At 48.5% G+C, this 67,377-nt stretch overlaps 6 protein-coding genes across 20 annotated transcripts in view; 5 read left to right on the top strand and 1 right to left on the bottom strand.

Annotated features, from left to right (window-relative positions):
• ZNF513 (zinc finger protein 513) overlaps positions 1–2,078 on the top strand; it is a 3,558-nt gene extending 1,480 nt beyond the window's left edge. The window contains exons 3-4 of the mRNA XM_025405711.1: positions 261–848; positions 944–2,078. Of these exons, the coding sequence (XP_025261496.1) occupies positions 261–848; positions 944–1,770 (1,415 nt within the window). The 3' untranslated portion in view covers positions 1,771–2,078. The remainder of the gene's footprint in view (positions 1–260; positions 849–943) is intronic.
• A 102-nt stretch (positions 2,079–2,180) lies between these two features.
• Positions 2,181–8,687, bottom strand: SNX17 (sorting nexin 17). 6 transcript variants are annotated; one of them, XM_025405717.1, is made up of 15 exons: positions 8,255–8,687; positions 7,726–7,800; positions 6,304–6,421; positions 5,733–5,797; positions 5,069–5,179; positions 4,865–4,955; positions 4,613–4,700; positions 4,288–4,357; positions 3,893–3,985; positions 3,595–3,798; positions 3,335–3,460; positions 3,118–3,195; positions 2,920–2,994; positions 2,783–2,828; positions 2,181–2,701 (listed from the first exon to the last, which is right to left on the bottom strand). In XM_025405717.1, exons 1-15 carry the CDS (start codon positions 8,315–8,317, stop codon positions 2,697–2,699), a joined length of 1,308 nt encoding a protein of 435 aa, XP_025261502.1. In that variant the 5' UTR covers positions 8,318–8,687; the 3' UTR covers positions 2,181–2,696. The 6 variants fall into 6 exon arrangements, with proteins under 6 accessions (XP_025261502.1, XP_025261497.1, XP_025261498.1 ...); XM_025405712.1 differs by having other exon boundaries at positions 2,787–2,828; XM_025405713.1 differs by having other exon boundaries at positions 2,787–2,828; positions 5,069–5,176.
• EIF2B4 (eukaryotic translation initiation factor 2B subunit delta) lies at positions 8,575–14,560 on the top strand. Of its 6 annotated transcripts, none has more exons than XM_025405707.1 (13): positions 8,575–8,776; positions 9,140–9,183; positions 9,505–9,640; positions 9,842–10,048; positions 10,319–10,398; positions 10,589–10,680; positions 10,914–11,028; positions 11,233–11,309; positions 11,496–11,598; positions 11,862–11,989; positions 12,139–12,316; positions 14,015–14,195; positions 14,313–14,560. In XM_025405707.1, exons 1-13 carry the CDS (start codon positions 8,746–8,748, stop codon positions 14,510–14,512), a joined length of 1,572 nt encoding a protein of 523 aa, XP_025261492.1. In that variant the 5' UTR covers positions 8,575–8,745; the 3' UTR covers positions 14,513–14,560. The 6 variants fall into 6 exon arrangements, with proteins under 6 accessions (XP_025261492.1, XP_025261493.1, XP_025261495.1 ...); XM_025405708.1 differs by having other exon boundaries at positions 8,604–8,776; positions 9,845–10,048; XM_025405710.1 differs by having other exon boundaries at positions 8,604–8,776; positions 10,940–11,028.
• A 9,041-nt stretch (positions 14,561–23,601) lies between these two features.
• Positions 23,602–53,826, top strand: GTF3C2 (general transcription factor IIIC subunit 2). 4 transcript variants are annotated; one of them, XM_025405702.1, is made up of 20 exons: positions 23,602–24,561; positions 29,427–29,502; positions 36,191–36,461; positions 36,624–36,945; positions 37,543–37,828; positions 41,718–41,812; positions 42,181–42,258; positions 42,397–42,495; positions 43,285–43,512; positions 43,682–43,793; positions 44,005–44,113; positions 45,693–45,718; positions 45,904–46,033; positions 50,153–50,297; positions 50,396–50,557; positions 50,748–50,835; positions 51,088–51,216; positions 51,498–51,650; positions 52,405–52,512; positions 52,784–53,826. In XM_025405702.1, exons 3-20 carry the CDS (start codon positions 36,215–36,217, stop codon positions 53,000–53,002), a joined length of 2,736 nt encoding a protein of 911 aa, XP_025261487.1. In that variant the 5' UTR covers positions 23,602–24,561; positions 29,427–29,502; positions 36,191–36,214; the 3' UTR covers positions 53,003–53,826. The 4 variants fall into 4 exon arrangements, with proteins under 4 accessions (XP_025261487.1, XP_025261485.1, XP_025261486.1 ...); XM_025405700.1 differs by having other exon boundaries at positions 29,188–29,502; XM_025405701.1 differs by lacking the exon at positions 29,427–29,502.
• A 2,673-nt stretch (positions 53,827–56,499) lies between these two features.
• The window catches only part of MPV17 (MPV17, mitochondrial inner membrane protein), a 14,123-nt gene continuing 3,245 nt past the window's right edge, over positions 56,500–67,377 (top strand). The window contains exons 1-3 of one of the 2 annotated variants that reach the window (XM_025405722.1): positions 56,500–56,561; positions 57,084–57,158; positions 67,048–67,163. In XM_025405722.1, the coding sequence (XP_025261507.1) occupies positions 57,089–57,158; positions 67,048–67,163 (186 nt within the window). In that variant the 5' untranslated portion in view covers positions 56,500–56,561; positions 57,084–57,088. The other variant, XM_025405723.1, reaches the window with a different exon arrangement.
• Positions 60,298–67,377, top strand: part of UCN (urocortin) — a 12,378-nt gene continuing 5,298 nt past the window's right edge. Inside the window, exon 1 of the mRNA XM_025405721.1 lies at positions 60,298–60,336. The gene's annotated coding sequence lies outside the window, so the exon portion shown is untranslated. The remainder of the gene's footprint in view (positions 60,337–67,377) is intronic.

Below are 67,377 nucleotides of genomic sequence, written 5' to 3'. Positions count from 1 at the left end.
CTTGATCCTTGCCCATTCAGTGAAACTAGATGCAGATCAATTCTACCATCACTAGATTAGTCCAGTCTAAGAGGTAGACAATTCATGTTGAATTTTCAGGAATTACTGCAGGGGAGAACTTGATTCCTAGGAGGGAACTAAAGGGATCATCAAAGCTAAGGGTGGAACCAAGCAAGTGGGGAGACCATAACTGAAAAGGGGAGAGTTTGGAGCCTGATCCTACCCCATGCTGATGTCTCTTCTCATGTCTGTTTCACCAGGAGACTCTCTGGGGGCCAGGCCTGGGCTTCCCTACGGGCTGAGCGACGATGAGTCTGGGGGCGGCCGGGCACTAAGTGCGGAGAGTGAAGTTGAGGAGCCAGCCAGGGGTCCAGGGGAGGCCAGGGGTGAGAGGCCAGGCCCAGCCTGCCAGCTGTGTGGGGGGCCGACAGGTGAGGGGCCGTGTTGTGGGGCAGGAGGGCCGGGTGGGGGGCCCCTGCTGCCCCCACGGCTACTGTACTCATGCCGCCTCTGCACCTTCGTGTCCCACTACTCGAGCCACCTGAAGCGGCACATGCAGACACACAGCGGAGAGAAGCCGTTCCGCTGTGGCCGCTGCCCCTACGCCTCAGCCCAGCTCGTCAACCTGACACGACATACCCGCACCCACACTGGCGAGAAGCCCTACCGCTGTCCCCACTGCCCCTTTGCCTGCAGCAGCCTGGGCAACCTGAGGCGGCATCAGCGTACCCACGCAGGGCCCCCCACTCCTCCCTGCCCGACCTGTGGCTTCCGCTGCTGTGCTCCACGACCAGCCCGGCCTCCCAGTCCCACAGAGCAGGAAGGGGCGGTGCCCCGGCGACCTGAAGGTAAGCGAGACCAGGGACCAAAGACCTTGGGACATGGGTGGCTGGCACTAGGAATGCTTGGATTGGATTCATAGCCCAGGTCTTTGTCCCCACAGATGCTCTGCTCCTTCCAGATTTGAGCCTCCATGTGCCACCAGGTGGTGCCAGTTTCCTGCCAGACTGTGGGCAGTTGCGGGGTGAAGGGGAGGGCCTCTGTGGAACTGGATCAGAACCACTGCCAGAGCTGCTATTTCCTTGGACCTGCCGGGGCTGTGGACAAGAGCTGGAGGAGGGTGAGGGCAGTCGGCTGGGAGCTGCCATGTGTGGGCGCTGCATGCGAGGAGAGGCTGGAGGGGGTGCCAGTGGGGGGCCCCAGGGCCCCAGTGACAAAGGCTTTGCCTGTAGCCTCTGCCCCTTTGCCACTCACTATCCCAACCACCTGGCCCGGCACATGAAGACACACAGTGGCGAGAAGCCCTTCCGCTGCGCCCGCTGTCCTTATGCCTCTGCTCATCTGGATAACCTGAAACGGCACCAGCGCGTCCATACAGGAGAGAAGCCCTACAAGTGCCCCCTCTGCCCTTATGCCTGTGGCAATCTGGCCAACCTCAAGCGTCATGGTCGCATCCACTCTGGTGACAAACCTTTTCGGTGTAGCCTTTGCAACTACAGCTGCAACCAGAGCATGAACCTCAAACGTCACATGCTGCGGCACACAGGCGAGAAGCCCTTCCGCTGTACCACCTGCGCCTATACCACGGGCCACTGGGACAACTACAAGCGCCACCAAAAGGTGCATGGCCACGGTGGGGCAGGAGGGCCTGGTCTCTCCGCCTCTGAGGGCTGGGCCCCACCTCATAGCCCACCCTCTGTTTTGAGCTCTCGGGGCCCACCAGCCCTGGGGACTGCTGGCAGCCGGGCTGTCCATACAGACTCACCCTGAACTAGGTCCTTCTTCCCCATGTTTTATACAGACGGACCAGAAGCCACCTTTTTCTCCCCCGCTGGCCAGGGGCTCCACACAGACTAACCTAGGCACTATAAGGACCAGCCCAACCCCATGGGCGGGGGGCCATATGGACCAGGGGGCCTTGCCTTGACTGATGCACTTCACCAGCTCAGTGAGAAGGGCCCTGTATTCACTTCCACTGCTCCCAGGGGCTGTGGACAAACTGGCTGGGGGACTGCCCAGCCTCCCACCTGTTTAACTTATTTCAGTGCTTTATAATAAAGGAAACACTAACAAAGCCATGTCTATGCTGAATTGGCAATGGCAGGCAATTTGGCCTTACCCTTAGCATAGTAGTCCATGCTGTGATAGGGGAAGCAGGAGCAGTGAGAGGGAACCAGAGGTAGGCAGCAATCAGGCTGAGTTTAATGATGGGGAACTGGGCCAGACCAAACACAGACCTCTGCCCATCCCCTTGGCCTTTGGCCCATGGCCCCAAGAAGCCAGAAGCGGCCCAGAGGGAGTTGTGGTTCCTCCCCAAGGCAAGTAGCCATGGTCCCTTAGACTTTGTGCAAAATACTAAATGCTAATTTGGCATCGAGGGCCAGCTCTGAAAAGAGAAGGGGCAATCCTCTGTGCAGCCAGCCCAGGGGACGAGGAAAGGTACATTACAAGGCCCCTGGCCAAGAGAAAAGGGGAAGGTAGGAAGGCAGAAGGAAAAGACCCCTCCCTCCCCAGCTTGGGGGACACAGGCACAGGGCAAGTTTCTGTAAATTCCACGGGTAGAGGGCAGACATCCAAGCAGTGGAGATTACAGATCCTCATCTCCAATGCCCTCGAAGGCGAAATTGCCGTGGACATCACTGGCACTGGCATCTGTGCTGGGACTGCCAATTCCCCGCAAGCTCACAGCACTCAGCTTACTCTGTAACAAAGGCAGGGTAGGGTCAGAGATCTTGAGCATGCAAGATCCCCTAACAAACAGCAACCTCACCAACCCTGGAACTCACTGAGAGTTTGACCATAGACTCCCGGGTGGCATCAGGTGACTCCTGGGGAAGAAGAGGCAGAGATGTCAGAAACTCACTAGGAGAGGCGAGGCAGGGCTGACAGCCAGGGTTCTGACGAGGAGGTAATACTTACAAGCAGTGGTGGGGACTTCACTGCTTGCTGGCTGTCTGAGCGTCTCAGCGTGCCCCCCACCCGCCGGCGCAGCATCTGGGGACAGATACAAGGTGCCAGTGAGGGCAGGATCACTCCCGCCTCTCTCGAGAAGCCTCACATCTAGGACAAAAGGCCCCCTGCCACCCGCTCACTGCTCAGTCCACACTTGCTGCCTACCTTCCTGATACTGCCGCCTGATTTCTTCACCATCAGTTCATCCACCATGGACTGCAAGCAGATGCTCATCATGATAGCCTGAGGGCAAGAAGAGTGTCCAGCTTGACAAGAGTGGTCAGTCTGAGCCCAGCAGCACTAATGGCTCCCATATTGAGTACTGGAAACCCTACACTTTTATCTAAGGTGCTTCAGAGGAGGCCTGAGGCTAGGTTCACACCTGGGGGCTAGTGATGGTGACCCACTGTAGCCGGTCCTTGCTCATGAGGTATTCAAAAGCCAGTTCCAGGCGCACCTCGCCCCGGCCCCGGCCCGGGCTGCTCGTGCTTCCACTGGGCAATGGCACCTGGGAGAGGAAGGGGAATTAGGCTGAGTTCACTCTCACCAACCTGTCTGGCTCCCTGACACACTGCAGCCCATACCTAAGCTCAAGGCTTGCCAGGCCTCCAACCCAGGCCTCCCCCTCCTACCCCGACTCACAGAGGAGGTGACCCGCCAGCATCGCATGCGGGTGACCCGGAAGGAGCCTTCTCGGAGTTGCTGGCCAGGCAGGCGGAGCTGCAGGCTGAGCTCACTGTTGCCCGCGCTCACCACCACGGGACAGTCCTTTTCCGGGAAGTCAGCCACACAGGCATCAAAGCGCAGGTAGCCATAGTGCCGCAGTGTCTGGGCCAGTCTCAGGAACTGAAAATGGTCATCACGTGGGGGTAGATTAGGAGGGGGAATGGGACAGCGCAGAAAAAGCAACCCTTTGGAGGGAGACAGAGGCAGGGCTCACCTCCTTCTTGGAGACCTTCTCTTGCAGAGATTTGAGTTGCCGGTGCTGTTCCTTGGTGACCAAGATCCACCCACGCTCAATATCTGATACTGTCTATAGTAGAGACAAGGGGCAGGCAGTAGGAGGTCCCATTCAGCAATCCAAGGAAAGTGTCTACCATTACCTCTGTCCAGCCTGACCCCTAGCCCCACACTTGAGCGACCTCTTTGCAGTAAGTCCTTGATCTTGTCAGCTTAATAAAAATAGGGAGAGTAGATATTGTGCCAGCAGCACTGACAGTATTCTAGGAACTTCCCCACAAACTGGGAACAAAAACACGATAGCAGTTTTCTTGGAAGAGTGAGTCACCAGTTACTTTCTTCAGGGGAAGGGTTCTGAGGCAGCTCCAAGCTCACCTGAGCATAAAGCAGGTTCAGGCCAACCCGGTTCTCCATGACATCGTCATCATAGGCAGAGTCCCAATAACTGTGAGGCCAAGGGGTGGAAAGGGGTAATGGGGCTAAGCTGGGGTAAGGCAAGAGGTAGAATGGAAAATGGGCAAAACAGGAGCAACCTGAACTATCAGAGGCTAATGGTATAATGGGAGGAAGCTTGGGAGGCCTGGCAGAAACACCCAGCACTACACCCCCTTGTCCAGATTATTCTGTCTCAATGTATGGCCCAATAATCCAATTCAGCACAGCACCCTCCCACCCCGCCCCTTCCAGGCCCAGCCCTGACCTCTTCCTCAGCACAATCTTATACTCTTGACTCCGAAGGCTGGTAACAGACACATAAGGCAGCTCAAACTCTTGCAACTTCCGTACAACTATGGGTTTAAAAAAAAAAAATGTAGTGAGATTTAAAGGAAGGGAAATCAAGAAAGAAGTGCCCTGAGGTAATGTTCATTCTGGGGGTGGGGGTGGGGAGTTAGAGGGGTTGCAAACTCACTACTGGAAGTACAAGGAAGCAGTCAAGTCCAGAGAAACTCACAAGAAAAGGCTCCATCCTCTTTTTCTCGAACTAAGAATAGGCTAAAGTATCCAATCAAGTCATCTGGAAGATCCAGCTTTGCAGCTACAGCCTGGGGATAGGGATAGAAGTATAGCTCATCATACTGGCTGGTTCCAATCATTCTCCAAGCCCAGGACCCTGGCATGCAGGGGAAAAAGGGGCAGTGCTGAACAAGCGCCTCACCTCCAGGACATCCTCAGTCTGATCTGAAGTTAGCACGTTGATAAGAACTTTCTGCCCGTTGCTGAGCAGCACTTCCAAGGACACTTCCTCTGTGGGGACCTGCTGTGTCTCCTGTTGTGAGCACACATGGGGATGGGAGGCACTGTCTTGTCCCTTGCCTTGACCTATGCCCAACTCTATTTCTAGGTCCCTTGTGTATCTTTATTCTCAGCTGCTTAAATACAGGCTGGGATTTCTTTGATTTCATAGGAACAGAAGAAGTTTCATTCCATTAAAAAAGATTACTCCTCTGTTATTAAGATGACATGGCCTGGCCCGGTGTGGTGGCTCATGCCTGCAATCCCAGCACTTTGGGAGGCTGAGGCGGGTGGATCACCTGAGGTCAGGAGTTCGAGACCAGCCTGGCCAACATGGCAAAACCCCATCTCCACTAAAAATACAAAAATTAGCTGGACATGGTGGCAGGCGCCTGTAATTCCAGCTACATGGGAGGCTGAGGCAGGAGAATCACTTGAACCTGGGAGGCAGAGGTTGCAGTGAGCTGAGATTACACCACTACTCTCCAGCCTGTGCAACAGACCGAGACTCTGTCTCAAAAAAATAAAAGACATGACCTTCCAGTAAGGTCCTTTCCTTAAATCTTGGTCCCACCCAAAGTCCTTACCTGTTGTGCCCGACGCAGGAAACTGTTGAAGGTCTCGCTGCTCCCAAGCAATGGGTCTTGCCGAACTATAAGGACAAGAGAATGATATTACAGGAACTTAGGACTCACTCTTGGCTTCCCAGTCCTCCTCTCAGTAGGTTCCCCCGACCCCATTTCCTGGGCTGATGGTGGCCTGCCACATCCCCCAGCTGGCCTCACCTCACTCACTGTTTGCATAAATTCTTCACCTGCCCCACCCTTGGCTGCCATCTAGGTGAGTCCAGTCTATAGAACTAGGGAAATAACAATGATGTTAATCTAAAGCACATCAGATGCAAATTAAGTTCTCTCCACTGATCTTAAGACTAGTGTTATACTACTATTTCTCATAGATGTTAGTGCCCAAATTGTTCTGCTAGTATATAGAGTTACATATCCTCATAGACTATTTACTTTGCTAATTGCATAACAGATCAAACAAGAGGCTTCCCAGATCTAGAAATTAAATCAGGCCCTTCTACAGAACCAGCTGTTTTTAAGTCTCTCCCCATAGTCCTCAATATAGTCAACCTAGTTTCCTGCAACCACTCACCAGCTTGCATGTACTTCTCTAACTGCTCTCTCCTCTGTTCTACCTCAGCAGGAGTCAGAGAGAAAAGCTTCTTTGGGGGGAATGCAGGAAGTACATTGGCCCCATACTCCTTCCGAAGCTATTTAGAGAAAGAGATACAACCCTTCACATAAACACAGAAAATGAGATGCGGCAATCTACATATGCTCATAATGTTCTCTTGGGTGTCCCTCCCTTCCCTCAGTCCCTGCTCCCCTGTCTACCCTGGTCATCTGAGAAACAATTCCTTTGACAGAGGTAGCATCTCAAGGGAGCTGTCCGAGATATAAGCTGTTCTCTATCTTATTGTGTACAAGTCGGCCCTTCCACAGTATGGGGAGGATTTGTACTGGGCCGGGACCTATTGGGAGCCCACTGACCACCTAGCAAGACTGTTCACTGAACCCTCACAGGAAGGAAAGGGCTTTATAAAGTGCAGAGTTAATAGTTAAGTCTGTTCACAAAGTATCTTAGGACTTAAAGGGACTCTGCAGATCAAAGAATCCATCTTTCAGGTGTAGAAATCGAGGCCCAAAGAAATCAGGTAACAGCTGGGTACCGTGGCTCATGCCTGTAATCCCAGCATCTTGGGAGGCCAAGGTGGGTGGATCACCTGAGGTCAGGAGTTTGAGACCAACCTGGTCAACATAGTGAAACCCTGTCTCTACTAAAAATACAAAAAATAGCCGGGTGTAGCGGCAGGCGCCTGTAATCCCAGCTTCTTGGGAGGCTAAGGCAGGAGAATTGCTTGAACCCAGGAGGCAGAGCCGAGATTGTGAGCCGAGATCGTGCCACTGCACTCCAGCCTGGGCAACAAGAGGGAAACTCCGTCTCAAAAAAATAAAAAAGAAAAAATCAGGTAACTTCCTCAGGGTTGCATAACTAATTATCAGTAGAACTCTACTGAGTTAAATAGAGTTTATGATCTGGTAAGAAAGGAGAAGAAACATTGCATCATAGATACATAACGATAATTGGCACAGCTAAACACACTGAAATGAGCCGAAGAACACAAAAGGAAATCGGTGAATCGTTTGTATAAGCAGGGAAAATAACTTCAAGTTGCCGCTCAGATGACAGAAGGAATGTGCTTTGACAGCCTAGGTGGAGGTAGTCGGGGGGGAAGGGTTGGTTTGCCCATGCAGGGGTAAAGGCTACTAGGGCAGTAAGACAGGACAGAAAACCAGGATATAAGGACAGGAAGGGGCAGTTGTTGCGCGGACATTAAGCTTCTTAGGGAGTTCCCGGAAATGTTAAACAAGATAAACCAGGACCCTTCCCTGTAGCAGTGATTAAAGGGGAACTACAGTCTACGGGAACAAGAAGAGCAGGTAAAGGGAGACACTGATGCCCACGTGTAGGGAAGGGCTTGAAGCTGTCTCAAGGCAGGGGTGCTAGTCCCACCTGCTCGTGCAGCCCCAGGAGCTGGCTGTAGCGCACCCGACAGTGCAGGACTCCATTCACGTGAATGTTATAGGCCTGAGGACACAAAAGTAGTCAAGCATTTTAGGGTTGCGGTCTGAGCAACCCCCTTGAGAACCCTGGCCGGAAGTTGCCTGGCAACTCCGCCGGAGTAACGCGCTAATCTCCCAAGGGTTAGTTCGCTTGTTTTCCCCAGGGCCAGGTCCCAAAGCTGAAGAGCCAGTCCGGGGGAAATTCGGACGCTTGTGTTGCAGTCTCCCTGCCCAAGAGGCCAGTGACGCCCACAGGGCAGCTGGGGCCTAGCTCCGGGAGGCGACCCGGCCTAAGGGCCTACCCTACAGGAGCTCGGGCGACCAATCACACACACGAGATGAGCTCCCAGGGAGGCCGTCGGGAGTCGGCGGCCCAGGACCAGGCCCGAAGGGTGGCGGTCAGGCCTCGGAGGCCGCTCCGAGAAGGCTCGGGCCCGTTATCCCCGCCCCTGCCCGGCCCGGCTCCGGCCGCTCCTCACCACGTAAGCGGAGCCGCCGCTGTCCCCGCTGCGGGACTCGGTTTCGGGAATGGAAAAGTGCATGTTCCCTATGGCACGGCCCAGCCGGGCTCCTGACTGTGAGGGCCGAAGCGGCTCTGCACGCTCCCCCTCCGCTGCTCAGCGAGTCCCCGCAGCCTCACTCGCCATTTTGGGAGCCCTGCGATCCGATGTGGGAAGGCGGTGGGACGTCGGTTCTGGGGCGCAGTAGCCCGGGCATGCTGGGAACTGTAGTCTAAAGGGCAAGAGCCACCTCTCGGGACAAGGAGCCCAAAGTGGAGTTGACCCTCATTGCAACCCGTAGTGCGGGGCGGGGCCCCGGGGCCCGTCAGAAATTGTAGTCCGATTAGGGCTGCGCGTCCTCCTTCGGCGGCTCAGCCTCCAGCCCAGGTGGCGCTGTGGACCCAGCGGCCACGGAGCGAGGCAGCGGGGCGGCTCCGTGACCAGGCGGGCGGAGCCTAGGACTGAGGGCGATGGCTGCTGTGGCCGTGGCTGTTCGAGAGGGTGAGTGAAGAGCCAGGCCTGCCTACCGGTACGCAGGCCGACGAGCCCCGGACAGCTAGTGCCGGGCCCTGAGCGCCTTTGGGCCCCGCCGCTCCGTTCCAGCGCCACGCTGGGCGCCGGTCTACACAGTCTCTAGCGCAGTCCCGCGCCGTGCACCGGCTGGTTCCTGTGAGGAGGATCGGTGACCCCTCCTTTCCTTTGATCCACCGCGCAGTGCGTCCCCACGCGGATCTTTGGCTCGCCTCGCGCCTGCCGGCGGAGCCATGGTCATGCTAACCCAGCAGCCGGCTGCGCCGAGTGCTAGTGCCCCCAAGCCCTCCCGGAGTCTGTCTGGCTCACTTTGTGCCCTGTTTTCTGATGCAGACTCGGGATCCGGGATGAAGGCGGAGCTTCGCCCTGGGCCTGGGGTAAGTGTGGCTTCCCTCCCAAGCCGCCTGCCAAGCGCTACGCAGGAGGCTGTGCCAGCTTTATTCCGCCCCAGCTCCCATCCCGTGTCAGTTTATTTCTCAGTAAAGCCAGGAGATTTTACAGAGGTCTTGCAACTCTAGCAATATATGATTCTGTCCCTGGAGGAGAAACGTCAGTCTCAGTGGATGTAAGCTTGTAACAAGTAGCTTGTGGAAGTTAGGGAGAACTAGGGATTTAACCATGTATTCGTAAGCATCCAATAGTGTTTGTTCCCCTTTGGAATTGTTGGGGAAGAGCAGTATTCTATGTCTGTGTCTCAGGCAGTGGGGAGGGAAATGACCAAAGAAGAGAAGCTGCAGCTTCGGAAGGAAAAGAAACAGCAGAAGAAGAAACGGAAGGAAGAAAAGGGGGCAGAACCAGAAACTGGCTCTGCTGTATCTGCAGCCCAATGTCAAGGTGCGGGGTCTTTTTTAAAGGGCTGGGGTGTGGAGCTGGTAGAGGGATGTGGTGGGAGAGAGAAGGGAGAGACAGGACAAAGTTGATTTGAGCAAGTGTGTAAAGCAAAGAGGTTTACAAGGAGAGAAGCTAGTTTTAGCTGGGACACGGATATTGCCTGCCTGCAGCTTGGACACCTGTTTTTTTTTTTAATGCTTTTAGTAGGCCCAACCAGAGAACTGCCAGAATCGGGCATTCAGTTGGGCACTCCTGGGGAGAAAGTTCCAGCTGGTCGGAGTAAGGCTGAACTTCGGGCTGAGCGTCGAGCCAAGCAGGAGGCTGAGCGGGCCCTGAAACAGGCAAGAAAAGGGGAACAAGGAGGACCACCTCCTAAGGCCAGCCCCAGCACAGCTGGAGAGACCCCCTCAGGTATCTTCCCTTCATTTTAAGACCTCCCTTACTCCTAATTCTAACACCAGCTCAGGCTGCCCTGTAGTAAAACAGCTCTCGCCTCTCATTCTCACCTTGGAACCCAGAGTTCTGAATTCTTCCCATCATCCTATCCCTATTTCCTTTTCTACTCTATTCTCCCTTGTTTTCCCCCCTCATCCTGTTTTTCTTGATGCCCCTTATACCCTAAGAGCAAATTACATATTTCAAGACCTACAGTGTCCTGAAAACATGATCATTATCTTTCAGGAGTGAAGCGTCTCCCTGAGTACCCTCAGGTTGATGACCTGCTTCTGAGAAGGCTTGTTAAAAAACCAGAGCGTCAACAGGTAGGAAGTGGGTTTGGTGCCTGGGTAGAAAGAGACTAGGGAAATGGACTGGAGGGAGGAAAGGTGCTGGGTGCAAAGTGAGAAGGATGGGTGCTTGGGTCAGAGTAGTCTTACTGTTCACTTCCTTTCCAGCTTTATCTCATCATTTTTAAACTCTGGGCCATTGGTCCTGTTTCCTTGTTTTGTCAAGGTTCCTACACGAAAGGATTACGGATCCAAAGTCAGTCTCTTCTCTCACCTACCCCAGTACAGCAGACAAAACTCTCTGACCCAGTTTATGAGGTAGGATCCTATGAGATTGTCATAACTTTTGAGTCTGAGAAGTTTTAGTAAGTCAGTATTGAAAGTGTCTAGTAAGGTGGGCTCTGCAGGAAGAAGTATGAACCCAAGGCAGAACTGTAGAAGAAGTGGGGAAATCTGCTAGTGAAGGAAGTTCCTTTTCATTAGGGGCAGGTGGGCAGGGCAGTAGATGCTCAAGCTCCCTTTCGAAGTATGTGACACCGCCATCCCATCAGCATCCCATCCTCTGTGATCCACCCAGCCATGGTGCGACTCGGCCTGCAGTACTCCCAGGGCCTGGTCAGTGGCTCCAATGCCCGGTGTATTGCCCTGCTTCGTGCCTTGCAGCAGGTATGTCCTATCCTGTTCTCTCTTACAATCCAACCCCACCTCCCCCAACACTACCCCAGCTTCTCTGTCACCCAAGGTCACCTCTGGGGGACAGAGGGAATACTCCCACCCTCAGAACATTTTCCTCAGTGAGGCTTATCCCCAGCCCCCGTTCAGAGATCTTTATTAAGGAGCGTTTTGCAGATCACCTTGTGTACCCTATAGGTGATTCAGGATTACACAACACCACCCAATGAAGAACTCTCCAGGGATCTAGTGAATAAACTAAAACCCTACATGAGGTAGGAATAACACTATAAGTCCACTCCCACCTCACCCAGTCTTTGTCTTGTACTCTTTTTCGTGCTTTTCTATCTCTGTTTTCATTTTCTGTTCTGTTTTCTTTTTAAAGACTTTTTTTTTAATGTGAAAGCTTTGTTAAGTTGTGAAGAGTTGCACAGATGTAAGGTATTGCTGTTGTATTACAGCTTCCTGACTCAGTGCCGTCCCCTGTCAGCGAGCATGCACAACGCCATCAAGTTCCTTAACAAGGAAATCACCAGTGTGGGCAGTTCCAAGCGGGAAGAGGAGGTGATGAGTATGAGAAATAAGGAAGGCATGCACCTGTGGGTAGAATTAAGAAACATGTTCAAAACCCCCGGGAAGGCCAACATAAGTCTTTTTTTTTTTTTTTGCCCTAGTCAAGGGTTAAGGAAGGGTTTGGGCATTCTGACTTGTGCCATCTCTGGGCCCTCTATGGGCCTGTCATCATACACATATTCAAGCACCTGGCATGATCATCAGTGGGATAAAAGTGTCCATTTCTTGTTCACTAAGGATTTTGCTCCATTTAGGCCAAGTCAGAACTTCAAGCAGCCATTGACCGGTATGTGAAAGAGAAGATTGTGCTTGCAGCTCAGGCAATTTCACGCTTTGCTTACCAGAAGATCAGTAATGGAGATGTGATCCTGGTATATGGATGGTATGGTCCAGACCCTGTGACTGAGCAAATTTGGGAGTTGGAATGATCTGAAGAAGGGACTACCCATTTGCCTTTGGGAATAAGTTGGGAATAAGTTAGTCATCAGTTACTGACATTTATAACTGAATCCTCCTCTTCATTCCCTCTAGCTCATCTCTGGTATCACGAATTCTTCAGGAGGCTTGGACAGAGGGCCGGCAATTTCGGGTGGTAGTGGTGGACAGCCGGCCACGGCTGGAAGGAAGGCACACGCTACATTCTCTAGTCCGTGCTGGTGTCCCAGCCTCCTACCTGCTGATTCCTGCAGCCTCCTATGTGCTCCCAGAGGTGAGTACAGAGGAAAAGGACTCCAAAGTTGGAGGTAAAAAAGTGTAGTAGTATAGACGTAATCTCACCTTCTCAAAGTTAGTTTTGTTTTTGTTTTGAGATAAGGATGGAGTGCAGTGGCGTGATCACAGCTCACTGCAGTCTTGACCTCCTGGGCTCAGGTGATCTTCCCACCTCCGCCTCTGAGTAGCTGGGACTACTGGTGTGCACCACCACGCCCAGCTAGTTTTTATTCTTCTTGTAGGGATGGGATATTGCTATGTTGCCCAGGCTGGAACTCCTGGGCTCAAGCAATTCCCCTGTCTCGGCCTCCCAAAGTACTGGGATTATAGGCATGAGCCACTGTGCCCAGCCACAATTATTTAAAAGTATTAGAATTATATAGTCCTGGCTTGGCGCCATGGCTCACGCCTGCAGTCTCAGCACTTTGGGGGTCCAACGCAGGAGGATCACTTGAGCCCAGGAGTTCAAGACCAGCCTGCTCAACATAATGAGACCCTGTCTCCACACACACATACACACACAAACATACAAAATTAGCTGGGCATGGTGCATGTGCATGTAGTTCCAGCTACTTAGGAGGCTGAGATGGGAGGATTGCTTGAGCCCGGGAGCTGCAGTGAGCTGTGATTGCACCACTGCACTCCAGCCTGGGCGACAGAGTGAAACCCTGTGTCAAGACAAAAAATTACATAGCCCTGTTTATATTTAATTGGAAAAACACTGACAGTATGTTACAGCAGTCTAGCTATTGCAAAAACATTACATTAAACTAGCAACCAGGAAGAGGGAACAAGACAAAAGTAACTTCAAAGTTTAGTTTTCCTGTGGGAGATTTGATGGGTCAGTGGTCAGGTGTTTTCACAGAGGAAGAGCCATCATTAAGATGTTTTCACAGAAGAAAAGCCATGATTAAGATTTATTACTTGCCAGGCCCAGTGGGTCACGCCTGTAATCCTATCTCTTTGGGAGTCCAAGGCAGGCAAATCATCTGAGGCTGGGAGTTTGAGACCAGCCTGACCAACGTGGAGAAACCCCGTCTCTACTAAAAAAAACAAAAAATCAGCTGGGAGTGGTGGTGTGTGCCTGTAATCCCAGCTACTGTGGAGGCTGAGGCAGGAGAATCACTTGAACCCAGGAGGCGGAGGTTGTGGTGAGCCGAGATCGTGCCACTGCACTCCAGCCTGGGCAACAAGAGTGAAACTTGGTCTCAAAAAACAAAAAGATTTATTACTTGTCTCTTTGTTTTTGTTTCCTTCCCTTCTTTTCACAGGTGTTGAGATTTTTTTTTTTTTTTTTTTTGTGATGGCATCTTGCTCTGTCGCCCAGGCTGGAGTGCAGTGGCGCAATCTCGGCTCACGGCAAGCTCCGCCTCCCGGGTTTATGCCATTCTCCCGCCTCAGCCTCCCGAGTAACTGGGACTACAGGTGCCTGCCACCTCGCCCAGCTAGTTTTTTGTATTTTTTTAGTAGAGATGGGGTTTCACCGTGTTAGCCAGGATGGTCTCGATCTCCTGACCTCGTGATCCACCGTCTCAGCCTCCCAAAGTGCTGGGATTACAGGCTTGAGCCACTGCGCCCGGCCATGTTGAGATTTATTACTTGTCTTAATGTTGCTGTCCTGTAAGTAGGGGACTTTATTCTGCATTGATACAACAATGACATTTTTTCTTTTCCCCTTCTCCTGTGAAACAAACAGGTTTCCAAGGTGCTATTGGGAGCTCATGCACTCTTGGCCAACGGGTCTGTGATGTCACGGGTAGGGACAGCACAGTTAGCCCTGGTGGCTCGAGCCCATAATGTACCAGTGCTGGTTTGCTGTGAAACATACAAGTTCTGTGAGCGTGTGCAGACTGATGCCTTTGTCTCTAATGAGCTAGGTAAGTAGGGCAAAAGAGAAGCCTCCAGCTACCTGTGAAGACTTGAGAGTGAGAGAGGGGCAGATAAACTAGAAATTCTTTTCTAAAAGAACGTAATGGGTACACCTTCCATTGCAGATGACCCTGATGATCTGCAGTGTAAACGGGGAGAACATGTCGCACTGGCTAACTGGCAGAACCACGCGTCCCTACGGTTGTTGAATCTAGTCTATGATGTGACTCCCCCAGAGCTTGTGGATCTGGTGATCACAGAGCTGGGGATGATCCCTTGCAGTTCTGTACCTGTTGTTCTACGAGTCAAGAGCAGTGACCAGTGAGGGGGAAAACACAGGGTTAATAAATGCCATAGTCCCTACCTTCAGCAACTCTGCTGCCTTTGTTTCTCTTTTAGCATCTCCACCACTTAAGTTAGGAGTCCAGACTCCACAACCCCTTTTATCACCTGCTACTAACCTCAGACCTTTGTGAAGACCTGCTCAGGTAACTAGCTCCATGCCAGTGCATTGGGGCTAACCTGAAGGTCCATATAAAGAAACAAAACTACCCAAATCAATCATTCACTGAGCATCTACATGCCAGATAGTAAACTAGGTATGAGGAGGAATATGAGAACAAATAGTCCTGGGCTGGGTGCAGTGACTCATTCCTGTAATCTCAGCATTTTGGGAGGCTAAGGCAGGGGGATTGTTTGAACCCAGAGGTTTGAGACCAGCCTGGGCAACATAGCAATCCTGTCTCTGCAAAAAATAAAAATTAGCTGGGCATGGTTGTGCTCATCTGTTGTCCCAGCTACTCAGGAGGCCGAAGCAGGAGGATTGCTTGAGCCCAAGAGGTAGAGGCTGCAGTAAGCCATGATCGTACCACTGAACTCCAGCCTGGGTGACAGAGTGAGACCCTGTCTGAAAAGAGTCCTAACCTTATAAATTAGCATTGGTTGAATACTTACTGTGTGTCAGAAACTGTTCTGAACCCATTCCTACCCCTTTAGGAAGATTAACGCAACTCTATGAAGGCTGGGTGCGGTGGCTCATGCCTGTAATCCCAGCACTTTGGGAGGCCGAGGCAGGCAGATCACCTAAGGTCAGAAGTTCGAGACAGCCTGGCCAACACAATGAAACTCTGATGTCTCTACTATAAATACAAAAATTACCTGGGTGTGGTGGCACATGCCTGTAATCCCAGCTACTCCAGAGGCTGAGGCAGGAGAATCTCTTGAACCCAGGAGATGGAGATTGCAGTGAGCCGAGATCGCACCATTGCACTCTAGCCTGGGCAACAAAGTGACGCTCCATCTCTAAAAATAAAAATAATAATACAACTCTAAGAAGTAAATGCAGTTTTACAGATGAGACAATGGAAGCATCAAAGGTGAAGTTGCTTGCCCAAGGCAACACAGCTCAGGCACAGAAAGGTTAAGTTACTTACCCAAGGCAGACAGATTTAAGTTACTTGCCCTAGGTAACAGAGCTAGTCAGTAGCTAAATGAGGATGTGACCTCAGGCAGTCTGAATCTAGAGATTGTGCCCTTAACTTTTGTGCTATATTACCCTAAGGAGTACTTACCATGGTATACGAAGATAATATCTACAGTATGAGGTAACCCAGTAGTAGTATGAACAAAAGATTGGTGAAAACTTCACAAGTCACATCTAACCTAGTCCTTGAAAGATAAGTAATTGCCCAGTTGGGGAAGAAAAAAAAAAAGAAGAAGAAACAGCATGAACACAAAGAATAGGCCTTAAAGTGAGTGGCCAATGTAAAAGTGTCACATAGAATGGTGAGGCTAGAACTGAGGCTTACTGTTGAGTGATCAAACTGCAAAGGTAAGTTGGGGCCAGACTGTGAGTCCAACCACTGGTTAGCTTAAAATGGAGAGTTATCTATTGAGTATATATGTGTGTGATTGATTTTTTTTTTTTTTTTTTTTTGAGACAGAGTCACTCATCTCCCAGGCTGGAGTGCAATGGCACTATCTCGGTTCACTGCAATCTCCGCCTCCTGCGTTCAAACGATTCTCCTGCCTTAGCCTCCCAAATAGCTGGGATCACAGGTGCCCACCACCACACCCAGCTAATTTTTGTATTTTTAGTAGAGACGGAGTTTCACCACGTCGGTCAGGCTGGTCTTGAACTCCTGACCTCAAGCAATCCACCCGCCTTGGCCTCCCAAAGTGCTGGGATTACAGGTGTGAGCCATTGCACCCAACTGTTTTTTTGTTTTTTTTGAGACAGAGTCTCGCTCTGTCACCCAGGCTGGAGTGCAGTGGCGTGATCTCAGCTCACTGCAAGCTCTGCCTCCCAGGTTCACGCCATTCTCCTACCTCAGCCTCCCGAGTAGCTGGGACTACAGGTGCCTGCCACCACGCCTGGCTAATTTTTTGTATTTTTAGTAGAGATGAGGTTTCACCGTGTTAGCCAGGATGGTCCTGATCTCCTGACCTCGTGATCCGCCCACCTCAGCCTCCCAAAGTGCTGGGATTACAGGCGTGAGCCACCACGCCTGGCACCCAACTTTTTTATCAGATTTTTTTTTTTTTAATACTCTAAGTTCTAGGGAGGGTGCATGTGCACAATGGGCAGGTTTGTTATGTAGTTATACATGTGCTTTGTTGGTTTTATCAAAAATTTTTCAGCAGCGTAAAAGTAGAACTATACAAAGACTCTCCATGACCAGATGCAACAGTTACCAAATTTGCCACATTCACATTCTCTTTTTGTTGTTTTTCCTTTTTTTTTTTTTTGAGACAGAGTTTCACTCTTGTTGCCCAGGCTGGAGTGCAATGGCGGGATCTCAGCTCACTTCAATCTCCGCCTCCCGGGTTCAAGCGATTCTCCTGCCTCAGCCTTTCAAGTAGCTAGGATTACAGGCATGTGCCACCATACCCGGCTAATTTCATATTTTTAGTAGAGACTGGGTTTCTCCATGTTGGTCAGGCTGGTCTTGAACTCCCGACCTCAGGTGATTCGCCCGCCTCAGCCTCGCAAAGTGCTGGGATTACAGGCGTGAGCCACCGTGTTGTTTTTCCTTGATTAAGTTACTTTAGATCAAATCCAAGCATTATATCATTTCACTCCTATAACTTCAATGTCTCTTAAGAAATATGGAAATTGCCGGGCGCGGTGGCTCAAGCCTGTAATCCCAGCACTTTGGGAGGCCGAGACGGGCGGATCACGAGGTCAGGAGATCGAGACCATCCTGGCTAACAAGGTGAAACCCCGTCTCTACTAAAAAATACAAAAAACTAGCCAGGCGAAGTGGCGGGCGCCTGTGGTCCCAGCTACTCGGGAGGCTGAGGCAGGAGAATGGCGTGAACCCAGGAGGCGGAGCTTGCAGTGAGCTGAGATCCGGCCACCGCACTCCAGCCTGGGCGACAGAGCCAGACTCAGTCTCAAAAAAAAAAAAAAAAAAAAAATATGGAAATTGGCCGGGTGCAGTGGCTCACGCCTGTAATCCCAGCACTTTGGGAGACCGAGGCGGGCGGATCACGAGGTCAGGAGATCGAGACCATCCTGGCTAACACGGTGAAACCCCATCTCTACTAAACAACATACAAAAAATTAGCCAGGCGTGGTGGCAGGCGCCTGTAGTCCCAGCTACTTGGGAGGCTGAGGCAGGAGAATGGTGTGAACCCGGGAGGTGGAGCTTGCAGTGAGCCGAGATCGCACCACTGCACTCCAGCCTGGGCAACAGAGTGAGACTCCGTCTCAGAAAAAAAAAAAAGAGAAAATACGGAAATTTACCATAATATCACTTATTAAATTACAGTTTCTGAGTATTGAATCCATAATCAAATTTCCTTGGCTGAAAAATGACTTACAGTTTGACTCAAGATCCAAACAAATCCACACATTACATTTGGTGACATCTCTTAAAAAGCAGTCTCCTCTCCCCTTTTCACATTGACATTGGCTTGTAGAAGCCATGTTGTCATAGGAAAGGTTCTGCATTCTAGATTTGACTGTTTGCTTTCTTAGGTTGTCATTTAACTCGTTCCCTATGTCCTGTATTTTTTTCTTTTCTTTTTTTTATTTGAGACGGAGGCTTGCTCTGTTGCCCAGGCTGGAGTGCAATGGCGTGATTTCGGCTTAGTGCAACCTCCGCCTCCCGGGTTCAAGCGATTCTCCTGCTTCAGCCTCCCGAGTAGCTGGGACTACAGGTGTGCATCACCACACCTGGCTAATTTTCTTCTGTATTTTTAGTAGAGACGGGGTTTCGCCACATTAGCCAGGCTGGTCTTGAACTCCTGACCTCAGATTATCCACCCACCTTGGCCTCCCAAAGTGCTGGGATTACAGGCATGAGCCACTGCGCCTGGCCCCTAAATTCTGTATTCCTATTCAACTTTTTGGGCAACAATGTTTAATAAATGGTTCTGTGTGCTTTATATTGCTTCACATCAGGAGGCAAACAATGACTGGTGGTTTCATTTTCAGTGATGAGTGGGTCCAGGCATTTCAAAGTTTCCTAAAAGCTCTTTAGGGATTTCATCCACTGGTGATTGTTGCCTGGATTATTTCATTGGGACATGCAAAATGGTGATTTTTCTATCATTCTTTTCACATTTACTAGCTGTTAATCTATTAAATAAATGAACTAAAAACAATAAAAAAAAAAAAACTCCTGGGCTGAGCAGTGGCTCATGCCTGTAATCCCAGCAGGTTGGGAGGCTTAGGTGTGCAGAACACCTGAGGTCAGGAGTTCGAGACTAGCTTCGCCAACATGGTAAAACCCCGTCTCTACTAAATAAAAATACAAAAATTAGCTGGGAGTGGTGGCGGGTGCCTGTAATCCCAGCTACTCAGGAGGCTGAGGCACAAGAATTGCTTGAACCTGGGAGGCAGAGGTTGCAGTGAGCCAAGATCGCACCAAGCCTGGGCGACAGAGTGAGACTCAGTCTCAAAAAACAAACAAAACCTTCCTCTCATCAGTTATTTTGAACTACAGTTTATTTTTATTTATTTATTTATTTATTTATTTATTTATTTATTTATTTGAGACGGAGTCTCGCTCTGTCGCCCAGGCTGGAGTGCAGTGGCGCGATCTCGGCTCACCGCAAGCTCCGCCTCCTGGGTTCACACCATTCTCCTGCCTCAGCCTCCCGAGTAGCTGGGACTACAGGCACCCGCCACCTCGCCCGGCTAGTTTTTTTGTATTTTTTTTAGTAGAGACGGGGTTTCACCATGTTAGCCAGGATGGTCTCGATCTCCTGACCTCGTGATCCGCCCGTCTCAGCCTCCCAAAGTGCTGGGATTACAGACTTGAGCCACCGCGCCCGGCTGAACTACAGTTTATACTAGAAAGGCAAGATAAATACCTTATTCTTTCGCCATTTTTCTTTCTTTTTTTCTTTTTCTTTTTTTTTTTTTTTTTTTTGCCAATTTTCAGGAATCGGTCACTACTTTCAATGGTATGGGATGAGTAGCTGATATTTTGGCTTTTACTTTTTTTTAAAGATCATTATGAATACATGGATTTCTATATATTGAACATACTACTTAATCATCAAAATTAAGCAGAGAATCAACAGGGTTGCCTTATGCTTTAGAAAGATAACCAGGCCAGGCATGGCAACTCACACCTGTAATCCCAGCACTTTGGGAGGCATAGGCAGGAGGATCGCTTGCACTCAGTAGTGTAAGACCTGCCTGGACAATATAGCGAGACCTCATCTCTGTTAAACAACAAAAAAAAAAGCTGGATGTGGTGGTATACACCTGCTGCACACCCCAACTCTTCAGGAGGCTGAGGTGGGAGGTTGAGGCTGCAGGGAGCGGTGATCCCACCACTGCACTCCAGCCCGGGTGACAGAGCAAGACCCTGTCTCAAAATAAATAAATAAACAAATACATACATAACCTAGTAGAAATTAAAGGCAGAGAAGTAGATCAGTGAAAAGATTGGTTGTAAATCAAAATTACAAATGCATCTAAAACTTTGGTTCACAATTCCACTTCTAGGAATTATCCTACCCATATAGTTACACGTTTGAAGTAATTTAGATGCAAGGTTACTTATAGCAGTGTGGTTTATAATAGCAAGGGACCGTTGTTTATAATAGCAAAACCACATAAATATGCATCAATATCAACAAGGCACTAGTTACACCACATCCATCCAATTAAATGCTAACCAGTTATAGCACAGAATGAGAAAGGTTTTTGTGTACAGAAATGGAATAATGGCCAAACTCAGTGACTTACACCTGTGATTCCAGCACTATGGGAGGCTGAGGCAAGAGGATCACTTCAGGCCAGGTGTTCAAGACCAGCCTGGTCAACATAACGAGACCACATCTCAAGAAAAAATTTAAAAATTAGGCTGGGCGCCGTGGTTCATGCCTGTAATTCCAGCACTTTCGGAGGCCAAGGTGGACAGATGATGAGGTCAGGAGTTCGAGACGAGCCTGACCAACATGGTGAAACCTGTCTCTACTAAAAATACAAAAATTAGCCAGACGTGGTGGCATGTGTCTGTAATCCCAGCTACTCAGGAGGCTGAGGCAGGAGAATCGCTTGAACGGGAGGCAGAGGTTGCAGTGAGCTGAGATTGCACCACTGCACTCCAGCCTGGGCGACAGAGCAAGACTCTTTCAAAAAAAAAAAAAATTAAAAAATTAGCCAAGTGTGGTGGCTCACACCTGTAGTCTCAGCTACTTGGGAGGCTGAGGCAGGGAGATTGTTTGCGCCCAGGAGGTGGAGGCTGAGGCAGGGAGATTGTTTGAGCACAGGAGGTGGAGGCTGCAGTGAGTTGTACTCCACTGCATTCCAGCATGGGTGATAGAGCAAGACTCCATCTAGTTCAAAAAAAAAAAAAAAAAGTAAAAGAAATGGAACAACCTCCAAGGTACACTTAGTTAAAAGAAGGTAGAAGACAGTGTATGTAGTTGCTGTTTAAATTAAAAAGAGGGAAAGATATATACATACATTTGCCCCTCTGAATCTGTGGGTTCTGTATCTGGATTTAACCAACCACAAATTGAAAATATTCAGGAAAAAAATTTCATTTTTACTGAACATGTATAGACTTTCTCCTGATTGTTCCCTAAACAACACAACACAATGCTATTTACATAGCATTTACATTGTATTAGGTATTATAAGAAATCTATGGCTGGGCAAGGTGGCTCACGCCTGTAATCCTAACACCTCCAGAGGCTGAGGCAGGTGGATCCCCTGATGTCAGGAGTTCGAGACCACCCTGGCCAATGTGGCAAAAACCCATCTCTACTGAAAATACAAAAATTAGCCGGATGTGGTGGCGCGTGCCTGTAATCCCAGCTACTCAGGAGGCTGAGGCAGTTCAATTGCTTGAACCCAGGCGCAAACAATCTCCCTGCCTCAGCCTCCCAAGTAGCTGAGACTACAGGTGTGAGCCACCACACTTGGCGAATTTTAAAATTTTTTTGAAAGAGTCTTGCTCTGTCGCCCAGGCTGGAGTGCAAGGGACCGTTGTTTATAATAGGAGAATTGCTGAATTGCTCCTCAGCAATTCAGGAGGCAGAGGTTGCGGTGAGCTCAGATCGCGCCATTACACTTCAGCCTGGGGTACAAGAGCAAAACTCTGTCTCAAAAAAAAGAAAAGAAAAGAAAAGAAAAGAAATCTAGAGATGAGTTCAACAATTTGCAAATACTATGCCACATTGGTCAGGCTGGTCTTGAACTCCTGACCTGAAGTGATCCACCCGCCTCAGCCTCCCAAAGTGCTGGGATTATAGGTGTGAGCCACCGTGCCTGGCCATACTATGCCATTTTATATAAAGGACTTGAGCAACCACAGATACTAGTATCTGCCAGTCCAGGAGAAAATCGATTATAGGTGTGAGCCACTGTGCCTGGCCATACTATGCCATTTTATATAAAGGACTTAAGCATCCACAGATACTAGTATCCGCCAGTCCAGGAGAAAATCTCAACAAATGCATACTGAGAGACAACTGTATTTACATTTGGGTATAAATACATAAAATTTCTTGGACTGAAAACAAGAGACTTATTAATTGCCTGGGTGGCTGGAGATAGAGGTGGAAGGGAGTCTTCACTTTACAAATACCCTTGGTATCTTTTGTATTTTGAGCCATGTGAATGCCTTATTCCAGAATAAATAGAATTATTTATTTTAAGAGACTGGCAGCCGGGCATGGTGGCTCACGTGGTGGCCCATGCCTGTAATCCCACTTTGGGAGGCCGAGGCAGACGGATCACTTGAGATCAGGAGTTCGAGACTAGCCTGGCCAATATGGTGAAACACCATTTCTACTAAAAATACAAAAATTAGCCGAGTGTGGTGGCATATGCCTGTAATCCCAGCTACTCCAGAGGCTGAGGCAGAAGAATTGCTTGAATCCAGGAGACAGAGGTTGCAGTGAGCCGAGATCGTGCCACTGCACTCCAGCCTGGGAAACAAAGCAAGTCTCCGACTCAAAAAAGAAAAAAAAAAAATCTTGCAATAGTTTAAGTCAAAGACAGCCTAATCTGAAGCAGCAGGAATGAAGAGACAGATTTGTTCAGTACAGAAGTAAATGCTTGAAACTGAGAGCTGTCCATCACACAAGCATTGCTAGCTGAGACAAAGAAAGAGGAAGACTCATGGGACTGGGTGTCCTTTTCCTCCCTCTTTTAGGTCTTAGCTCTCTCCTCCGATAGTTTTCTTATATATTTTGTCCAACCAAGGGAATTTAATGAGTGAGATTACCCGGGCAGAGAAAGGTTTGTTTACTCCACCCCTTCGTTCTCCATATTTATACATCCTGCACTCTCTCCTCCAGGTATGGGGAGACTTGTGAAATTTATTTTTTTCTTTTTCGTATCTTGGTAACAGCAAAAGAGACCTGTGACATTTATATGGCTTTACATGCCTCAGGAAAACACAGAAACCTGTTGCATTCGTTCCTTCTCCACCAAATCTCACCTCCCTTTGAGGGAATGGGGCAAACCCTCTGACCAAGGTCAAGGACCAAGGCCAGGGCCCACTCTCATAGATAGTACAGGCTGCCCCACTCAGGCCACACTGTTCTTTTTTATTTTTATTTTCTTTTTTGAAATAAAGTTTCGCCTTGTCACCCAGGCCAGGGCGCAATGGCGTGATCTGGGCTCATTGCAACTTTCACCTCCTAGGTTCAAGCGATTCTCCTGCTTCAGCCTCCTGACTACAGGCACATGACCATGCCCGGCTAATTTTGTATTTTTAGTAGAGACGGGGGTTTCACCAAGTTGGCCAGGCTGGTCTTGAACTCCTGATCTCAAGTGATCTGCCCACCTCGGCCTTCCAAAGCGTTGGGATTACAGGCGTGAGCCACCGCGCCCGGCTTTTTTTTTTTTTTTTTTTTTTTTTAAAGAGTCGGGGTCTCGCCGGGCGCGGTGGCCACGCCTGTAATCCCAGCACTTTGGGAGACTGAGGCAGGCGTATCACAAGGTCAGGAGTTCGAGACCAGCCTGACCAACATAGTGAAATCCCTTCTCTACTAAAAAGACAAAAATTATCCGGGTGTGGTGGCAGGCGCCTGTAATCCCAGCTACTCGGGAGGCTGAGGCAGGACAATTACTTGAACCCGGGAGGGGAAGTTTGCAGTGAGAGGAGATCGCGTCACTGCACTCCAGCCTGGGGACAGAGCAAGGCTCCGTCTCAGGAAGAAATAAAAATAAAACGGGGTCTATGTTGCCCAGGCTGGTCTCGAGTTCCTGGGCTCAAGTGATCCTCCCCCGCGTTGGCCTCCCAAAGTGCTGGGATTACAGGCACGAGCCACCATGCCCAGCCAAAGCCATGCTTTTCTATTCCTACTCCTTCCCTTCCTTGTCCTCTTTCCAAGCTCTCTCGGGCCCATCCTTGACTTCGCTACAGCGGCCCGCGGCTAGACTTCTTTGTCTCCCAGATTCCGTCTTGGGCTCGGACGCCGCCCGGGTTGCAGGTACAGACTCTCAGGTCTAGCTGGCTCTTCCGGCTACAGGCGCGGCAGTCTGGCCGGAAAGGCAGGGTTCAGCGATCCAAAGCGCGAGCCCGGCCTGGGAGTCCGCCTCCTCCCGGCTCCCGTCGAGGCCGCGTGGGAACCCGTTGGCCGCGCAGGCGTCGATCTGCCCTTTTTGACACTGCAACTCCCATGAGGCCGTGCAGCGTCCCTGGCGCCGCTGAAGACGTCCTGGAACTCGACCGGCTCCGGAGGGCTCGGTGACTGTGGCCGCGCTGCATTATGGAATACAGAGTCTAAGAGAAAACTAGCCCAGCACCGACTCCCGACCAAGTACACGTGTTTACCTAGTGCACTGGGGTGGGGGCGTCAGTGAAGAGCAGCTAACAAGATTTCGTCATAAGACCGCGACCAGACAGGCGGCGCCATCTTCGAACTTAGACTTCCGGAAGGACTTTGGCGAGGGTGAGTGTACCGCCGCAGCGGGTGTGTGGGGGGCCCCACGATTACTCCTCCCTCTTCTTTTGCCGTAGCACTGAGATATTGGGAACAAACTCCTGGCTCCACTCTTCTCCCAGCCACAGCAGCGCGCCTTTCAGCGTCTGCGCTCCTACAGAGCACCATCATGCTCCGCACCTTCCCTACTGTGGCCACCGTGCACCCCCCATCTCTGCAAGCCTCGGGTCTTGCCCTCCTCCCCCACGCGGTGTCGGTAACGCGGAAGCCTGTGTCTGGGCCTAGGCGCGGCATACATAGCGTCCCTCGAACTCGGCGAACCTGCAGTAGTCCTTGGTCTTAGAAATACCAGGGCTCCTCTCCCGCACAGGCTAGTGGAGAAATCTGCCTTCACGCCCTGGACTGAAGAAGGGCAGGTGATGGTCCCTAGAGTGGTTGTGGGTCAATATGGTTTAGCTGTGTTCCAACCTCTTCCTTGAGGAGGCTCTTTAACCCCGAAGGTTGTGCCCCGCGCGCTGCAACGCCATTGGCGTAGCCAAGGGCCAGTTGTGTTTCCTTGTCTAGTCCTTTTGTCCCGTGGCAAGTTGGCTGTCTGTTGGGGAAGTCAGAGGTGGCGACTTCAACTCCGCCGGAGGCAACTCACTTTGTTGAAGGGATATATAGAGTATGGACAAACCTCTTTGTTCCAGAGGCATATACAATTTTAAGTCAATCCCGTGTCATCGTCACAATTTTTGCAATCTCTTTTTATCAGCTGTACTGTTGTTTTCTGAATAGTTCTCTTTAAATTGACTTACTTAAAAAGTTTAAATGCGTTAGTCTCGACCTAAGCAATATAAATGAAACCGTGGGTTTCATGGGCTATTTATAATTGTTTATGAAAGTTGAAATAAAAGCACTAGTTACTAAAATGTTCGTTTTCGTACCATTAAAAACATCTTGCATACCGCCAGTTGTACCTTAGGAACACTTTAGGAACAATATATTAAGCCAAGCAGTGTGTTTAAAGTAATTTCCTACTGGAGGTGCAGTGTTGTGTCATTACTTTTTCTTGGCTGGGGAGGTCAGGCTGGCATCGTGGAGCAGCAAGGGAACCAGACAGATTGGGGTGCAGTGGAAGATTTTAGAAACTCTAGTACGAATTTACTGATCATCTATTCCTTTACTGTGTAGCCAAAATTTGTACCATCACACATCCTGTTGCTGCCTTCCATGAGAAGTGTATTTTTTTTTTTTTTTTTTTGAGACGGAGTTTTGCTCTTGTTGCCCAGGCTGGAGTGCAGTGGCGTGATCTCGGCTCACCACAACCTCCACCTCCCGGGACAGAGTCTCGCTCTGTCTCCCAGGCTGGAGCGCAGTAGCACGATCTCGGCTCACTACAGCCTCCGCCTCCCGGGTTCAAGCGATTCTCCTGTCTCAGCCTCCTGAGTAGCTGGGATTATAGGCGCGTGCCACCACGCCTGGCTAATTTTGTATTTTTAGTAGAAACGGGGTTTCACGATGTTGGTTAGGCTGGTCTCGAACTCCTGACGTCGTGATCCGCCCGCCTCAGCCTCCCAAAATGCTGAGATTACAGGCGTGAGCCACTGTGCCCGGCCAGGCAAATTGTATGTACAGGCAATTCATAAAAGACATATGGGTGTCCAATATATAGAAAGAAGTTGCTAACACCAATTATTATCAGTGTAAATAAATAGAGTGGGGAAGAATTCTTTCACCTATCAGATTGGTGAAAATTAAAAACAGTAAAGGTGTGATAAAATGGGTACCAATATACATAAATGGTTTTAATTTTGGTGAGCTGTTTGGTAGTATCAAATTTTGAAAATATGCATATTCTTCAGTGTAGTACAGTAATTCCATGTTCAGATGATTATTCGAGGAAAATAATCTCTTATTGATGAATTAATGAAGAGATTTGTACTAGGATGTTTATTGTAGTATTTTTTGCAATAGTATTTTAACTCGATTGTTCATTAAATGAAGATTGTCTAAATAACTAAGTCTGTGGAATGCTGTACAGCAGTTAGGAAGAATGAGATAAATATATGTATACTGATGTAGAAAATCTTTAAAAAAAAAAACAAAAAACAAAACAAAACGGAATCTTCCTCTTCTCACCCAGGTTGGAGTGCAGTGGCGTGATCTCAGCTCACTGCAACCTCTGCCTCTGCCTCCTGGGTTCAAGTGATTCTCCTGTCTCAGCCTCCCGAGTAGATGGGATTACAGGAGCCTGCCACCACGCCTGGCTAATTTTTGTATTTTTAGTAGAGATGGGGTTTCACCATGTTGGCCAGGCTAGTGTCCTGACCTCAAGTGATCCATCTGCCTTGGCCTCCCAAAGTGCTGGGATTACAGGCCTGAGTCACAGCACTTGGCCTAGAAAATCCTTAAGACGTGTATAGAAGCTCTCTTAAATGATTTCTTCCATTTAGCTCCTTACGTTAACTGACATACCCTGTTTCCTCTCTAAATGCTTGAAGCTTGAAGGTTTTTCTCCTGTAGACCTGGTCAGTCTGCTTCCACTAGTTGAGTTGAATGCTTGCCAAGAGTCATTATATTGATTTCCACTTTTTTTTTTTTTGAGACAAGGTCTTGCTCTGTCACCCAGGCTGGAGTGGAGTGGCATGATCACAGCTCACTGTAACCTTGAACTTCTGGGCTCAAGCGATCCTCTGGCCTCAGCCTCTCGAGTAGCTAGAGCTACAGGCCTGTGCCACCACACCCAGCTAATTAAAATTTTTTTTTTTTGGTAGAGACAGAGTTTTGTTATGTTGTCCAGGCTCCCACCTTTTTTTTTTTTTTTTAATGTTAGTTGCTTTGTTTTTATACGTATGTTATAGGCTGGGCATGGTGACTCAAACCTGTAATCCTAGTACTTTGAAAGTTGAAGCGAGAAGATCACTTGAGCCCAGGAGTTTGAGACCAATCTGAGTAAGATAGTTGAGACCCTGTCTCTACAAAAAAACCACAAAAATTTAGCTAGACCTGGTGGTGTGTGCATGTGGTCCCAGTGGCCTGAGAGGCTGAGATGGGAGGATCACTGGGGCCCAGGAGGTCAAGGTGGCAGTGACCCCTGATCACAACACTGGGCTCCATCTTGGGTGACAGGGAAAATAAATTTTAATATAAAAGAGTTATTGTTTCTATTAAAACTAAGTTGATTGGGAGGCGGAGGTGGGTGGATCACCTGAGGTTGGGAGTTTGAGAACAGCCTGGCCAACATGGTGAAACCCCATCTCTACTAGAAATACAAAAATTAGCTGGGCATGGTGGCACATGCCTATAATCCCAGCTACTCAAGAGGCTGAGGCAGAGAATCGCTTGAACCCCGGAGGCGGAGGCTGCAGTGAGCTGAGATCGTGCCACTGCGCTCCAGCCTGGGAGACAGAGCGAGACTCTATCTCAAAAAAAAATGAAAACAAAAACAAAAAACTAAGTTGAACATAGATATTTGTTGATGCTATCTTTTTTGTTTTGTTTTGTTTTGAGGTGGAATCTAGCTCTGTTGCCAGGCTGGAGTGCAGTGGTGCAATCTTGGCTACTGCAACCTCCTGCAAGCAATTCTGCCTCCACCTCCTGAGTAGCTGGGATTACAGGGATGTGCTGCCACGCCCAGCTAAATTTTTTTTGTGTGTGTGTTGTTTTTTTTTTTGAGACAGAGTCTCACTCTGTCACCCAGGCTGGAGTGCAGTGGCACGATCTCGGCTCACTGCAAACTCCCCCTCCCAGGTTCATGCCATTCTCCTGCCTCAGCCTCCCGAGTAGCTGGGACTTAACAGGCGCCTGCCACTGCGCCCGGCTAATTTTTTGTATTTTTTAGTAGAGATGGAATTTCACCGTGGTCTCATCTCCTGACCTCATAATCTGGCCGCCTCGGCCTCCCAACGTGCTGAGATTATAGGTGTGAGCCACCACACCTGGCCTTTTGCTGCTATCTTTATAGTATTTTATATTAAGTAAAAGTTTTGTGAAAACAATTCTAAAAAAGTAAAAGAAGCAAACTAAAACTAAATTGAATGCTTTAGAAAGACAAAAGAGGTGAGTTTGCAAACAGAAAAGTTGCCAAATAGGTGTGAATGAGACAACTGTAAAAAACTGAGGAAATTTTGTAAAACTCTGGAAGTTTACTGCTTGTGAATTGCTTCTCAAGAAAAGTGAATGTTTCTTTTTTTTTTTTTTTTTTTTGAGGCGGAGTCTCGCTCTGTCTGGAGTGCAGTGGCGCGATCTCGGCTCACTGCAAGCTCCGCCTCCCGGGTTTACGCCATTCTCCTGCCTCAGCCTCCCAAGTAGCTGGGACTACAGGCGGCGCCACTACGGCCGGCTAATTTTTTGTGTTTTTAGTAGAGACGGGGTTTCATTGTGTTAGCCAGGATGGTCTCGATCTCCTGACCTCGTGATCCGCCCGTCTCAGCCTCCCAAAGTGCTGGGATTACAGGCTTGAGCCACCGCGCCCGGCCGTGAATGTTTCAAGAAAGTAGTGTTGGAGCTACACCACTTTTGGCCAGGCTGGTCTGGAACTCCTGACCTTAGGTGATCCACCCGCCTCAGCCTCGCAGAGTGCTGGGATTACAGGCATGAGCCACCACACCCAGCCTCAGCTAATTAAAAAAAAGAAAAAATTTTTTTTTGCAGAGACAAAGTCTTGCTGTGTTGCCCAGGCTGATCTCGAACTCCTGGCCTCAAGTGATCCTCCCACCTTGGCCTCCCAAAGTGTTGGGATTACAGGCATGAGCCACTGCGCCCAGCCTAGCATATGAGTCTTGAGCCAGCAGCTGTAAATAAGAGCAACTTCCCAGTTTGATAAGCACTTGTTCTTACCAACTGTTTTTCCCTAAGCGCTCCTCGTGATCATTTATGCAAGTGTTTTTCAGCTTGAGTGTGCGTCAGAATCCCCTGAAGGGCTTGTTAAAACACAAAGTGCTGGCCCCATCCAGAATTGCTGATTCGGTAGGCCTGGGGTAGGACTAGAAATTTGCATTTTAACAAATTTGCAGGTGATACTGATGCTGCTGTTTCTGGGGCCACACTTTGTGAACCACTGATATGAACTGTTTAATACCCTGTAGTGAATTCCTTTCTGCTTGAACTGATTGGAGAGGTTTCTGTTCTGTGCAACTGAACCAATGTAGGGGAGAATATTTATTTTAGTTATATCTTTGTTCTTATCGACTTTGTCAATGATTAAAAGAAGTTATTGTTGTTCTATGTCATGAACATTTTGCTTTATATCTTTTGATGCTGTTGTTTGATGTTTAAATGTCCATGACATTTGTATCTTTTATATGATTTGAAGTTTTATTCATTATAAACTACTCCCTTTTGGGCTGGGCACAGTGGCTCATGCCTGTAATCCCAGCTTTTTGGGAGACTGAGACAGGGGAATCATTTGAGGTCGGGAGTTCAAGACCAACCTGGCCAACACAGCCAGACACCGTCTCTACTAAAAAATACAAAAGTTAGCGGTGCATTGTGGCACATGCCTGTAATCCCAGCTACTCGGGAGGCTGAGGCAGGAGAGTTGCTTGAACCCAGGAGGCAGAGGTTGCAGTAAGCCAAGATCACGCCACTGCACTCCAGGGAGGCCTGGGCAACAGAGCAAGGCTCCGTCTCAAAAATACTACTACTCCTTTTATTCCTATTTAGTATTTTCCCCCTAAGTTCGACTTTGCTATTGTCATCAGAACTCCTCCTTTATTTTTGCTTAGATTTTGCCCTGTACATTTTAATTCATCTTTGTTTTTTGAAAATAAAAGGCATCTCTTGAAAAGCATATAGTTACTTGTCTTTTAAAATCAAATCAGGCTGGGCACAGTGACTCACGCCTGTAATCCCAGCACTTTGGGAGGCCGAGGGACAGATCACTTGAGGTCAGGCGTTCGAGACCAGCCTGGCCAACGTGGTGAAACCCCATCTCTACTAAAAATACAAAAATTAGCTGGGTGCGGTGGCAGCCGCCTGTAATCCTAGCTACTGGGGAGGCTAAAGCAGGAGAGTCACTTGAACCTGGGAGGCAGAGGTTGCGGTGAGCTGAGATCAGGCCACTGCACTCCAGCCTAGGTGACAAGAGCAAGACTCCATTTCAAAAAAAAAAATACAAAATTAAAATCAAAGCAGACCTTGTTTTGTTTTGTTTTTGAGACCGAGTCAGTCTCTGTCGCCCCAGGCTGGAGTGCAGTTGCCCGATCTCTGCTCACTACAACCTCCGCCTCCCAGGTTCAAGCTATTCTTCTGCCTCAGCCTCCCGAATAGCTGGGACTACAGGCGTCCGCCACCGCTCCTGGCTAATTTTTGTATTTTTAGTAGAGACGGGGTTTCACAGTGTTGGCCAGGCTGGAGTGCAGGGACTCCTGACCTTGTGATCCGCCCGCCTCAGCCTCCCAAAGTGCTGGGATTACAGGCTGGAGCCACCGCGCCCGGCCCTCAAACCAAATCTTTATTCTTTTTACTTTTGAGATAGCGTCTTGCTCTGTCTGCCCAGGCTGGGATGCAGTGGTGTGATCTCGGCTCCACCTCCCAGGCTCAAGTGATTCTCATGCCTCAATCTCCCGAGTAGCTGGGATCACAGGCATGTGCCACCATGCCCAGCTAATTTTTGTATTTTTAGTAGAGATGGAGTTTCGCTTTGTTGGCCAGGCTGGCCTCAAATTCCTGGCCTCAATCTGCCTGCCTCGGCCTCCCAACATGCTGGGAATACAGGCATGAGCCTGTATCTGCCCCTATTGTTTCTTTTAATGGATGAATGTAAATGATATGTGTTTATTGTTATGATACATGTTTTTTATTTTTTTTGTTTTTTGTTTTTTGAGACAGAGTCTCGCTTTATTACCCAGGCTAGAGTGCAGGGGCGCGATCTCTGCTCACTACGATCTCTGCTCACTGCAACCTCCACCTCCCAGGCTCAGATGATCTTCCCACCTCCAATTCCTGACTAGCTGGGACTACAGGTCCCTGCTGTCCACCATGCCTAGCTAGTTTTTTTTTTGTTTTTTGTTTTTTTTCCAAATGGAGTCTTGCTCTGTTGCCCAGGCTGGAGTGCAGTGGCGCAATCTTGGCTCACTGCAACCTCCGCAATTCTCCTGCCTCAGCCTCCCAAGTAGCTGGGATTACAGGCATGCAGCACCACACCCAGCTGATTTTTGTATGCTTAGTATAGAGAGGATTTCACCATGTTGGCCAGAGTGGTCTTGAACTTTTCACCTCGTGATTCGCCTGCCCCGGCCTCCTAAAGTGCTGGCATTACAGGCGTGAGCCACTGCACCTGGCCCTGTTTTGGTATTTTTCTGTAGAGACAGAGTTTTGCCATGTTGCCCAGGCTGGTCTCAAACTCCTGGGCTCAAGGGATCCTCCCACCTCCGACTGCGTAAATGCAGGGATTACAGGGATTAAGTCCTGCGCTAAACTCACCCTTTTATAATGATGCTAATCTGACTGGTCAGGGTACAGCCCTTGTAGCCTAATCATCTCTTGAAGGTCCCACCTCTTAATACTGTTTCAAATGGCAATTAAATTTCAACATGAGTTTTGGAGGGGATGTTCAAACCCCAGTTCTTGGATTTCACAATCCCTTTGGTGTTTTTGAAAGTGCAGGAATTTTTGTTGGAAATTTGCTTCTGTTTTCTGAATCACTTCTTCAAAAGGGTACTCTTCATCTTTCTATCCTTTTTATTCTTTAAGTAATCTATGCATAGGTCCTTTTTGCTTGTGACTAATTTTGAATGGGGCAGTTCTGTCAGGGCTTCTTATTTATCAAAAGAACAATATAGATGGATTTTCACTGACCTTTATTTACCTTGACAGTGTTATAATGTATCTTTGGCACATGTGTTTTCTTGTGTCCTCAGCACCTGCCTCAGAAGGTTGGCCATGGTTATAGTTTATAATCTGTAGCTTCCTCATGTGAGACAGTTGGAAGCTTTTATTTTATATTTCTTATGGAATTTGTATTAGCACACTTTTCCACTGAGACTGATGAACTGTTTATCCTTTATCCTTAAGGCGTATATAGATCTGTGGTGGGAGGGGGTGTCCCATCCTGGGATTTGAACTGTGTCTCCCGCTGTATCACAGACAGGCAGGTTATTCTGGCCAAAAACTGGACCCTTGGAGAGTTCTGTGTTGCTTAGGTTTCGGGTTTGGTGGTCAGTGTTTTATCTCAGTTTACTTTGGCCCATGGTTATACAGCTAATTTTTTGGGGTTTGAAGAAAATGAAGACTCGTGACAATTTTAGTTAATTTTTCAATGTGGAAAGGTTTCTTGGCCAGGCATGGTGGCTTATGCCTGTAATCACAGCACTTTGGGAAGCCAAGGTGGGAGGATCTCTTGAGGTTAGGAACTCAAGACAAGCCTGGGCAAAATAGCAAGACCCAATCTGCACAAAAAAAAATTAAAAACTTATCTGGGCGTATTGCTGCACATTTGAAGTCTCGGCTACTTGGGAAGCTGGAAAGGGAGGATTGTTGGAGCCCGGGAGTTAGTGGCTGCAGTGAGCTATGATCACACCACCACACCTGCCTGGGTGACAGAGCGAGATCCTGACTCGGGGGAAAAAAAAAAAAATTAATTTTAAAAAGTAAAAAAGGCAAGGCATAGTGGTTTATGCCAGTAATCCCAGCATTTTGGGAGATGAAGTGGAGAGAATTGCTTGAGTCCAGGATTTCGAGTATGTAGTCACGCCATTGCACTCCAGCCTGGGCAACATGGTGCAACTTAGTCTCTACAAAAAATAACAAAAATTATTCAGGCATGGTGGTACATGCCTGTAGTACCAACTACTCAGTTGACTGAGGTGGGAGGATCACCTGAGCCTGGGAGGTCCCGGCTGCAGTGAGCTGTGATTGCACCACTGCCCTCCAGCCTGGGTTACAGAACGAGACCCTGTCTCAAAAAAAAAAAAAAAAAGTTTCAGGATGGGCACGATGGCTAACACCTATAATCCCAACATTTTGGGAGACAGGTGGAAAGATTGCTTGAGCCCAGGAATTCAATACCATCCTGGGCAACGTAGTGAGACCTCATCTCTACGAAAATTTTAAAAATTAGCCAGGCATGGTGATACATGCCTGTAGTCCTAGCTACTTGGGAGGCTGAGGCAGAAAGATTGCTTGAGCCCTGGAGGACAGGGCTGCAGTGAGCTGTGATCACACCACTGTACCACTGCAGCCTGAATGATAGAACAAGAGCCTGTCTCAAAAAAAAAAAGAAAAGTGGTCATTCATGGTGGCTCAAGTCTGTAATCCTAGCACTTTGGGAGGCCAAGGTGGGCATATCACCTGAGGTCAGGAGTCAAGACCAGCCTGGCCAACATGGTGAAACCCCATCTCTACTAAAAATACAAAAAATTAGCTGGGTGTGGTGGCGGGCACCTGTTGTCCCAGCTACTCGGGAGGCCAAGGCAGGAGAATCACTTGAACCTGGGAGGCAGAGGTTGCAGTGAGCCGAGATCACACCACTGCACTCCAGCCTGGACAACAAGAGTGAAACTCCGTCTCAAAAAAATAAAAAAAAGAAAAACTTTCTTAATGTAATAGGGTGTTCCTTGATTATCTCATAGCCTACCCACCACCCCCATCCAGGTGAAATATTGATGGCAGGGCACCAAAGAACTCTTTGGCTCATTCTTTTTTTTTAAAGACAGAGTCTCACTCCACCCAGGCTGGAGTACAGTGGCGTGATCTCAGCTCACTGCAACGTCCGCCCCACGGGTTCAGTTGATTCTCTTGCCTCAGCCTCCTGAGTAGCTGGGATTACAAGCGCCTTCCACCGTGCCTGGCTAATTTTTGTCTTTTTAGTGGAGACGGGGTTTCACCATATTGGCCAGGCTGGTCTCGAACTCCTGACCTCAGGTGATCTGCCCGCCTCAGCTGGGATTACAGGTGTGAGCCACTGTGCCCGGCCAACTCATTCTTTTTAAAAAATAAATTCATTTATTTATTTACTTGAGATAGGGTGTTGCTTTGTTGCCCTGGCTGTAGTGCAGTGATGTGATTACAGCTCACTGCAGCCTTGAACTCCTGGGCTCAAGTGATTCTCCCACTTCAACCTCCCAAGTAGCTGGGACTACAGGTGTGCACCACCATGTTTTTTTGTAGCAAAGGGGTCTCACTCTGTTGCCCAGGATGGTCTTAAATTCCTGGACTCAAGCCATCCTTCTGCCCTGTCCTCCCAAAGTGCTGGAATTACAGGCATAAGCTATCGTGCCTGGCCAGAAAATTATTTTTAAATATTTTTAGAGATGGGGTCTTATGGTTGCCTAGGCTGGAGTATGATAACACCATCATAGCTCACTGTAACCTCGAACTCCTAGGCTCAAGCAATCCTCCTGTTTCAGCCTTACATGTAGCTGGGACTACAGGTGCGCACCACCATGCCCAGCTAACTTTTAAAATTTTTTGTAGAGATGAGTTCTCCCTATGTTGCCCAGACTGGTGTTGAACTCCTGGCCTCAAGCAGTCCTTCTTCCTTGGCCTCTCAAAGTGTTGGAATTGCAGGCATAAGCCATCCTGCCTGGTCTTTTATTCTTAAATAAACTTATTCCTTGACTAATCCTTACAAAAATAGATGTTAACATTAAGTATGCCTCTTCACTTTGGTCTAAATTTTGTAGTATCTGGCAGCTCTTTTTTGTAGGATATTCTAAGGAAGTTGTGTCCCTTTCCTAGATTCATGATAAACAAATTTTTCTCTCTCTCCTTTTTTGGGGTGTGTGTATGTCTGTGTGTATGTTTCATTTCATTGGGTTTCAGAGACAGAGGTTAAATAATTGTGCATTCACTGCTTCATCCTTACAAGAAAATATATGAGCTTTAAATTAGATAATTATATATAGCATTTAGTATAGTGCTTGGCACATAGTTAGCATTTAATAAATGGAAGCTTTATGGCCAGGCACGGTGGCTCACACCTGTAATCCCAGCACTTTGGGAAGCTGAGGTGGGTGGATCACCTGAGGTCAGGAGTTTGAGACCAGCCTGGCCCACATGGTGAAACCTCATCTCTACTAAAAATACAAAAATTAGCTGGGCATGGTGGCACGTGCCTGTAATTCCAGCTACTCGGGAGGCTGAGTCAGGAGAATTGCTTGAACCCAGGAGGTGGAGGTTGCAGTTAGCTAAGATCACGCCATTACACTCCAGCCTGGGTGACAAGAGCGAAACTCTGTCAAAAAAAAAAAAAAAAGAAAAGAAAAAGAAAGCTTTGTTTACTTGTTTGTCTGCTTCACCAAAATGTAAGTTCCATGAGGGCAGGAACCTTATCTGTCTTGCTTATTGTCATATCACCAGTTTCTTTTTTTGTTTTTAATTTTTTAATTAAAAAAAATTTTTTTTTTTTTGCTAGAGAAGGGGTCTTGCTGTGTTGCCCAGGCTAGCCTCAAACTCCTAAGCTCAAGCTGCCTTCCTGCCTCAGCTTCCCAAAGTGTTGGGATTGCAGGTGTGAGCCACTGCACCTGGCTCCTTACCAGTTTCCAGAACAGTGCCTAACATATAGAAGGTGCTTAGTAAATATTGTTGAATGAGTGAATAATCAGAGAACTTGGGTATGGGTGTGAGAATGAGGGGAGAAAAGATGGGGAAAGAAAAATCTGAGCTAGTACAAATAGTTTCTGTCTTCTACTCATTTGTATGTCTCTGTATGCAGGGGCAGCCATTTTGGGGGGTGCTGATGGATACCTGCGGGGTCGGCTATGTTGCCCTGGGGGAGGCCGGCCCCGTGGGGAACATGACTGTGGTAGACTCTCCTGGACAAGATGTGCTAAATCAGCTTGATGTCAAGACCTCTTCAGAAATGACCAGTGCAGAGGCTTCCATAGAGATGTCATTACCTACCCCTTTGCCTGGATTTGAGGATTCTCCTGATCAGAGGAGGCTCCCTTCAGAGCAGGAAAGCCTCTCCAGACTGGAACAGCAAGGTATGTACCTTGTCCTCTTATCTTTTTATTCCCCATGCCGAGCTTAAGATGAAAGAGAGCAGGTTGAGCTCATAGGATCTTACAAACCTGGATACAGGGTAATCTTTTCCAAAGAGGTTTGAGTTCTGGTCCCATCTCACAGACCCATATTCTTCTCTACAGATCTTTCTTCAGAGATGTCAAAGGTTTCAAAGCCTAGGGCCTCAAAGCCTGGCCGGAAGAGAGGTGGTAGGACACGAAAAGGCCCCAAAAGGCCCCAACAGCCTAATCCTCCATCAGCCCCTCTGGTTCCTGGTCTCTTAGATCAGTCCAACCCTCTGTCCACCCCCATGCCTAAGAAACGAGGTCGAAAGTCCAAGGCAGAGCTGCTACTGCTGAAGTTGTCAAAAGACCTAGAACGGCCAGAATCTCCATCTCCAAAGAGGCCCCCTGAGGACTTTGAGACCCCTTCTGGGGAACGACCCCGCCGAAGGGCTGCCCAAGTGTAAGGATTGTGGGGCACAGCTTGGTAGAGGGGGGTTGGGTGAAGGGATCAGGGTGGGGCAGATGTTGGAGGGATGAGAAGACTGTGATGAGGTATTAGGTAAGCAGGGGTGGTGTCTGGATTCTAGGGACTTCAGCAGTCCATTAGGCTCTTACCACAGCACTATTAATGGTACATATTGCTAACTTGGTTTATCTGAGAATTACTTTCTGTACTTTATGTCCAATGCCATTTTTCACAAACTACCCAGCTCTTTATTGCTGTTTTACTGTCCAGTATATGTCAATATATATGTGCTGTTCCATTCTTTCTCTTGCCCTCTGTGTTCTTTGACTGTGGTGGAATGAAAAATGCATTGAACTCGGAGTAAGAAGACCTGGGTTCAGATTCCACATTTGTTATCTGAATCATCTCGGCCAAGTCACATAACTTAGATTTCTGGTTTTTCATCTTCCAAGGGGGAAGGGGAAATTAATAGAGTTAATTGGTTAATCATGGGGTTATTGGGAGGATCCATTGAGATAAAAATAACCATGTCTGGAAACGTGGGTTCTCAGTTATATGTGAGAATGGCTCTGACTCTGCCCTATCCCACAGGGCACTTCTGTATCTTCAGGAACTGGCTGAAGAGCTCTCAACAGCCTTGCCTGCTCCTGTGTCCTGTCCTGAGGGCCCCAAGGTGAGCAGCCCCACCAAACCGAAGAAGATCCGGCAGCCAGCAGCCTGTCCAGGTGGAGAAGAGGTGGATGGTGCTCCACGGGATGAAGACTTTTTTCTCCAGGTTGAGGCTGAAGATGTGGAAGAAAGTGAGGGCCCAAGTGAGAGCTCGTCTGAACCTGAGCCTGCAGTGCCCCGAAGCACCCCACGAGGATCTACTTCAGGGGTAACCTCAATGGACAAGAAAGTGAATGGGGACATAGTAGGATTTTAGGGGACCAGCAAGGTACTGAGAAAGGAAAGATAGCTTTGACCTGGTAACTATAATAGACAAAACAGGTTAAAGAAAAAAGGGTCAATTTCAAAAACAGTTGGCATATTAGGGAAAGCGCAGAAGAAGGGGTACGGTAAACAAGATCATTCATATATTGAGTGTCTATTCTCTGTTAGGAAACACAAATATAAATAAGACAGTGTCCTGCCTTACAAGTTCACAGTGCAATCAGCACTACCCCAGGAGTGAACAAAATGATGTAGGCATATAGAGGAAGGGCAATTAACTGCTTAGGCCTCACAGAGGAATGATAGTTGAATTGCTTCTTGAAGGATAAGTAGAAGTTTGCCAGAGGGGATGGTTTTCCCAGAAATTGGTTATGGCTGGAGCACAGGGCCTGGAGTAAAGTTGTAGGCGAGATTAAACTGGAGAAGATGAAAGGACATAGACCAATAGGAACCAACAAAGATTGTTTTTGTTTATAGGTTTTTTGTGTGTGTGTGTGTGGTAAAATGTATGTAACATAAAATTTGCCATTTTAACCATTCCGGGCGCGGTGGCTAATGTCTGTAATCCCAGCACTTTGGGAGGCCGAGGCGGGTGGATCACCCGGGGTCAGGAGTTTGAAACCAGCCTGACCAATATAGTGAAACCCTGTCTCTACTAAAAATACAAAAATTAGCCAGGCATGGTGGTGCGCACCTGTAGTCCCCGCTACTCGGGAGACTGAGAAAGGAGAATCACTTGAACCCAGGAGGCAGAGGGTTACAGTGAGCTGAGATCGACTACTGCACTCCAACCTGGGTAAGACAGCGAGACTCCATCTCAAAAAAAAAAAACACGCACAGTTCAGTTGTACAGAAACTCTGTACAACGAATGTTTTTAAGTAGAAAAATAGGCCGGGCGCGGTGGCTCAAGCCTGTAATCCCAGCACTTTGGGAGGCCGAGACTGGCAGATCACAAGGTCAGGAGATCGAGACCATCCTGGCTAATACGGTGAAACCCCGTCTCTACTAAAAATACAAAAAACTAGCCGGGCGAGGTGGCGGGCGCCTGTAGTCCCAGCTACTCGGGAGGCTGAGGCAGGAGAATGGCGTAAACCCGGGAGGCGGAGCTTGCAGTGAGCTGAGATCCGGCCACTGCACTCCAGCCTGGGCGACAGAGCGAGACTCCGTCTCAAGAAAAAAAAAAAAAAAGAAAAATTACATCAGTTAGGAAAATAGGTCAAATTATAGTTGACAAGAGGACAGTTTTGCCAGGCACGGTGGCTCATGCCTTGTAATCCCAGCACTTTGGGAGGCCAAGGCAGGCAGATCACAAGGTCAAGAGTTCAAGACCAGCTTGGCCGACGTAGTGAAACCCCGTTTCTACTAAAAATAAAAATAAATTAGCTGGGTGTGGTGATGCATGCCTGTAATCCCAGCTACTCAAGAGGCTAAGGCAGGAGAATTGCTTGAACCCAGGAGGTGGAGGTTGCAGTGAGCCGAGATTGCACCATTGCACTCCAGCCCGGGCAACAGTGTGAAACTCCTTCTCAAAAAAAAAAAAAAGAAAAAAAAACAGTTTCCATTATTCAGGTAAGAGATAGTGAGGTCCTAAATCAAGCAGTGAAGGAAGAGAAGAGCAGGGAGGGGGCAGATTCAAGAGATATGTAAAAGGCCAGGCGTGGTGGCTCACACCTGTAATCCAAGCACTTTGGGAGGCCAAGGCAGGTGGATCACTTGAGGCCAGGGGTTTGAGACCAGCTTGACCAACATAGTGAAACTCTGTCTCTACTAGAAATACAAAAATAATTAGCTGGGTGTGGTGGCATGCACCTGTAGTCCCAGCTACTTGGGAGGCTGAGGCAGGAGAATCACTTGAACCCAGGAGGCAAAGGATGCGATGAGCTGAGATCACATCATTGCCCTCCAGCCAGACTCTGTCTTTAAAAAAAAAAAAAAAAAAAAAAAAAAGATATGTAAGATAATTTAAAAAAATTTTATTAAAATTCTTTTGTTTCTGTGTTCTCTCACAGAATGGAATATGTAAGAGAATTAACAGTATTTAGGAATTGAAGGGAGGGAGGAAGTTGAATAGCAGCTTCCAGCTTAAATGGTGGCATCATGCACTGAACCTGGGAACATGGAAAGGGCGAAGGATGTGGGAGGGGCAAAGGTGGGGAGGGAAGAAGATGAATTCACTTTTTTTTTTTTTTTTTTTGAAACAGAGTCTTGCTCTGTTACCCAGGCTGGAGTGCAGTGGAGCGATCTCAGCTCACTGCAACCTCCGCCTCCTGGGTTCAAGCGATTCTCCTGCCTCAGCTTCCCAAGTAGCTGGGATTACAGGCACGCGCCACCACGCTCAGCTAACTTGTATTTTTAGTAGAGATGGGGTTTTGCCATGTTGGCCAGGCTGGTCTTGAATTCTTGACCTCAGGTGATCTGCCCGCCTTGGCCTCCCAAAGTGCTGGGATTACAGGTGCGAGCCACCACACCTGGCAGAATTCACTTTCTGACATGTTGAGTTTGAGATGCCCATGGGCCATGGGCCATTCTGCTGGAGATGTCTGATCACCAGTTGCATATATGAGACCAGTGCCTTACTTGCCTCATGTGCAACATTTAAGGGACAACAGAAACCCTCAGTAATAGAGATAAATGCTATTTTGATGCAACATTTTAAAAAATCAAATCAATGCAACAAATCATGGGTATTTTGTTCCATGATGAACAAAATATCAAAATTTTAAATAAAGACAGGAACTTTACTGATTTTTTTTTAACTGATTATTTTTTTTCCATTTGCCTCATGCTCTAATATGACTTGCCACAACACTGTCTAGAACTTGTAGAGAAGTTGAGACCGAGTCAGGTTTACATTACGGAGATGTAAACTTGATAATCAGGCATAAAGATGGTAGTCAAACTGGGTTCAGTGGTATGCATTTGTACTTTGAGCTACTCAGGAGGCTGAGGCAGGAGGAGTTTTTGAGCCCAGGAGTTGATGTCTGGCATGGGCAACATAGCAAGACCCTGTCTCTAAATTTTTAAAAAGGCCAGGTGTGGTGGCTCACACCTGTAATCCCAGCACTTTGGGAGGCTGAGGGGGAAGGATCGCTTGAGCCCAGGAGTTCAAAATCAGTCTGGGCCATGGAGAAACCTTGTCTCTACAAAATAATACAAAAATATTAGCTAGGTGTGGTGCGCTGTGCCTGTAGTCCCAGCTACTCAGGAGGCAGAGGTGAGAGGATTGCTTGAGCCCAGGAGGCGGAGGCTGGGGCTGCAGTGAGCCAAGATCGCGCCACTGCACTCCAGCCTGGGCGACAGAGTGAGACCCTGTCTCAAAAACAAAAACAAAAAAAACAACCAAATAAACAAAAAGATAGTAGGCAAAGCTTTGGGACATGAGATGAGATTACTAGGAGTGTGTCAGTGTCTGTCTGTGTAGAGGGGCGAGAAGACGACAGGAACTCTGGGGAATCCATCATTGAGGAGACCTGTCAAGAAGGGAGAGCATGTGAAGGAATATTAGAGAGGGGAGAGGAGTAAGGGAGACTGTTCCATAGGGTGGGAGTTTCAAGAGGCATAAGGGAAGTCCTCTAAATCAAATGCCATGGAGATGTTGAGGAAGCTGAACAGAAAATAGGTAACGGATTTTGCATTTTCGATGGAGGAGTGGTGCAGAAGGTAAAGAAGTCATTATAATGGTTGAAACACAAATCTTTTAAGATGCTGATAGGGCAGTGATTGGAAGGGGAGGTATTGCCAAAGAAGATAAAAACTGGAAAAGAACACTCTCTGGGACTTTGTCCAACCTGTAGAATTCGCTTCCTTATATTTTCTTCAATTTGATCCTCAGAAGCAGAAGCCACACTGCCGGGGAATGGCTCCCAATGGCTTACCAAATCACATCATGGCTCCTGTTTGGAAGTGCCTCCATCTCACCAAGGACTTGTGAGACTTGGGAACTGGGGGCTGGGGATAATGAAGGGGTGGTAGAGGAGTGCAAGGATGGTATTGAAGTGGGGCTGTGGGAGAGACAAGCAGTCATGGGGGATACTGTGATGACACTCATTACTAGAAAGCACTGCTCTAGAGGCAAGAGCTCTAGAACGCTTTAACTGAAGTGAAATAAAATGAAAGGCTCTGTTTCTCAGCTGCACTAGCCACATTTTAGGTGCCCAGTAGCTAATTGGAGCTAGCAGCTGGCATATTGGGCAGCACAGATAATAGATCATTTCCATCCCCACAGAAAGTTTTATTGGACTGTGCTGCTCTAGAATCCCTCTCCTCCTCCATTAATGCTGCTGCTTTTTCTCCAGCCGAGAGCAGAAACATTCATACTGGGAGTTTGCTGAATGGATTCCTTTAGCCTGGAAGTGGCACTTGTTATCTGAGCTGTAAGTTGAAGCAGCATCTCTGAAGCTTAGGAAGGGTGACACCACTGGAGACAAAAGGGTGACAGAGGCTCTATAATGGGAACCCTGGGATGGGTGAAACCCTTCCAAATTTAAACTGTTCCCTTTGCCTTCCCCCAGTGAGGCCGCTCCCTACCTGCCCCAGGAGGAGAAGTCTCCATTGTTTTCTGTACAACGTGAAGGGCTACCTGAAGATGGCACCCTCTACCGAATAAACAGGTGAAGATTGCACATCCGCCCTTTTTTCTGATTCTGGAGCCAGAAACAAGAAAAATGAATGTTGAAAGAGATGACAGATAAGTCCTGTCCTTCCCTTGATGCTGGTCGAGTTGGTCCCAAGAATAAGAGTGCTGGCTAGAGCTGGTCAGTCCTCTCTGATTTGTAGTGTTCATTACTGCTGGCAGGCTGAGGGAAGCTAGAGAGATTTAGGGGCCAAAGCAGTTCACAAGGTTACATGTACTCAGATAGACCTGGACAGACTAGCCTTAGGGAAAATACTATAGTATTCCAGAATGAACAGCCCTGAAGATGAGCTGGAGCTAGACAGACTTTGGAGGCTGGGCATGGTGGCTCACACCTGTAATCCCAGCACTTTGGGAGGCCAAAAAGGGAGGATTACTTGAGCCCACGAGTTCGAGACCAGCCTAGGCAACATAGCAAGACCCCTATCTCTACAAAAAATTTTAAAGTTAGTGGGGTATGGTGGCATGTGCTACTCCAGAGGCTGAGGTGGGATAACCACTTGAGCCTGGGAGGTCAAGGCTGCAGATCATGCCACTGCACTCCATCCTGGGTGACAGACCCCATCTCAAATAATATAAGACAGACTTTGGGAAGGAAAGGATGAAGATACAAATGGTAGCCAAGGACTCTTCTCACTTGTAAACTGTTTTTAATATTCAGGCTCTTGCTTGAGCCAGTTCATACTGGCTCTGGGTGGAGCTCCCATACAGTCCTCATTACCTTTCATTAATTCCTTTCTTCATCCCATCTTTGATTTTTCTCTAGATTTAGCTCGATCACAGCACATCCAGAGCGCTGGGATGTGTCCTTCTTCACGGGGGGACCGCTCTGGGCTCTGGACTGGTGCCCAGTGCCAGAGGGGGCAGGAGCCTCGCAATATGTGGCTCTTTTCTCCAGCCCTGACATGAATGAGACACACCCACTGAGCCAGCTTCATTCGGGTCCTGGGCTGCTCCAGCTCTGGGGCCTTGGGACCTTGCAGCAAGAAAGCTGGTGAGGTGGGGTTGGACACTGCCATGGGAGGGTGGTTGAGGACAGCAGGATGGGGTCTGGACAGGATAGGGGGAAGGAATTGGATTGGGCTGAGACAAGGGGAGCTTACCTCTGGCAGCCCTACGTCCCTTCTTCCTACCCACCATCCCCACATGCTCTCTCTCTCCAGTCCTGGCAACAGGGCCCACTTTGTCTATGGGATTGCTTGTGACAACGGCTGCATCTGGGACCTCAAGTTCTGCCCTAGTGGAGCATGGGAACTTCCAGGCACCCCTCGGAAGGTACTTCGCAGTCGACTGTGGGATGGCCCTAGGACTCAAAGCCAGGACAAAGAGGCCCTGGGAATTCTTAGAGTTTAAGGAAGGAAAGTTGGAGTGTGGTGGATGGAGTTTTTCCAGCAACTCCATACAGTATTTTCAGGGACTAGAACCTCAAAGGTTTTCTGTGAGTCAGTTGAAGGCAGCAAGCCTCAGCACATCTTTTACCCTTTAGGCTCCTCTCCTGCCCCGGTTGGGTCTCTTGGCTCTGGCCTGCTCAGACGGGAAAGTACTGCTGTTCAGTCTACCCCATCCAGAGGCCCTGCTGGCTCAGCAACCCCCAGGTGAGTAGCACAGCAAGGAGAATGGGGCTGCTGTCGTGGTGGCCAGAGCATAGCAGGACCTATCTCCCTGGAAGCTCCCCTGGGCCAGTCTCTCTAGCACAAAGCCTTACTCAGCCACACACATACCCTGCGTTGTGACTCTGGTTTGTTCTCGAGCCCTCTCTCTTTTGCAGTCTTGCAGCTGTACTCTCTCTTTATCTCTCCTTCCCTCTTCTGTGCTCTCAGGACTTTCCCCCTGTTGCTGCTATAGGTAACTGGCTGTGTAAAGAGCTGCTGAGGGCTTGGGCTGATGGATAGGGCCCATCTCCCCTGCCATACTCTTGTTCCCCTAATCCTGTTCTTAGCCTCTCCTGCCCTCACCACCACACAAACACAATCGCTTGTTCTGAAGAGAGGGATAGAATAGAGAGCTGAAGATGAGCAAGAGGAAGAAGGAGTCAGGAAAAGGCAGCTCCTATATGTTGAATTTATTTTTCATTAGTACTGAGTATTTAAAGAAGAGGGCACAAAGGTTGGAGCCCTGAGAAGTCCCATATGTGGTGGTCTTGCGGAGTGGGTTGAGGAGGTAATAGGAGGTCAGAAAATAAAGATAGTAAATACAGACAGTTCTTTCAAGAAGTTTCGCTGTGGGACTGGGCATGGTGGCCCATGCCTTAATTCCAGTACTTTGCAAGGCCTAGGTGGTAGGATTGCTTGAGCCTAGGAGTTTGAGACCAGCTGGGGCAATATAATGAGATGTCGTCTCTACAAAAAAAATTTTAAAAAGTAGCCGAGCATAGTGATGCGTGCCTGTAGTCCCAGCTACTTGGGAGGCCTAGGTGGGAGGATCACTTATGCCCAGGAGGTTGAGGCTGCAGTGAACTGAGATTGTGCCACTGCACTGTAGCCTGGGTGGCTTAGTGAGACCCTGTCTCAAAAAAAAAAAAAAAAAAAAAAAATTGGCTGTGAAGGGGAGCCAGTAATTGAGGGTGGTGGATTGCGTGAGTGTGGTCAGTAAAGAAAGGTTTTGTCCCTTTATTTGGACAGGAGACAGTAGGGCATGTTCACATGGCAACATGGGAGTGACAGACTAGGGAGGGAACAAGTGGATGACACAGGAGGAAGGAGGATAACAGAATGAGCAGTGTTCTGGAAAAGGTGCTAGAGAATGAGGAGAGAGTGGAGTGAAGGGATTGCTCTTCTGATAGGAGGAAGGATACTATCAGGTGTAACAGAAGGAAAGAAGATGGGAGCAGATAGAGGTAGGTTCATAAATTTGGTGATGGAAAGATAAGGACTTTCTCAACAAAGGATAAGGGAACGTCACTATTTAAAGGATTGGTTGCTGGTTTAAGAGCAAGGCCTGTGTCCGCAGAGGAGGTCTACAGGAAAAAAAAAAGCGAGGCCTGGCTAGGCATGGTGGCTCACACTTATAATCCCAGCACTTTGGGAGGCTGAGGCAGGAGGATTGCTTGAGCCTAGGAGTTGGAGGCTGCAGTGAGCCATGATCATGCCACTGCACTCGGGCCTGGGTGACAGAGTAAGACCCGCTGAGTCCTCGGGATCCATAGAGTTAGTTACTGCTCTTTTTCCCTCACAGATGCGGTGAAGCCTGCCATATATAAGGTGAGTGAGGAACCTGCTACCTTAGCTGAGGCTCCATCTTCTTAGAGCCTCACCTTGCTGATTCCACAGTGAGTCTCCTTACACTTCTGAAAAATACCCTCATCCTGCTGGGTTAAACATTGATGTGAGCTTTCATTCCAGTGTAGGTGTCCCTAACCCTGGTCCCATCTCTTCTTTCCCTGCAGGTACAATGTGTGGCAACTCTGCAGGTAGGGTCTATGCAAGCTACAGACCCCTCTGAGTGTGGTCAGTGCCTTAGCCTGGCCTGGATGCCTACCAGGCCCCACCAACACCTAGCTGCTGGATATTATAATGGTAAAAATACCAAAATAAAACATAAGGAACTATTGCTCTTTGCATTTTTATATATATGCTTGTTTTTTGGTGGTTTCTTTGGTGGTTCAGTACTGGATATATAGTTAGAAATATTCAGGCAATGTGAAAAAACTAGAAAGAAATAAGTCACTAGACTGTTTCTACTCAGAAAAAGATTTAAGAGTAGATAGATGCTGGGCCAGGCATGGTGGCTCATGCTTATAATCCCAGCACATTGAGGGGCTGAAGCAGGCAGATCACTTCAGGTCAGGAGTTCGAGACCAGCCTGGTCAACATAGTGAAACCCTGTCTCTACCAAAAAATACAAAAAATTAGCTCAGTGTCGGGGCACACGCCTGTAATCCCAGCTACTTGGGAGGCTGAGGCATGAGAACCCGGGAGGCAGAGGTTTCAGTGAGCCAAGATCACACCCCTGCACTCCAGCCTAGGCAACAGAGTGAGATCCTGTCTGGGGGAAAAAAAAAAAGTAGATGCCTGTCAGATGTGGTGGCTCATGCCTATAATCCCAGTACTTTGGGTGGCTGAAGTGGGAGGGAATCACTTGAGGCTGGGACTTCAAGACCAGCTGGGCAACATAGTGAGACCTCATCATTAAAAATAACATTTTTAGGCTGGGCGTGGTGGCTCACGCCTGTAATCCCAGCACTTTGGGAGGCCAAGGCGGGCGGATTATGAGGCCAGGAGATCGAGACCATCCTGGCTAACACAGTGAAACCCTGCCTCTACTAAAAATACAAAAAATTAGCTGGGCACGGTGGCAGGCGCCTGTAGTCCCAGCTACCCGGGAAGCTAGGGCAGGAGAATGGCATGAACCCAGGAAGTGGAGTCTGCAGTGAGCTGAGATCTCTGAGAACGGAGCGAGACTCTGTCTTAAAAAATATATATATATACTAAAAATAATAACATTTTTTAAAAATTAAAAAGTGAGGAGGAACATCCTTTCACGCAGTTCTTTTTTTTTTTTTTTTTTTGAGACGGAGTCTCGCTCTGTCACCCAGGCTGGAGTACAGTGGCCGGATCTCAGCTCACTGCAAGCTCCGTCCCCCAGGTTTATGCCATTCTCCTGCCTCAGCCTCCCGAGTAGCTGGGACTACAGGCGCCCGCCACCTCGCCCGGCTAGTTTTTTGTATTTTTAGTAGAGACGGGGTTTCACCGTGTTAGCCAGGGTGGTCTCGATCTCCTGACCTCGTGATCCGCCCGTCTCGGCCTCCCAAAGTGCTGGGATTACAGGCTTGAGCCACCGCGCCCGGCCTTCACGTAGTTCTTTATGTATATATACAAATAAAAAGATCAGAGGAAAGAAAGAGTTTTATAAAAATGGGATCAGCCAGGCATGGTGGCTCACACCTGTAATCCCAGCACTTTGGGAGGCTGAGGCAGGAGAATTGCAGCCCAGGAGTTGGAGACTGGGCAACATGGTGAAACCCTGTCTCTAACTAACTAGCTAACTAACTAAATGAATAAAAATGGGATCATACTGTGTAAGGTATTCTAAAATAAAATGTATTAAATTTAATTATATCTTAATTTTATAGAAGAAAAAGATAGTAAAGTCAGACTGAAATATTGGCTAAGCTCCTGCTGAATGTTTCTTCACTATAAGCGACACTTATATATATTTATAATAAATATTACTTTATAATAACTCCAACATTAAGTAGTTGGAGTTACTACGTTTTGTTTTGTTTTGTTTTGTTTTATTTTGAGATAGGGTCTCATTGTGTCACCCAGGCTGGAGTGCAGTGGCAAGATCTTGGCTCACTGCATCCTGGACTTCTTGGGCTCAAGCAATCCTCTAACCTCAGCCTCTGGAGTAGTTGGAACTACAGGTACAAGTTACAATGCCCAGCTAATTTTTTGTGTTTTTTGTAGAGATGGGGTTTTGCCATGTTGCCCAGGCTGGTCTTGACCTCCTGAGCTCAAAGTGATCACCTCCCTCAGCCAGCTGCTGGGATTACAAATGTGAGCTACTGTGCCTGGCCTAGATTGTTATTTTTAAATGACAGTGTTATTGGCCAGGTGCGGTGGCTCATGTCTGTAATCCCAGCATTTTGGGAGGCCGAGGCGGGCAGATCACGAGGTCAAGACATCGAGACCATCCTAGCCAACATGGTGAAACCCTGTCTCTACTAAAAAATAGAAAAATAGCTGGGCAGGATGGCACGTGCCTGTAGTCCCAGCTACTCGGGAGGCTTGAACCTGGAAGGTGAATGTTGCAGTGAGCCAAGATCGTGCCACTGCACTCCAGCCTGGCGACAGAGTGAGACTCCATTTCAAAAACAAAATGACAGTGTTATTTTTAGGAAAGTAGACTTTCTGCTAGGAAGGAAAGGAAATTAACACTCTTACATGTCTTTTTATTGTCCCTCTCTCCATGTTCTTTTTCTTTTGGTGGTATTATTCTTACGTTGTCAGGGTACATGATTCTTCATGCTGTTCTGCTTTCTTAATTCCTAAACTTGATTGAGTGCCTCTACCAGTCCATTTATCTTAGTCTCCCCCCCAATTGCTGAATTATTTATATTGCATGGCTATAATTCATCATCATCAAATTTTTTTCAAGAAAGGTTCATAGGTACTGCATTCATTCCCTCAGCGGCTCAGCCTTCTGAGTAGCTGAGACTACAGGCATGCACCACCACACCCGGCTATTTTATTTTTTTTTGAGACAGGGTCTCTGGGGTCCAGGCTGGAGTGCAGTGGCACGATCTCAGCTCACTGCAACCTCCACCTCCCGAGTTCAAGAGATTCTCCCACCTCAGCTTCTTGAGTAGCTGGGATTACAGGCGCATGCCACCAAAGGCCAGCTAATTATATTTTTAGTAGAGATGGGGTTTCACCATATTGTTCAGGCTGGTCTCAAACTCCTGACCTCAGGTGGTATGGCCACCCTGGCCTCCTAAAGTGCTGAGATTACAGGCGTGAGCCATCGTACCTGGCCTTATTTTATTTTTTAGAGACGGGGTCTCAGTATATTGCCCAGGCTGGTCTCAAACTCTTGGGTGCAAGTGTTCTTCCTGCCTTTACTACCAAAGTGCTAGGATTATAGACATGAGCCACTGCACCTAGCAACATTGTGTTGCTTTTGACTTTTTGCCTGTTCTCTTTGTCTTGGGGCAGTTAGCGAACATTTTCTTTTTCTTTTTTTTTTTGAGATGGAGTCTTGCTCTGTCTCCCAGGCTGGAGTGCAGTGGCGTGATCTCGGCTCACTGCAACCTCTGCTTCCTGGGTTCAAGTGATTCTCATGTCTCACCCTGCCAAGCAGCTGGGATTACAAGCACGCACCACTACACTGGCTAATTTTTTTTGTATTTTTAGTAGTGATGGGGGTTTTACCATGTTGGCCAGGTTGGTCTTGAACTCCTGACGTCAAGTGATCCACCCACATTGGCCTCCCAAAGTGTTGAGATTACAGGCGTGAGCCACTGCGCCTGGCTTCCTAGAGTTTTTATGCTTTTTTTTTTTTTTTTTTTTTGAGACGGAGTCTTATTCTCGTCACCCAGGCTGGAGTGCAGTGGTACAATTTCATCTCACTGCAACCTCTGCCTCCCGGTTCAAGCAATTCTCCTGCCTCAGCCTCCCGAGTAGCTGGGATTACAGGCACCCACCACCACATCTGGCCAATTTTTTGTATTTTTAGTACAGACAGGGTTTCACCGTGTTGACCAGGCTGGTCTCGAACTCCTGACCTCAGGTGATCATCACCTGCACTGGCCTCCCAAAGTGTTAAGATTATAGGCGTGAGCCACTGTGTGCCCAGCCTATGCTTTTTAAAAGTTTCTTGACTTTCATTTATAGGGAGAGTAGAGAGAGGTGCATTCTACCCTGTGTACTAGGTGTGTTCACCCTATCATTTTTCAACTGTAGATTCCAGACAAAGCTATTACTTTTTTGTTGAAGAGAATTGGGGTTAAAATATCATGTTGAGTCTTTAAGCCCTGGAGGGAATGCTGGATAGCTAATCAGGATCCCCATATCCTTTCATAGTGGTTTGGATCTGAGGGTAGAAGACAAAGGTCCTAGGTGCTCAGAGAAAGAAATTAGAGCAAGGAAGAGAGAACTTGCTTTTAATGCTTACACATTCTGTCCCTATTTCAGGCATGGTGGTTTTCTGGAACCTTCCCACTAACTCACCCCTGCAGCGGATACGGCTCTCTGATGGCTCCTTAAAGCTCTACCCCTTCCAGTGTTTCCTAGCCCATGACCAGGCTGTACGTACCCTTCAATGGTGCAAAGCTAACAGGTATGGAATAGGAGATGTGTGGAGGGGGAAGGTGAAGACTGGGACTGGCTGACTCTTCCACATTTGTTCGGATTTGACCTTCTCCCATCTTTTTACAGCCATTTCCTTGTCTCTGCGGGGAGTGACCGGAAAATCAAATTCTGGGACCTTCGACGACCTTACGAACCCATAAACTCTATCAAGCGCTTCTTGAGTACAGAACTGGCCTGGCTGCTCCCCTACAACGGTGTCACCGTGGCTCAGGACAACTGCTATGCCTCGTACGGCAAGATGGAGATAGGGACATCTAGGGACAGGTCCTAAGGGTTGGAGTGCAAAGCATGCCAGATTGTTGTGGGGCGAGGAGGGTAGAGAGTTGGTTCACTGAGGTGGTTTAAATTCTGGAAGAGGTTAAGGAGAAGAAATGAATCTAAAGAAAAGGAAGGTTTAAATTTATTTCTCTTTTAACAGTTATGGACTCTGTGGGATTCATTATATTGACGCTGGTTATCTTGGTTTCAAGGCCTACTTCACTGCTCCTAGAAAAGGCACTGTTTGGGTGAGTCCCCCCTTTCTTTTGCAGTCTTCATTACACAGGAAAATGGCTCATTTATGCACTATTAGTGTCAGAAAGAGGCAGTAGTTTTGGGTAGGAGAAGATAGCTATGTGTTAACTCTATCATCAGGGCTGTCAGTTATGATAAACTCATTTTTGTTTGTGTGTGTCTCAGACTGTGCAGTTGTTACCAGTTCATAGCTCTGAATGAATATATGAATGAATGAATGAATGAAATCTGTCTCTTTCTATTAGAGTCTTTCAGGATCCGACTGGCTTGGGACGATAGCTGCAGGAGATATATCCGGGGAGCTCATTGCTGCTATATTGCCAGATATGGCACTGAATCCAATAAATGTCAAGCGACCTGTAGAGCGAAGATTTGTACGTATATGAACATCTAACAGCAGCTGTTGGGTCCTAACCCACATGCCCTCCCAAATTCTGGTAGAGTACAAATTAGTGCTAGGTCTCCCGGCCCTGATATTATCCCAGAAAGTCTTAGCACAGACTTGTGTATAATCTTCCCTATCCTACTGCATCTGAGCATATATTTAAAGATACTACTTTCTTCCATCTTTAAGCCTTTCCTGCCCAAACCACTTTCCTCTGCTTTTATTCTGTCTTTAATATTATAGAACCTAATTTCATGGTCTCCTTTCCAGCCTATATATAAAGCAGATCTGATACCGTATCAGGACAGTCCTGAAGGTCCAGACCATTCTTCTGCTTCATCTGGGGTCCCCAACCCTCCCAAGGCTCGAACTTATACTGAAACTGTCAACCATCACTACTTGCTCTTTCAAGACACAGATTTGGTAAGCTGAGGCCAGGAGAATGGGTGTGGTGTTAGAAAAGGTAGAAAACTTTAGTCTTTGTATAGTACGTAATCCTGAGTTCAGCACAGAGATATAAAACTAAGGAGCCTCGGCCAGGCATGGTGGCTCATGCCTGTAATCCCAGCACTTTGGGGGGCCAGGGCGGGCAGATCACGAGGTCAAGAGATTGAGACCATCCTGGCCAACATGGTGAAACCCCTGTCTCTACTAAAAATACAAAAATTAGCTGGGTGTGGTGGTGCATGTCTGTAGTCCCAGCTGTTCAGGAGGCTGAGGCAGGTTAATCACTTGAACCCAGGAGGTGGAGGTTGCAGTGAGCTGAGATCGCACCACTGCACTCCAGCCTGGCAACACAGCAAGACTCCGTCTCAAAAAAAAAAAAAAAAAAAAGGGCCAGGCGTGGTGGCTCATGCCTGTAATCCTAGCACTTTGGGAGGCTGAGATGGGCAGTTCAAGACCAGCCTGACCAACATGGCGAAACCATGTCTCTACTAAAAATACAAAAAATTAGCCTGGCATGGTGGCGGGCACCTGTAATCCCAGCTACTCAGGAGGCTGAGGCAGGAGAATCGCTTGAACCCGGGAAGCGGAGATTGTAGTGAGCTGCCGAGATCACGCCACTGTACTGCAGCCTGGGCGACAGAGCAAGACTCTGTCTCAAAAAAAATAAGTAAATAAAAATAAAAAAAGGAGCCTCTCACTTTCTCCCTCCTCTTCCATTTCCCTTCCCCAGGGTTCATTCCATGATCTGCTCCGTAGAGAACCAATGCTGCGCATGCAGGAGGGAGAGGGGCATTCTCAACTCTGCCTGGACAGGCTGCAGCTGGAGGCTATTCATAAGGTAGTCTTTCATCCTCTCCACCCTCCACTCTTTTCCCCCAGTTCTGGGCCTGGGGCTGATGAAATGGGAGATGAAAAGGTTACACAGATGACAGCCTCCTCCTCCTCCAGAGCATGACAGATGTACCTCATTCACTGGCTTCTCATTCTTACCTGTCTCACCCCTCATGGTCCTGTCCTTTCAGATTGTGGCTCATTTTTTTTGTTCATATAGCTAGAGTCACCCTAAAGCACCACCCATAAGGATCTCTCTCTTTCTGTTCTCTTCACAGGTACGTTTCAGCCCAAACCTGGACTCCTATGGATGGCTGGTATCTGGGGGGCAGTCAGGGCTGGTTCGAATCCATTTTGTCCGTGGACTCGCCTCCCCACTGGGCCACCGTATGCAGCTTGAAAGCCGAGCCCACTTCAATGCTATGTTCCAACCATCCTCCCCCACTAGACGGCCTGGCTTCTCTCCAACCAGCCATCGCCTTCTGCCCACTCCCTAGCCTTGGCCCACACCTGATCCTTGGAGTGAAGTCGGTCAAGAACAAATGGCCCCTATGCACAGAGCCATAGGAACTGGGGGCCTTCCCTGGACAGTGATCATGCCAGGCCTGGACCTTTAGGCCTGCCTCCCCAGGACTCCTTAGATCCCACTCTTTCTACAGACTTCTGTGATCACAGCCCCCTGCGGGCAGGGGGGCTCTCCCTCCACCAACTCTCAAGGCTCCTCAGCCTAAGACTATGGCTCATGAGAAACACTCAGGCCTGACCTAGGCTTGGGAGTCAAACTGCTCATATTGAGCATATTGTTAAGTGGGTAAAGCCAAGTAAAGGTACTGGGTGTTTTTGTGACCACTTGTGAATGGGTGTATGGAGAATTGAAAAGGGTGTATGCATGAAGGCTCCTGTCTGACTATTCCAGGATCCAATATTACTGCCTTCTGAAACTTCCTCTTTAGGGTAACCATCATGTATGCCCACAAGGGTGATAGTAATTTGTGAGACTGAAGTTGCTTAGAGTACTTCTTTGACCGAGGAACACCACAGACACCCTACTGATAGAACAGTGGCTCAGATCTTACTTGCTCCTGCTTACAAAGTATTCCCAATCACTGGTCATCTGACCCTACTTGAACACTCCTGAACAGTCATGTTTTTTAAAATCTTCCTTTATATCAAGTCAGAGTATACTTCTATAAATTTCACTCATGGGTGTAAGGAAATCCAGTCATCTTCCCTGTGATTGCCCTGTTAAGTATTTAACCATACCTATCATGTGTTTCCCAAATCTTCTCTAGATTAAATATCTTCAGTTACTTCAACCATTCTTTTACACGTCATGATTTTTGATCCTTCATTATACTGTCACATTGTTGACTTACTAGAATGTTTACCTACTTCAGTTCTGTGTGTAGGAGGTGTTCAGAACCCAAGTACAGTAATGTTATATCTCATCTTGTTAGAGGCTTCTTGTGGGATGCTGCAGACTCACAGTGACTATGATACTGCCTCCTAAGCAAGGACACACCCCAGTGATGAGAAATAGGCAAACCATGGTCTTGACATGCCTAGGAGTGTAGGCTGGGGTTTGGAGGGAAATAGTTGGATGACCTCAGGAAATAGAAAAAAACCAGGCAGCTGCTTTTTGGAGAGAGTGGAGATGAGATCAGTGCCTACCTGGAACAAAACACTCTGGCATTCTAGACTGGCCAAATAAGTAGTGTAGGGACTTCCTCTATCAGAAAACCTCCTTTAAGAAGGGATCAAGTTAAGTCCCGGTCAGGTGTGGTGGCTCATGCCTGTAATCCCAACACTTTGGGAGATAAGGCAGGCAGATCACTTAGGGTCAGGAGTTAGAGACCAGCCTGGCCAACACATGGTGAAACCCTGTCTCTACCAAAAACATAAAAAATTAGCCAGGTGTAGTGGTGCACACCTGTAATCCCAGCTACTCGGGAGGCTGAGGCAGAAGAATCACTTGAACCTGGGAGGTGGAGGTTGCAGTGAGCCGAGATCCTGCCACTGCACTCCAGCCTGGGTGATGGAGCGAGACCCCATCCTGTACAGATGAGAAAACAGACCTGGAGGAAACCCAAGTCCATCAACAGCAGAGAAACCACAACCTATGTCAGTGCAAAGAAGCCAAGTGTTGCGCAACCCTATTGGGATCCAGCTCACATTGAGCCAGTTTTGTTTTTTGAGCTGTTAGGCAAGTGCCTTCTGTTGAAGAGAAGCTTTACTCAATTCTACAGGGCAGCCCCCTTCCTATTTTCAGTGGTAGAAAAGATGAGACCTGGGGATCCGCACTTGAGGCCGTAGGTTGGTGCTGGCAGCCCTGCTTCTGCAACTGAGTCTCAGCCCTGATCTTGACCTTGTTCTTTTTCTCTACCAGAAGCTTTTTCTCTTTCTAACCCTACCTGCCAATATATCCACTTCATACTATCCATTGTTCATACACTTCTCTACCTTTATTCCTCTTCTCATACTCCTCCCTTCGCCAGAGTGTCTTTTTCCACCATCTTCATCTGAGTTCAATTCATCCTTCAGAAAGGTCCCAGCTCAAATTCCACCTTCACCAAAGAGCTTCCCAGTTTTCTCCAGTAAAAAATAGCCTCCCTTCCTTGTGTTCCCAAGGGGGAAGGAAGGAAAAAGGATAAACAGGCATTAAGCACTTGATCCATTTTAAGCACTTTGCATATGTCACTTTTGTGAGGTAGGTATTGCCATTTTAATGATAAAAGAGTTGGAGAGGGTAGGCTGTAAAAGGTCAAGGTCACATAACTAGTAAGTGGTGGTGCTGGGGATTTGAACTCAGTATAACTTCAGAATATAACTTTACAGCCTGCCATATTTGGTCTCCTATTACATTTACTTGTGCCAATTAACTCCTCTAGCATGCTGTTTTGCAAGTAGTGTTTTAGTTAAATGTTTGTGACACTGACTTCTCTTGCTTCCCTACTCTGTTTCTCCAGGATTTGTGGCAGGAGTCTCCCTGCCTTAATCATAAAGGAATTGAGTAAATTGGGGGTGGAGCTGGGCAGGTGGAGAGCCTGAAAGAGTGTGCCTCCTGACGTGTGGGCTCCCTGGAGATAAGTAAAGTCTGCAGCCTGACAAGTCCATTGCCAGGGATATTGTAGACATTTCCAACGCTCTAGAAAGGATATTGCTCTATATTCACAGACTCTGTTAGAGCTGGAAGGGGATTAAGAAATCACCTAGCTTTGGTTTTCAAATATGCAGTTGTGGGCCCCATTGTTAAAAATGGGTCTTTTGAGAAGTATATACTTAAAAAAAAAAAAAAAAAAAAAGTTGGAGAAGCAGCTGTAATAATGCTGCCCCTCTCATTCCCACACACAAACATCTGAAAAATCTCTAGAACTGAGGAGCCGAGTTTTGAAAGTCAATAGTGTAACCTCCCTCATTAGATGCAGATCAAGTCTAGTCATGACTAAGGCTGCACATGCAGCCCGTTAGTTTGGGAGCCAATACCTAATGTCTTCTGAAGTTCTAATTCCAATGCTTTCTGTGGAAGAATCATACATATGCAGTATTTCTTAAGTGGCTGTTTGCGGCAAAGCACTGAAATAGTTGCTATGAGGACGACAAATATAAACGACCCAAGTTGTACCCGCTCATGAGCTCGCAGTTGAGGCCAATGAAGAACCTAGAGACAAAACACGCACTTAACCATAACTTACAGTTCCCTAACTACGAATGCTGAGATAAGGATCGTAGTTATGGCCAGTTATGGGCGGAGGGTGGGCTGAACAATGAGACTACCGGATTGAGAGAGGCCCGGGCCTCGAGGGGAGAGAAGGGGCAGGAGGAGGCAGAGGGTCCAACTCAGGTGAGAAATATGGCTGGCGGGCCCCACACCAGGGTCCGGCACAGTCCCGCTGGAAAAGGGGTCGCTCTCCATGGGTATTCACGGCTCGCTCCACTCATTTCTACCCTGGCTGCAAAAGCCGAAGGACGCTGGGCGGAAGGGGCGGGGCTTGTGGCGGAAGTTCCTAGGGCAGCCTGTCAGGTTGGAGGGAGTCTCCGCGCCCAGCTCGCGCTCAGGTGAGTGGCGGGTGATCTGCGGTCTCTGGCTCAAAGCGTCGCAAGCCATGAGTGCCCACAAAGCGTGTGGTCATCCTATATCCGGGTAGTGACGGGCCCTGTTTTCGGTCTGGAGCTGGACTCAGGAAGGTTACAAACTGTTTCCAACCAAGTCTGAATCTGAGACGGACCAAGCTATCTTTTGAGGCACCCAAGCTCTGGGTAGAAGCTAGAGCAAAGCTGTCCTCATGCTTGTCTCGGTCGGGAACGGAGGCCTCCAGGTGGTCCGGCTTCAGGACTGAGGTGGCTTGTGGCTGCTACCAGGAGGCCATAGCTTCCCACAGCCTTTCTCTCTTCCCCAATTGTCTAAGCCGACTCCTGCCACAGGAAGCTGTCTGGGAAGCATCCCTCATGTGACCTCTGTCACTTTAAGTCACACTGGAAGTGGGAAGGGGAAGGGAGTGGGCACAAGGGAATGTCAGGCGACTTCTTAGTCGTGGAGAGGGACAGTAGGGGTGACCCCCTCTCCTCTTGGCTTGACAGGAAGCATGGCACTCTGGCGGGCATACCAGCGGGCCCTGGCTGCTCACCCATGGAAAGTACAGGTCCTGACAGCTGGTGAGTGTCCCTCTAGGACTTGAGTGGGACCAGGGCAGACTGATTTGGAAGCCAGAGGCTTGCCCCACTGCACCACCCTCACTTCCTGTTTCTGTTCAGCTCTCTTGAAGGGTTGGCTGTCTTTCATCCCACACTGTCCCCAGTCTGTTTTGGAGGGTGGCGCCCAAGGCTGTTTTTAAGGGGTATACGTAGTTGGCCAAGCTGTGCAGTGGGGTTTGAGGATTTCAAAGTCCTCAAAAAGCTGAACAGTCAATCCTGAAGGATAAAGGCATTGCCCCAGGAGGCCTCAACTTGGAAAACTAACATTTTACTGTACGCAAAACACTTTCATATACATTATGGCATAGGGCCCCCACAAAGGTGTGTGAGTTAGGAGGGTTACTTGAGTCCATATTAGATCACACCTAATAAGTGCTGAATCAAGACTCTTACCCCAGTTTTTCGTGGTATTTTTTATTGTGAAACATGCAAAAGAATGATTAAGACGTGTATGTACAGTTTAAATGGCATTAATACTGAACACTCCTGTGTCAGTAATCAGCTTTGAGACCTCTTGAGCGCCTCTCCCTAATTCACCCAAAATTTCCAGAGTTTTGTTTATATCATTCATTTGCTTTTCTTATCATTTACTGCCTAAATATGTATCTCCAAACAATATACTAACCAAGGTTAGTATTTTGGTATCTGATCACTCCATCCTGATCCATTTGGAGTGATCAGATACCAGTCACTCCAAATGCAGTGATTGAGTACTAACCTCACAGAGGTAATGCAGTGATCTACCTGCATTTGTTACCATCTTCATTTTGCAAGTTAACTAATGTAAGAGGATGGCACGAAGATAAGTAAGTCTTATAGGGGGAATGACAGAAGGCCTTAGAACATTTGGGGTACAAAGAGTGATCACATTAAGATGAGGTCTTGCCCATGTTTAGAGGAGGGGAACAGGATTCTAGTGATGACTGGGCTTCTAAGAAGAGGACTGTTGGAAGGGATTGGGGGCTACTGAAAGCCAGAGTGGAACAGATATCCTGTAACCAGAATAGCCCTACATCAGCACAGAAAGTTAACTGCATGAATGGCCAGGATATGGATTCTTTGGCCCTTCCCTGGGCTCCTCTCCAGTCTCCGGTGCCCAACCACCTCTCGTCCTGTCCTCAGTGTCCGTCAGCCTGTATGACTCACCTGGCTGCGTGTGTGGTGACTCATGCTGGACAGTGTGGCTGTGATGGGAACTGACACGCTGGGCCCTTTGCCCAGGCTCAGATTCCCTCAGGGCCCATAACTGCCAGATGGAAGGTTCCCCCTTGTGGTCATCAAGAATAGGGAGGGAAAGAGTCCTTATATTTCCCTACCCAAGGCATCTGCAGCTGACAATGGCAGGAGCTAGAGCTCCAAGGAGGCCTAGGTGCCAACATGTGGCTGGAGTTCCGGGCTCTCGGTGCTGGAGCCCTTCATCTCCACAGCGACTGAGGCTATGCTGACGTCCCAGCTCAGACCTGAAGCAAAATGTAGCCTCTCAGCACTTTTCCCAGACTGTTTCAGACCATTCAGACTATTCCTTCCCTGCTGTTCAGTGTATTTGGATTAAACTACAAATAAAAGGTGAAAGTGGCTTTAGTTGAGCCATTTTTGGACGCCAGCACAGTAGCTCCTAAGGTCCCATGGGATAGCTCATCACACTGGAAAACAGTACAGAGATTTCAGACTTAGAAGACCAGGATGTGAATCTTAAAGCCATAGCACCTAGTAGGTGCATTAATCAGGACAAGTCAGTAAACTTCTTTGAGCCTCAGTTTCCTCTTTTAAAACTTGAGTTTAGGGGCTGGGCGTGGTGGCTCATGCCTGTAATCCAAGCACTTTGGGAGGCTGAGGTGGGAGGATCACGAGGTCAGGAGATCGAGACCAACCTGGCTAACACGGTGAAACCCCATCTACTAAAAATACAAAAAAAAAAAATTAGCCAGGCATGGTGGCGGGCACCTGTAGTCCCAGCTACTTGGGAGGCTGAGCCAGGAGAATGGCGTGAACCCAGGAGGCAGAGCTTGCAGTGAGCCAAGATCGCGCCACTGCACTCCAGCCTGGGCAACAGAGCAAGACTCCAACTCAAAAAAATATACATATATATATATATATATATATATATATTAGCCTGGTGTAGTGGTACATGCCTGTAATCCCAGCTACTCGGGAGGCTGAGGCAGGAGAATTGCTTGAACCCAGGAGGTAGAGGGTGCAATGAGCCAAGATCATGCCATTGCACTCTAGCCTTGGCAACAGAGCGAGACTCTATCACAAAAAAAAAAAAAAAAAAAAAATCCAATTTTTAAAATGGGCAAAGGGCCAGGCACGGTGGCTCGTGCCTGTAATCCCAGCACTTTGGGAGGCCAAGGTGGGCAGATTACCTGAGGTCGGGAGTTCGAGACCAGCCTGACCAACATGGTGAAACCCCGTCTCTACTAAAAATACAAAATTAGCGGGGCGTGGTGGCGCGTGCCCGTAATCCCAGCTACTTGGGAGGCTGAGGCAGGAGAATCACTTGAACTCACGAGGCAGAGGTTGCGGTGAGCCAAGATCGTGCCATTGCACTCCAGCCTGGGCAACAAGAGCGAAACTCCATCTCAAAAAAAAAAAAAAAAAATCAAAAAATTCTTGAGTTTAGTTATATGACCTCACAGGGTCAGTATAGGAGTATCACTGTGAAAAGGTTTTGGAATTTTTTTTTTTTTTTTTTTTTTTTTTGAGACAGTGTCTTGCACTGTTGCCCAGGCTGGAGTGCGGTGGTGTGATCTCGACTCACTCTGCAACCTCCACCTCCCAGGTTCAAGCGATTCTCCTGCCTCATCCTCCCGAGTAACTGGGATTACAGGCACCTGTCACCACGCCCAGCTAAGTTTTTGTGTTTTTAGTAGAGATGGGGTTTCACCATGTTGGCCAGGCTGGTCTCAAACACTTTACCTCGTGATTCGCCCACCTCGGCCTCCCGAAGTCCTGGGATTACAGGCGTGAGCCACTGAGCCCGGCCTTTTTCTTTCTTTCTTTCTTTTTTTTTTTTGAGACAAAGTTTCACCCTGTTGCCCAGGTTGGAGAGCAGTGGTGCTCACTGCTCACTGCAACCTCCACCTCCTGGGTTTAAGCAGTTCTCATGCTTCAGCCTCCTGGGTAGCTGGGACTACAGGTGCACAACACCACACCAGGCTACTTCTTTGTATTTTTAGTAGAAACGGGCTTTCTCCATGTTGGCCAGGCTAGTCTTGAATTCCTGACCTCAAGTGATCCACCTACCTCGGCCTCCCAGAGTGCTAGGATTACAGGTGTGAGCCACTGTGCCCCACCTGGAAATGTTTTTAAATGCTCCATAAACTTAAAGACTCAACAGGTTGGTTCTTTCTGTAAGTGTTGGCAACCCAGGCACAATAAACTATATTATTATTATTATTATTATTATTATTATTAGAGACAGGGTCTTGCTCTTTTGCCCAGGCTGGAGTGCAGTGGCATGATCCCATCTTGAACTGTGACTGTGCCACTGCACTCCAGACTGGGCAACAGAGGATCCTCTGCCTTAGCCTCCTGAGTGGTTGGGACTGCAGGCTTGCACCACCATGCCCAGCTAATTTCTTTTGTTTTTTGGTAGAGATGGGGTTTTGCCATATTGCCTAAGCTGTATTCTTTTTATAGTGGTGTTTGGGTTAGGTTTGTTCCACTTACTATAATCTGAACATGGATAACCATCTTAGCCTTGGGTTCCAGAAAGCAGAGCCTGAAGCTTATGTGCAGATACCTTGTTAGGGAGTAGGAAATGATCCCATTGAGGGAAAGATGGAGAGCCACTATAAGGATGTATTATTGAACAAGCCCCTGCTAAGGGCAGCTGTTGCTCAGTCCCTTGGAACTGAGAAGCTTTTTGAAATACTCCTTAAAGTGGCTGGGCGTGGTGGCTCACGCCTGTAATCCCAGCACTTTGGGAGGCTGAGGTGGGCGGATCACCTGAGGTCGGAAGTTTGAGACCAACCTGGCCAATATGGTGAAACCCCATCTCCACTAGAAATGCAAAAATTAGCTGGGCATGGTGGCGGGCCCCTGTAATCCCAGCTACTCGGGAGGCTGAGGCAGGAGAATTGCTTGAGTCTGGGAGGTGGAGGTTGCAGTGAGCTGAGATCGCACCACTGCACTCCAGCCTGGGTGACAGAGTGAGACTCCATCTCAAAAAAAAAAAAAAAAAAGGAAAGAAAAGAAATACTCCTTAGGACTGTCTGGATGAATAGCTATTTCTAGAGAAAAGAAGAAACCTTTTTCTACCACTCCCATCCCACATTGGTCAAAGATTCCAAAGACTCACCCCAGGCTGGGTATGGTGGCTCGCCAGCACTTTGGGAGGCCAAGACGGGCAGATCACTTGAGGTCAGGAGTTCGAGACCAGCCTGGCCAACATGGTGAAGTCCCATCTCTACTAAAAATACAAAAATTAGCTGGGCATGGTGGGCATGGTGGTATAATCCCAGCTACTCAGGAGGCTGAGGCAGGAGAATTGCTTGAATCCAGGAGGTAGAGGTTGCAATGAACCAAGATCACGCCACTGCACTCCAGCCTGGGTGACAGAGTGAGACTCCATCTCAAAAAAAAAAAAAAAAAAAGGCCAGGCACAGTGGCTCATGCCTGTAATCCTATAATCCCTGCACTTTGGAAGGCTGAGATGGGTAGATCACCTGAGGTCAAGAGTTCAAGACCAGCCTGACCAGCAAGGTGAAACCCCATCTCTACTAAAAATACAAAAATTAGCTGGGCGTGGTGGCAGGTGCCTGTAGTCCCAGCTACTCAGGAGGCCAAGACAGGATAATTGCTTGAACCCGCAAGGCAGAGGTTGCAGTGAGCTGAGATCGTGCCACTGCACTCCAGCCTAGGCAACAGAGCGAGACTCTGTCTCAAAAAAAAAAAAAAAAAAAAATTCACCTCATGGGATAACTCCCCTCTGCTACTAGTTTGTACATGCATAGTCACTGAAGCCATCAGTAGCAAAGGTCCAGGTGTGGCATAGGCCTGAAGCAAGAATCTGTCATTACTACAGTAATGTCTGGAGTAAGAAATAGGTGAATCAAGAACATTTGAAATGATTCAAAAGAAATGTCTGGTATACCAGTTTTGGCCAAGCCAGAGTCCGGAACAGGGTAGCCTGGGGAAAGGGTTGCTGCATGTTCTACAGAGTTTGAGTCAGCCTTATCCCTTCCTTTTTTGAGGGCCTTTCCACTCTCCAGTGGGCCCAGGGCCGAGCTTCATCCATCTTAGTCTACTCGGTCCTGCTGTGGGAGCAGCTGAGCTCCTACAGATACTGGTTTCCCTGGGGTCTGAATTAAGCTAGGGTGTGAGAGGTCAATAGAACTTACAGACCATCTAGTCCAGCCTGTGAGACTGCAGAGAAGGAAACTGAGGCAGGAGTGGGCTTGTCATGCACTGAGGTCTCAGTCAGTGGTTGAGCTGGCGTTATAACCTAGGGCACTGCCCGCCACACTGCCATGCCCTTGAGACTACTGGAGCCTCCAGATGCTGAGTACAACCCCAGCTGATCTGAGCTTAGATATGTGACAAGCTGCAAAACTACCCATTTTGTCTCATTTTCTAGCAGTAGGATGGGTTCAGGCCAGAAATGAGAGAGCATTCAGAATAATCCCAGAGGATCCACTCTCCCCTCCCACTGCTGGGCTTCCACTCCCTCTGGGCTCTGTGCCAGACTGAGCCCCTACCCTAGGCAGCTGACTAATGTTTGGAGACTTCTGAGGAGGAAGGCAGCACTGCTGGCCTCATGCCAGTAGCTATACCTGCTGACCCAGCCCTCCTGGACTGAAGGACACGCTTCCTGCTCCTCATTCCAAGAAACCACTTCTTGCCCCTCTGCCTTCTGCGCATGAGACTCAAAAGCCACAAAAGTAAGCAGAGGAACAAAATAGGAGAAGTAGGGAATTTACGCCACCCATGCCTGGGAAGAGGGTGTGGAAGTTGGGGCTTTTCCTCTAGTGGACAGGAAGTGGTCCCAAATCAATCTGCTCAGTGGCAGGCTCCCTTCCCCCGGCCTCTGGATCTGGTGGGGAGTGACGGCATGAGAACTGGCACCTACCCAGGGGCATGATGTCACACCTGCGCCAGCATCTGCTCGCTGGGCTCCTTGCCCAGCCTGTCATTGGGCATCACTGCCCAGTAGCCCCTCGCCCTGCCCATCAGGCCTCTGGCCATTATGTTTGCAGGCCTCCAGTCCCAGCTCCCTAGAAACAAGTCCAAGGGGAGTGGGCCCAGAGTACTGGAGAGTCCAGACCAACCAAATATATCCAGGAGATCTCCCAGAGGCTGGGGTGGTTTGGATCTGTTTGGGCTCTGGGTTGGGGAAGATGGGGTGAGGAATCTGAATGTCTGTCCTTCCTGCCCAAAGGGTCACTTGGGCTGGAAAAGCACGCTTGCTCTATGCTTGCTCTAAAGCCTTATACCACCTTGGAGTTGCTGCAGGCACAGGAGGCCTGATCATCTGTGGGCAAAGGAATCCCTGGGCGCCACTCTTCTGAAATAAACTGTCAGGGGCTGCATATCTGCACACCACCTACTCACCCCTACTGCTGCCCTGTCACTTGGTAGTCCCTCAGGCTTGATGGGCACAGTTTGGGGGACTTGAATCCATCTTTCTCCAAGGCTGCAGGCTTCTAAACTATGGGGCTAGAAGTCAGGGACCTGGCTTTTCATTCAAGCTCTGCCTCTAGCTTGTTGTGTGACTGTTGGCAAGTCATGAAGAGTGAAAACACACACACTTCTCTGTTTCTTTCCCAGGAATATTGCTGCCTGCCATCCCCACGAGGTGACAAGGAGCAGAGTGATGGAATCTGTGGGAGTAAAGACAGAGAGGAAGTGCATTAGTCTAGGGAATGTCTTTGATATGCAAGCCCTTTGGGGCCTCACGTGGGCAGGAACACCTAGCAGGGGAGCAGCCACAGGGGCCTCCTGGTGCTACTGACCTCTGAGCCCATCTCAGCCCATGCTGGGAATACCCTGGCCTCCTTGGTCCTCCTTGAGAGAAGGACTGGGTTCAGTTCCAACTGCACTCTTTACCAAGCCACCTCATCTCTCAAAGACTCATCATTAAATAGGGGTGTAGGCCGGGTGCAGTGGCTCACACCTGTAATCCCAACACTTTGGGAGGCCGAGGCGGGCAGATCACTTGGGGTCAGGAGTTCGAGACCAACCTGGCCAACATGGTGAAATGGTGAAACCCCATCTCTACTAAAACTACAAAAATCAGCCAGGTGTGGTGGTGGGCACCTGTAATCCCAGCTACTCAGGAGGCTGAGGCAGGAGAATCGCTTGAACCAGGAAGGCGGAGGTTGCAGTGAGCCGAGATCGTACCACTGCACTCCAGCCTGGGCGACAGAACGAGACTCCATCTCAAAAAAAAGTGAATGAATGAATGAATGGGGGTGTGACCACCTACCTCCCAGATCTTTTGTGAGGATTAAATGTGTAAGAGCCCTTTGTAAACACCTTACCAAAGTAGACCATTACACTGTTGGTCCCTTCATTTCAGAAAGAACTGCCTTTTCTGCCTCACCATCCCCTGGTCTTCTCGGCAGCACTCTTCCCTTTCTTCAGGGCTGCAGCAGCTCCCTCTTATCCCTGACTGGAGGGATAGGGAAACCAGTGCTGATTGCTTGGGGGTGGGAGCAAACCTGCAGTTCCCCTAGACGTCCTCGCACCTTCTACCCGACTTGGACCTTTGGGAACTTAAGAGTTCTTTAGGCCCTTTCTCAGAGTCGTCCTGCTGTTTGGAGCAGTACATTTGACGTTTTCCCTTTATTTTCTGAGCACTTACCAGGGGCTTGCTTAGCTGTATGGTGGGGGAATGGGATAACAAAGGTGTCTGGGATTCTATCCTTGACTCTGAGAGGTCATGTCTCGCAGTGTTCTGGAAGACCCCCACCACTTTGGGAGTTTCAGGGAGAGACAAGACAGGATTGGGGGTACCCAGAGCTGCTCCATGTCCAGTAGCGCAGGTGAGGCATGGGTGCCCAGCCCCAGCCCCAGCTCTCAGCCATACCCAGCTGTCACTGACTAGGCTGCTCAGGGGCAGGGCCGGGCAGAGGGTGTGGAGGAGGAGCGCAGCAGTGAGTGTGCAGCCAGCATGGACGTCAGAGCCAGCTCCGGGCCAAGGAATGGGGCAGAAGGATGTGTTTGTCCAGTGCTAATTGAGGGCACAGGGACAGTGTGACTACGGGTTTGGATAGGGGGCTCTCATTACTCAGTGAGATAGACAGGCGAGCCGGAAATCATACGGTCACTCCCAAGTGGCCTGGTAAGTGTGTATTTGCTAGAAATCATCACGCCACCATAACGGAGTGGGGGCTCTGTAAACAGTGATGATTTCTGTCATAGTTTCTGGGTGTGGGTGTCTAAATAGGGCTGCTTGGAGCTGGGTATCTGTGCAGTTAGGGAAAGGGAAGCAGGTGCAGAGTCCTGGGGGGGAAATGGCCACTATATTCATTGCCAACTTGATCTAAGGTTGTGAATGGAGGAAATCTCGGTTTAGCTGATTGATTGTGCTAAGAGGTGGCCAAGACTCTTTCTTGTGGGGACTCTTATCAGCTCAACCAGTCATCTTCCTGCTTATGACCATTTGAGCACTCTTCTTTTATTATTTTTTTTCTTTTTGAGATAGGGTCTTGCTCTGTCGCCCAGGCAGCAGTGTGATGGCGTGATCACTGCAGCCTTGACCTCCTGGGGTCAAGCGATCCTCCCACCTCAGCCTCCTGAGTAGCTGGGACTACAGGCACGTGCCACCATGCCCAGCTAATTATTTAAAAAAAAAATTTGTAGAAGTTGGGTCTTGCTGTATTGTCCAGGCTGAACTCAAACTCCTGGGCTCAAGCAATCCTCCTGCCTCAGCCTCCCAGAGTGCCGGAATTACAGGTGTGAGCCACAATTCCAGACCAGCACTCTTGTTTTAGAAAAAGAGTTATTCTGGCCAGGCACAGTGGCTCATGCCTGTAATCTCAGCCCTTTGAGAAGCCAAGGCGAGCAGATCACCTGAGGTCAGGGGTTCAAGATCAGCCTGGCCAACATGGCGAAACCCCATCTCTACTAAAAATACAAAAAATAGGCAGGCATGGTGGTGGGTGCCTGTAGTCCTAGCCACTTGAGAGGCTGAAGCAGGGGAATCGTTTGAATCCGGGAGGCAGAGGTTGCAGTGAGCCAAGATCATGCCACTGCACTCCAGCCTGGACAACAGAGTGAGACTCAGTCTAAAAAAAAAAAAAAAGTTATTTTTGCTGTTCTCCCCAAATAGAGATCTCTTAGACCAAGGTGAAAGCTGTTGGCAGGGTCTTGCATTGGGCTCGGGGGAGAAAACAGGGTTTCCTACCATTGTACACATGATTTATTCATTGTGCTGTGTCCTAGAAAGAAGTGTCTAGGAATCCAGCCACCTGGTTCTTGCATTGGCCCTGCACTTACTGGTTATGTGGGATCCTGGACTTCGTTTCCATACCTCTAAAATAAGCGGTTTGCATTAAATTATCTTAAAGCCCCTTTTGATTCTGACGGTCTGTGGTTCTCAGCCCTGTGGCCTTAAATTCTCCTTCCTCTCTCTTTATTTACTGACTCTGACTTCCCTTTACTGCTCAATGCAAAGTTCCTGGGCCTGCTCATCCCAGTTCTGACAGGATACACATGAGGTGTCACCATCCTTGGGAGATGAGGGCTTTGAGGCAGCAGGAAGGGACTAGTCATTTGTTTCCAGAATGAAGCCCTGGGGATGAGAGTACCAGAGTCTCAGTGGAGGTCAGCAGATGTCCCTCCTTCCTTGGAATGGCAGCCCATCCCAGGAGATGTCCTGACAACACCTGTGTACCCTGCATAGGGTCCCTGATGGGCCTGGGTGACATTATCTCACAGCAGCTGGTGGAGAGGCGGGGTCTGCAGGAACACCAGAGAGGCCGGACTCTGACTATGATGTCCCTGGGCTGTGGCTTTGTGGTAAGTTCTCCCCTCAGCAGGGCTTCAGTGGACTCAACAGTAGTCTTAGTTCTTTGTCATCCTTTGGCTTCCCTTGGACTGTCACACCTAAGCCAACCTGCCGCCCTCTTTTCTTAGTGTCCACTTCCCCTAAGGGTTTCTGATACTTGGGGCGGGGAGCTTAGTGAGGTAGAGGCCTAGTGCTCCCTCACTGCAGCCTGCTGCTATCTGGGGT

Source organism: Theropithecus gelada, chromosome 13, assembly GCF_003255815.1.
Source record: "Theropithecus gelada isolate Dixy chromosome 13, Tgel_1.0, whole genome shotgun sequence".
Lineage (NCBI taxonomy): Eukaryota > Metazoa > Chordata > Mammalia > Primates > Cercopithecidae > Theropithecus > Theropithecus gelada.
This window is presented reverse-complemented; position numbering and strand designations above follow the sequence as displayed.

Excerpts from the sequence above, each read along its gene's own strand:
- SNX17 (XM_025405712.1), bottom strand. The coding sequence starts at position 8,317 with ATGCACTTTTCCATTCCCGAAACCGAGTCCCGCAGCGGGGACAGCGGC. Across the intron at positions 4,956-5,068 it reads AGACTGAGGATGTCCTGGAG|GCTGTAGCTGCAAAGCTGGA; the intron begins GTGAGGCGCTTG and ends CCCTATCCCCAG. Across the intron at positions 3,196-3,334 it reads TCACCATCACTAGCCCCCAG|GCTATCATGATGAGCATCTG; the intron begins GTGTGAACCTAG and ends TCTTGCCCTCAG.
- EIF2B4 (XM_025405704.1), top strand. The coding sequence starts at position 9,040 with ATGGTCATGCTAACCCAGCAGCCGGCTGCGCCGAGTGCTAGTGCCCCC. Across the intron at positions 11,029-11,232 it reads TGCTTCGTGCCTTGCAGCAG|GTGATTCAGGATTACACAAC; the intron begins GTATGTCCTATC and ends TGTACCCTATAG. Across the intron at positions 11,990-12,138 it reads GTGATCCTGGTATATGGATG|CTCATCTCTGGTATCACGAA; the intron begins GTATGGTCCAGA and ends CATTCCCTCTAG.
- GTF3C2 (XM_025405699.1), top strand. The coding sequence starts at position 36,092 with ATGGGTGTGAGAATGAGGGGAGAAAAGATGGGGAAAGAAAAATCTGAG. Across the intron at positions 41,813-42,180 it reads CTCCATCTCACCAAGGACTT|CCGAGAGCAGAAACATTCAT; the intron begins GTGAGACTTGGG and ends CTTTTTCTCCAG. Across the intron at positions 51,217-51,497 it reads GACCTGTAGAGCGAAGATTT|CCTATATATAAAGCAGATCT; the intron begins GTACGTATATGA and ends TCTCCTTTCCAG.